Raw genomic sequence first — 72,089 nt, 5'->3', positions numbered from 1 at the left:
GGTGTAGAAAAAGCAGATTATGTTAAGGAATTTAAAATAGGACCAAGAAGGAATATTTGATAGCAGCAGCTTCAGTTCTGTATTCGTAGGCTCTCTGCTACAGACAGCTACCATGGGCCCAGGGCAAGGTGGGATAGGGACCTTGTTCCAAATCCCTGGAAGGGGTGGGGCCAGAACGGAAGAGGCATGAACTAGCACAATCAGTTGTTAGTGACCCCCAGACCAACACACTGCCCCACCGATGTCCGGAGCCATACAGAGCGGAACTCAGGAATCAGGCCACCAGTACTGCCAATGTGGCAGTGGGGGTAGCTGGAACTATGGTTTCCTATGCAATTGGCTCCCTAGCCCTTCTTTGTTGGCACAAAGGGATCCTGGTCCATTGCTAGGGTTCTTAAAAGCTACCAGAATACAAACAATATTATTAATTAATTTTCAGTTGCTAAATTTTCAGAGGTCTTCATTGCTAAAAATAATTGCTTATTCCCCAGTTGTGACATGATCCCATATACATTATTAAGCCTCAATATGCTATGTACTTATTTTTCACTCGTTTTGGTTTGTTTCTTCTTCTTTTCTGTTTTATATGCAGTTATAGTGTATGGTCATTGGGTGTGAGGTTGTGAGCTAGTGGGAGACTGCTGTCTGTAATGTTGCAACTTCCTATGTCTTTGCAATATTTCCTTGTGAAATCTCTCTATATAAATCCATCTGCCAATGTCAATTCAATTCTTGCTACAAATTTTATTTAAACTAAAGAGAGATTAAAACTCCTCAGATTATCACACTGTCCCTTTCCTTTTACCTATTCTAATCTCCTGTCTCTGTCTCATCCATACTTTATATTAGCAAAATTCATCTAACATCTTTCAAATAAGCAAAAATAAAATGGCACCAAACAAATACATTTAACAAACAAATTTAACTAACTGGGACAAATTCATTTTCAGTGTAACTCCATGGGACTGCATGGAAGTAAATCAATACTGAATTTGTTCCATTGTAAACCACACAAACTTTAATATCATAACTCACAGGGGATGTCTACAATGTAATTGCTAGTTGTTTGTGTGGAATCACTGTTCTTTTATTTATTTATTTATTTATTTATTCTTTTCTGATGGCAGTCTTCATACTTCTGATGCTTTCCACACCTGCTCACTATTTGTTGTACTATTCCTCTGTGGTCAGAATACAACTCTTTCTCTCTCTCTCTCTCTCTCTCTCTCTCTCTCTTTAAAATTCGGTCATTCCCCTGTGCTCTTTGGGTGCTCATTGCTATTTTTTTTGTCTTCTCATCACTGTGGGAACTCTTCAAGAATACTTCCCTTTTACTGCATGAGCAGGCAGGTGATGTGTTGATTTTTTTCCTTTTGTATTTATGGTTTGTATCACGGTCTGCAGAATTATGCCATTAGCTGTCTCCTATTCATCCCTTACACCTGGAGAAACAATGAGGGACTCTCTTATGAAGTGCACATGTATGTTCCAGGATGTTTAATGCTAGATGGAGCATGGGCTCTTGAGAGTCTGTCTGCCATTAAAAAGTAGCATCTAGGTTGGAATACCAAGGAAACATCATATTTCTGTAGGTTCAAATGTAGTCACGGCCTCCTTGATGGTGTTTCTCCAAGTCCCTTTTTGTGTGTAGAAATCAGTAATGTGTGTTCAGTTTCTGCTTAGAATCTATGACCGTAGAGAAATTAATGAAATCTTGCATATCCAAGTGTCAGACTTTGTGCCTCTTTTTCAGCTCGTGTGTATGCCTCCTCTGCCTCTGTTAGAGTCCTTGATGTGTATGAGACCAGCCACTAATCAGCTTCACAACACAGTAATAGTATTGCTTTCAGTCCTTCTTTAAAGGTATATCTGAACAGTTTTATGTTTTTCAATGCCTCAGCATTGGAGCTGGTGTCATCCAGGTCCACTAATGGGGTGATGATGGGGGGAAAGGGGAGCAGCTGCCCCAGAGCACATCAATTCAAAAGGGCCAAGGGCTCCCAAACACCACTACTGCATCAGTGGAGCCCCAGGTTGTGTGGCCTTGACAGCACCAAGGGCTGGCTGAGGATTGAAGGGTACTGAGGGCTGACCCCTTCTGCCTGAGGCCTCCCTCATTGTAAGTGCACAGAGCCACCCTGCCCACCCCTGTATCATCTTTACACTTGTTGGGGAATTACTTTTTCCTAAAAGATAATAGGGCACACCATTTCTCTCCCATGTCTCTTATTTGTGTTCACTTCTGGGAATTCACCCCTTTGATGCAAGTTTCAACAAAAATTAACCAAAGGACTGAAAGCTCACTACTTATAAATCCTATTCTAACTCCTTATTAGCCTAAAATTAGGCCCCTGGGATGCAGTAAAGAAGGTGAAAAAGCCCATTAGACACATTATGAATATTATCACAAGAGGAAAAGCCCTCTTTAGTTCCAAAAAATAGGCAAACACTCAGACTTGCAGCTATTTGAAAACACTGTTCTAAGTCGATCTCTATTTTAGTACCAGGAGAGCAAGGGAGAAATTGCAGTCTAAAAACCACTGCATGTTATGGGTCCTTCAGATACAGGAAGTTGAGAGAGGTAAGAAACAATCAACTCGTTCTCCCATCCCCGCACAGTTTCACAGTTTAGCCAGTGGCAGCAGGGAGAGGCAGGGAATCTCCTTCTTCTCCCATGTCACTCTCTCTGGCAAGCCTGTTTCCTGTGTACAGTCTGGGCCAGAGGAAGTACAATGAAGGCTTCACAACAGCCATGTCTGCCATTCCCTTCCCCCTTTCTTGAATGGCTTGTCTTTCTCCTGGTCTGATCAAACATTCCCACCCGAACTAAGATGCTGGGGGCTGAGGTAAATTTGTGTTAGATATTCTTGAGCTGTCTCTGGTAAAAATCTCATAATAACTCAGCAAAAATAGTGTTTACTTTGGATATATATGAAATTAAATTTTGCAGGGGAAAATTTGAACACCTCAGTGCTTTCCCCTTATATTTGGTTCTTCTGTTTAGTTCCAAAGGAATGTAAAGGATAATAAAGTTTTCAAAATAAAGTGGACATAATTTTAACTATGCAATGTTGTTAGTTCTAGGGTATTAGAGAAATGAAGTGGGTGAGGTAATATCTTCTATTGGCCCAACTTTTGCTGATAACAGAGATGAGCTTTACAGCTACACAGAGCTATTCCTCAAAATGTGTAGCTCTGTGTAGCTCAAAAGCTTGGCTCTCGGTAATAGAAATCGGCCCAGTAGCAGATATTACTTCACACACTTTGTCTTTATCATTTTAACCAGGTGTTTTCCATCATTCCCTGCATGAACTATAGTAAAGATGAAAGTCACCTATCACAAGAAGAAAATGTGCTAGCAGTGATGAAGATTTGAAAAGGTATAGAGACCGGAGTCCACCTCTCCAAATACTTGTCTGAGGAAATGGATGTATTATTTAGTTTAAAATATTTTACCCCACTTCTCTATTTAAAATATTCAAGGTGGCTCACTAACTTTTAAAAACAATATAAATAATATAAAAATTAAAATTATGAAACCCCAGGACACAAAACCTACTAAAACTTCTCAAGAGGATGGACACACCCCTATAAAAGTACTAGTAAAAAAGGTGGCTTTATTCCGTTGCCAAAACAATTCTAATGTTGGTGTCCTGCAAATATCCCAGGGAAGGGAATTATGCAACATGGAAGCAAAAGATGAGAAGACCCTGATCTGTTTAGATGCAAATCTTACCTCCCTAAGTGAGAGAACACTGATCAAAGCCTCCCCAACTGACCTCAGACCCTGGGGAGGTTCCTATGGGAGAAGATGGTCCTTCAGATACCCTTGACCCAACCCATTTGAGGCTTTATAGGTCATAAACAAGAACTTAAACTGTGTCTAGAAATATACCAGCAGCTAGAGCATTGGCATAATGTGCTCCACCTAATAAGTATTAGTTAAAAATCAAGCAGCCACATTCTGGACCAGAAGAAGTTCCTGAAGGCTCTTTAGGGGCAGTCTCATGTAAAGTATTTCAGTAATCCATCTGGGACGTAAAAACAGTGTGGATCACTGTGGCCAAATCTTGTTTATTCAGGAAGGGTCAAAGCTGTTGGATCAGATGAAGATGCCCAATAGCACTCCTAGCCACCAAAGAAATTTGATTCTAAATGTTGACTCCCAAAAAGCTGTGCACTTGTTATTTCCAGAAAGAGTTATCCTGTCTAGAAGAGGTACCATTCCGCATTCCTGAGCACATGGTCCACAGGACCTCACTGTTAGCTGGATTCAACTTCAGCTTATTTGACTTCATCCGGTCCATCACCACTTTTAGACATGGGCTTAAATGAATCACCGCCATAGCTGGTTCTGATGTCACAGGGAAATAGAGTTGGGTGTCGTCTGCATATTGATGGCAGCATCCTCTGAAGCTCCCCACAACCTATCCCAGCGGATTCATGTAAATGTTAAACAGCACAGGGGACAAGATGCAACTTTGTGGGACCCAGAAGCATAATTGTCACAGGATCAAATAACAGCTCTACCTTCTGAAAGCATCCCAACAGATAGCACAAGAACCACTGCAAAACAATGCCTCTGGTAACCATCTCTGCCAGTAGTTCCAGAAAGATACCATGGCTGATGGTATCAAAAGCCACTGAGAGGTCCAGGAGAATCAACAGAGACACACTCGCCCTGTCTGTCTCCTGGCATAGGTCATCCACCAGGGTGACCAAGATGGACTCAGTTCCAAAACCTGGCCTAAAGCTAGACTGAAACAGGTTTAAATAGTCTGTTTCCTTCAAGAAAGCTTGAAGTTGCAACACCACCACTCATTCAAATACCTTGACCAAGAATGCAACATTAGCAACTGGGTGATACTTATTCAAATCATGTGGGTTCAGAGAAGTCTTCTTAAGCAGCAGTTTTATGATTGCCTCTTTGAAGGCCGCAGGAACCATACCAGATCTAAAAGATCCATTAATAGTCTTCTGGGCCCACCCAGTGATCGTATTCTCAATAAATGTAATAAGCCATGACGGGCAGGGGTTGAGTTAGCACGTGTTTGGATGCACTCCTCCAAGCACCTTGTCCACATCCTTGGTTTGCAATAGCTGAAACTGTTTCAAAGAAAAATAACTGGATGGTGCACTCAACACATTCTGTACCCAACTTACATAGCAGCCAGAGTCAACGTCTGATCGAATGTGAGCGATCTTAGCAGCAAAGCGCTTTGTGAACTGATCACAACAAGGACCCAAAAGTGCCTGTATTTCATCATGAGTGACAGACTGTAACAGGTTCCACACCACTCAGAATGGTTATGCTGGATGATGTTGTGTGGGTGCAATAAGAGTAGAAAAATAATTTGTTTTCACTATCATCACCGGTACAGTGTAAGCTTAAAATTCATCTCTAACCTGCAATTGCTTGGACTCAGTTCTAGTTCTTCTCCAGCGGTGTTCTGGTTCTAGTTCTCCTCCAGTGGGTTCTGGTTCAGAGAACCAGAAAGGAAGCTTGGCTTGACTATCCCAAAGAAAGCACTGAGGAGCAACCATCTCAAGTGTCTGGGATACCTTGATGTTCCATATCTCAACTAGGGCATCCACAGGACCATTTGCCTTAATGGCTGAGTAGTCCCTCAGGGACTTCAGAAAGCCTTCCAGGTCCATCTTAATTGGTTCTCTGCCTCTGCAAAGGGGAAGATCAACACATGGTCTAAATTTGACCAGGTAGGTATCAGTCTATGACAAAGAGAGTGTAACCACATCCCTTACCTCAAGAACGCTGTTACATTTAGTCTAAAAGATCAGAGACCTGCAACATGCATGGGGCAGGTAAGTCTTGGGATAGTCCTAGGGTCATTTTAATATCCATAAAATCTTGGGCCAAACTGGCTAGACAGCCTTGATATGAATATTAAAGTCCCCCAAGATGAGAAGCCTCAGGGTCCTCCGTCCCACACCTGAGACCACCTTGGCCAGTTCAATCAGAGCATCTGCCATAAAGCAAGGTGGATGGTATACAAGTAAAACTCCCAACCTATTCTGGTCACCCAAAACCTGGTACAAACACTTGGATCTAACACTTTGTTGGACCAAGGTTCTGTGCCATGAGATAATATCCTGATAGACAATCGCCACCCCACCTCCCTGACCATCAAGCCATGGCTGCTGCTGTACCAAAAACCTAGATGGGCACAAGTGGGAAAGGTCAATGCCTCCCTCCACTCCCAAGCCAGCCAGGTCTCAGTAACATAAGCCAGGTCAGCCCCTTCATCCAGGATTAAATCAAGGATGATAGTTGTCTTGTTGGATACCGACCTGGCACTCAGCAGCAGCATCCTTGGGGATGACTGTCGGGTGTGAAGGTTCCCACAGTCATTAAAGCTGGGAACAGGACTGGATGAAGGAATAGTACACAACTAGCTGAACTACATTCTTCTTAGCTGTTCAGTCCCAATCTTACTGCCATATCTCACCTTATGCTTTATGGGCTAATATTTTTTCATGCTTCAAGACTGTGGAAGTTCGTCACACCTCAGTCCATAAAATGGTGCTAGGGGAGACCTTGCAACCTCCTTTCTTTTAATTTAGCCATTGTTTGTTGGGGGTATTTTTTGTTAAAATTCATGCAAGTTAGATTTACGGAATGCAGGAAGTATTTCTTGGGGCTACACAATGGGGAGGAGAAAGTGGAAACCAGGGCAGAAAGGTAGAGGGAAGATAATGCATTCGACTGTGTATACGGATCAAGGATTTGTGGTGAGGTTAGCCCAGCATGAATTTTATTTGTTTTTCCAATTTGACAAATTTCAGCCAGCTTGTTAAAAGTGAATTTTGATTATGCTGTTTTTGGGTGCATTTATTTTTTTATTTTGACTGCAATAAAAACTGTATTCTTTAAATGTATTTCCAGCAATAGTTTAGTTAGAGGGTTTCTTGTTTCAAACTGCAAGAAATTGAGCCTTTGGTAAAGAGCATTTTAATACACCCATTTCTCCTGATGCTTGCTGCCACTGTACATTTTTGAGAAGTATGGCTAATTATCTGTATAGTTAAGCTAAATTTCAGAGAAAATGTCAGTCATTGTTTTAAAATTTAAGAATTGTGTGGTATTAGGGTTACCATATTTGACCTTTGGAAAAAGAGGACACCTCTGAGAGCTAATGTATCAGTGTCTACCAACTCATGTTGTATTAATGTACTGCATATACTATAACACATTAATACAACGTGAGTTGGTAGATAGTGATACAGATACACTCCCTCTCAGGGTACCCTCTGTTTTGAAATTTCAAATATGATAATCCTAAGTGGTAAAAATATATTTAATGTATGACCTACTTACTTCCCAATCACCTCCCCATATTTCCTTGCTATTTCTGTTACTGGATGACTGTGTGGTCAGACAGGGAGTTGTTAAGCAAATTTAACACACTTGTGATGGGATATATCAATCCTGCGCTGAACAGGGGTGTGGGGGCCAGGCTTATTTGGTGGAAAAGACCCTGCTGGGGATGCTCCAGCTGTAGCCCAGGTATAAAGGCCAGGGAGGCCAGTCAGTTGGGGCTGGCTGCCTGGGAAGCAGGAGCTCTTGCTGCATCATGGGGGCAAAGCTCGCCAGATGTGGAGCTGCGACTGTGAGAGCAGCGGCAGCAGCTATGGTAGTGGTGGTGGTAAAGGCAGCGGCAGCAACTGCCCAAGCACCAGCAATTGCAGCTGCAGCAGCAGCCTGGAAAGACACTAATGGAGCCAGGGTAGAAAGTAGCCCAGGGCAGGGCACCAGGAGGGAGCTTGGCATGTTACGGTAAGGATCCCCACTGAGCTGGTGGCTGGGGGTCATACACCCACCACCAACAGGACTATGGGCTGCAGCTTGGTGGAGTGGGTGGGCCAAGCTCCCCTACCAAACCCCAATGACTCCCTGGAAGGGGGAACTGTGCCTAAGCTTCTAGGCTGGCACAGACTGACCAGGCCGCTAGGCCAAAGTATAGAGACTTGGCCACTGAGACCTGCAAGCTGGGACTTGGCTGTGGGGCTTCTGAAGATTGATTGGGCTGATGCATATTGGCCAGGTGGTCAAGGCCTGCAGACCATGGCAAAGCTGCTGCGGCCTCCCGATTTTGACTAGGCTGCTGAGATCAGATGTTGGCTATTAGGTCGCACTGCCCAACTGTAGGGGTGATGTACATTGACTTTAGCCACTAGGCTGCGCTGCCCCAATGGCAAGGGCAATTCATATTGACTGTGGCTATCAGGCCTCACTGCCCAATAGTCAGGGCAATTTGCATAGACTTTCGCTGATAGGCTGTACTACCTCAACAGCAGGGGCACTTCATATTGACATATGTGACTATTGGGTCTCATTGCCCAATGGTAGGGACGAGTTATATAGACTTTAACTGCTAGGCTGCACTACCCCGGCAGCAGAGGCAATTCACATTGACTAGACTGCTGGGCCTGTGAACTTTGACCAGGTCCCTAAGGCTTGACTAAGTTGTGGAGCCCTGGGGACAACACAAGGGCCCTCAGGCTGAACGCAGGGCTGAAGGCCAAGCCACAATCCCTAAACCCCAGTTTAAGGGGATAGCTTTTATTATTAGAATTGGCAAATAACCTAAGATTCTTCTGAACAATACCAGGAATATTTTAGGTTTTGTATCCTAAAAATATTGTCTGGAGCATGTTTCTCAGAATCTGAACTTGACTTTGCATTATCAGAGTGGTTTGGCTATTCCCTGAACCACACTTCCTTCTAACAAAATTCATAGAGGGGCTTTGTCTGAATTGTCCAGACATGCGATGCTGCTTTCTAGTAAAGGAAACTGGAGTGACAAGTGACCTAATCTTACAAGTTTCTATGTGCACTAAAGGACACTCAGCACCTCATACAAACACCCCAGATGTGGATTCATCAAGTGGATGAATATGTAAATGTAATACTATAGAATGACACGTCTGAGCAGTGTAGTTACAAACTGGAAATGCATTTGACAGGGAGGAAGAGATACAGGCAACTGCAGAAAGACTATGAAGCCCAGAATGTAGTGCACAGCTGTAAGCAAGGTAAACAAACCATTAGGTTCATTTCCAGAGAAATGGATTATAAACATGGGGAAATGGGTATTGTTATTACCTCAAAAGCTTCTGTTAAATTTCATTTATATTTCTTTGTACAGAACTATTTTCCATATTATAATAATTACTCTTGAGGGCCTTGCACAGGAATAGAATTTTTTTCAATAAGACTGACACAGAGGCTCAAGGTAGAGGGAGTTAAGCTTGCTGGCTACAAATTAAGCTTTGAAGAAAAGTTAAATATGTTCAGCTTGTCTTTTTTACAAATAGATGTAAAGGTTAGAACTTTGCTGGGTTAGTGATATGCTGGCAACAAAGGGAGGTGTTTCTCTGATGGACCTTAAGAAGATCACAGTTATAGCAAGAACAATCAGAATACTGAGACAAATTAAACTGTCACAGGTGCATGAATTCAGTAAAATGTGTAAGCGCATACCCTCACTCACCATTGCCCTATACAATTCCGTATTTATATGCGTTTTATCAAAATTAGTTTAAAAGTAAGCTGTAGAGATGAGTACATGTTACATTTGTATATGACGTTGACATAATATTGTGATTAGCTTTTCAATTTTGTCTTCCTGTTTATGTGAATGTTGTGTGTATTTTTGCTACTTTGAATACCACAGAAGGTTGACAAAAATGATGTAAATTCAAATGCATTAACAGTTTGCTCATGTTCTGGATTATGTTGAGAGATTGGCACACAAAATATTAAGCATAGACAACTTGATAGTAATTTTTATTACAGGAACAACCACAGACCCTGTAAAAGTAAGAAGGGAGCAGGAGGTTTAAAGTTTAGACTGATCATTTTGAATCCATTTCATATCACATTTCTAAAAGATTTTTCTGACGCTGCAGTGTCTGGCTTGATTAGTCTGGATAGGTGCTCGAGAAATACAAAGGGGAGAAGCAAAAAGATCTGCAGAACAGTAGAAAACCAGGGCCACCCATTCCCTTGGCTGTGCCATGCTCTTACCACACCCCAAACCTTGCTTCCTCCCATGCAGCAGTGTTGTCTGCAGGGGGTGCCAAATCAGTGAAGAAAGAGGCAGGGAAAAGTAAAAAAATGCTTATAGGAAAGCAACCTCTCAGTAAGTTCACCCTAGACAACTAAATGACAACTTTAGAACCATTTTTCACATCAAATTAATTTTACAAATTAACCTATGAGACTACAGAATATGGATTATCTCAATTATGAAAATGTGGTTTCCATTACTGTTCCATTATTACACCATTCCACTTATGACTTTATGGTAATAAGTTCAGGGCATAACTTCCAGTGATATTAACACACCTAAAATTGCTCATCCTGCTATTTTATAGAAGCTGTTAAGCACAGATACTCAGATTTTTACAGTATTTATCATTAAAGTTATGTAATATTTAAAAGAAAGAGATACTGAATGTCTGGAAATATTACAAATGCCTGGAAATTATGAATTTATGGTGACTATATGCTATTGTGATAGGCCCTTTAAAGTGATTATATGATTATTATTATAATAGTGAACTTCACTGTGGAAGCTTACCCGGACTATTATTTTCCTGTAGGACCTAGAAAATTAACTGTTAGCTTTGGATAAATGGATTCTGTTGAACTACTGAATGAATAATTCTTATCTGAAAACTTTTCTTCATTCTTCTGAATACAGTCCTAAGCCTTTGGCTCCATTTGATGGTCATGAAGGAGAAAGACAATGAAGCAGTAATTGCATAAACAGATGCTGTGTCAGCTTATCTAAAGGTTGGCTTTTCTGGGGCTGACTCCACTTGATTCCAAATCTTTCTTACTTCCAAGGGAATTAAGGGTGCAGAACCTGAACAGTTTCTGCCAGTGTACTTCACTCTTCCTGACCCCTTCACTGTGAGTTGAATTTCTATATTCCTAAATTGCTGATTATATCAATCCTCCTCCCCACCCTGACCAAAAAAGACAAATACGTGTCTGTTGTGAAGTCTCACTTAAGAAAAAAGTATGGCTTTCAAAAGTTTACAGGGAAGCAAGAGCGACTGACCTCTAATCTCTAGATAAGGCTTTCTAATTAGTTGAAGAATTTAGATATGAGACAATAGTCTTTTGCCACAGAAGCAACAGCACATATCTTTACAGCAGGCAATTAACGTGTGACTGGACGCTTCTCTGTGTTTATGTGATAAAGCACTGTAAGGCTGATTGGACTACTCTTCCCTCTTATAATACACTTTCCCTTTGATTTTGGGGAATTTCCTAACTCTCTAAGATTATAAGGTCCTGCTCAAATCCTCATGAGAAGTAAGGAGAAGACCCTGTATGCCATATCTGTCATAATTTCCTTATAACAGCTCCATTAGGATAATTCCCTGGAAGTCAGCTGTAAAGCTCAGCAGGTCCCCTCCTAATATCCTTCACATTTGGATAATTAACTGAGCTGTTTGAACAACAGAAACTTTATAGTGTTGAGCAGTGGGAGTCTTGAAGATGATCAGCTTTACACTCATCAGCACTTGTCATTTTAACACTTGAAGGGTAATATTTCAGGATGAATATAAGCTTCAAGTAGGAAAAGAAAGCTTTGAAATGTACAGGAAAATAAAGGTCTCAAATAAATTTATCATGCAGACTGTGACTCTGCTTACATCACATCGCTCATGTACTGTATATTACTGTTTAAGAGGGATTTAGCCAACCTTGCATCTAAACAGAATAGGCTCTATTTGATTGCAAGAAGGAAAAAAAAAAGAGCCTTGACAGGCAAATAAATTGAATTTGTAAAACTATTGCAGTGATTGTAGCAGTCTTTTCCAAATGACATTTATTTTTTTTTTACAAACAGTAAAATAAAATAAAATAAAATAAAAACTTATTTTCCCCCAACTAACAAAATGGGGAAATAAAAATCTAGGGCTAAAATAAAACACCTGAAAGTCAGATAGGCTTGGGTTTTCAATGGAGCCTAAAAGAGACTCTTTGAGAATTGGGCACCCCACTGCCTTTGAAAAGAGCTACCTCAAATAACACAAGGATCTTAAATAAATATCTTGGCGAGGCCATTTAACTCCATGTAACAAAATGGTGTAATGTAATCTACATGTAGGTAAAACAGAAAGTAAATCACATTTTGCCTTCATACGAAACTGCTGCTAAATTGTTCTACAAATGTCCTGATCTATTTCTTTAACTCCTCAGCAATGTCAGACAATTCTCTTTCCCCAGCTTGTTCCTGTTGATGAAGTATTGAAACTACTTTGCTGTCTATAGAATCTTTACCAGCTGGTTGCTGATCTCTCCATCTTGTCTGTAAACTGTTCTTATAAAGAGGCAACTGATACAATGAGGTCATGCTGGACTAGAGAGATTCAATCTGTACCTCTTTCTTCTTGAGTTCTTATGTAAGTTCAACAAAAGCAAGCAGCGCTGTGCTTACTTCATGTCACTCCACACAGATGAAACACTGTCCACAACTAGGCTGAAACCTAAGGTGCTTTCCTTATCAGATCAGGGAAGTTAAGTAAGATAACGTAGCCCTGTCAGATATTACATTGGAATTTTAAAGCCCTCATTATCTCCCAAACTGATATGGTTTGTTGGGGTTCAGCTCCTAATATTAAAAGTCATGGATTCAAATTTAGTCCACTGATTTTGGTAGAGTTACATCCTCTTATTACAGGTGTGAATTTAGCCCATTATGTTAGAATACGTATGAGAGTTTTATTTATTTTACCTTTTCTGAATTGGGAAGCCCCAACAAATGAAATAAATCAACATTTTCAAGAGACTGGAGATGGACATTAGTTTAATTCTAAACTGGCACGAAATCTGTCAAAAAGTCAGAGTGTATTGTACATTATTACCTTTTTAAACGTTGGTGAAAGATGACTGTACTGGATAATTATTAATTATAGCAAAGATGCTATTGTTGTGATGACTAAATGTAATTGCCCAAAGACGTTTTTAAAATATAACTGCAGTGTGTTCTTATGAGTCATTAAGACCTCTGTTTTTTGTAGCAATTCAACTTAATTTTAGTAAGACTTACAGCTGAACCACAAAAAATATAATAAAATACAAGCATATAATAGTGACTGTAAGTTTATGTATGAATGAAAGAAAGTACAGTGCACACACAGCTTTCAAGAAAGAATACTCTGTCCAAAAAAAAAGGCTACCTGATTATCATTTATACAAAGGCGTTTATTTATAACAATTTTATGGGCCCATAAAATTGTCAGTCTTACTCATTCTGATTCTTCTCAGCCATAGCTTAAGAAGACTTCTGATGATATTTTACAGCAAATGATGATAATTATGAGACACTGTAATGAGAAACCCATATAACCAATATAAAACAGCATTGGATTTGTAATTTATCCTAAGAATAAAAAGTGTTTACACAGTGGACTTCACTGATCTGGGGACCTTAGCATAAATAGGAACCATGCCAAGGTTAAGAGATAACATGATATGAGGATTGGCTAACTGTTGGCATTCCTCTGAAATCTCTTCCATTTAGTTCCCCAGGAAATCATTCCGACTCCAGTCTCATCACTCCCTTTCTTTGGCATACAGCAAAGCTACACTGATGAACTGATCAAATCCAATCATCAGGTGTACTGCACATCCAAAACCAAGCAGTCCTCTGTCACCTTAAAGGCTAAAAGTGTAAGTTATTAGGTAATAAGCTTTCATGGATAAGACCCACTTCTTCATATTTAAATCTGATTACCTAATAAATAAATTTGTTAGTCTTTAAGGTGCTACAGGACTGCTTTTTGTTCTGAAGCTACAGACTAACATGGCTACCCCTCTGAAACTATTGACCTTGCACATCCAAAGTTACACAGCAAACTTCTTCCTTTATATACATTTCCCCGTTACATTGCATTTACTATACATGCATTACACCTTTTGGGATTGGCTTTTTTTACTTTGTAGAAACCACTCCTTGTATTGAATACACAGTCCCTGCACAACTGACTCTTTATCTCATCTTATGTTCCTGGCCTAAGCTATCCATTGCCTATTGTACGTGGTTCTGGGATGTCCCCCATTATATTTGGGTAACAAACAAGAAGCGTTGAATTCTATAGGGAGGATGTTTGGTTTTATACACCATTCTTTAATATAAAATAGACTGTACATGAAAAGTAGAGTTATGTTTCAGATAAAGAGGCACCAGTTTCTGTAGGTCTTCATATTCCTCTGAGGTGAACCTGTTCTTTAACAATACAAGCACTGCAGAGTCTTGTTAGCATAGGCTCCCAAGGTAAAATTTCTTCATCTTGATAAAGTGAAAGACTATGTAGTATAATAAGTCACTTGGCAACCAGGTTAACTTAATATTTTATTAAGACAGGGGCCATTAAACTGTAGCTGTAGTTAGATAAAACAAAATTCAATGTTGCCTATACCAGAATTCCCTGACACTATTCCCATATTACTTTACAAGTTCTGTTCCTAATACTTAAGACATATTTCTTTCAAGTGTGACTGTGATCTCCTTCTTATGTCTTGTGCAAGAATTGACCATGCCATGCACAATTGTGCTGCACTACAAGCAAAGAATTTATATCCTGAGAAGCTTTAATCTTCTACAGCAGTTCAAATAATTCAATATTAAAGCACATTTATGCATGAGCAACTAATAACTAATAATTGAAAGAAATTACATACAACTCTCAAACCATTTCTTAATTGTAACTCATTAAAATAAATTACAGTATATTATCTCAATTATAATGCTGAAAATAGAATTTAGCAGCAGTTGTTCTGTCACTTTACCTTCTATTTTAGTTTTCATGGCAGATCTATTTTGAAAATAATTTGTCCTAATCAGATGTCACTATGTATTACCAGCTATTTATTACACTTCCTTGCAAGAATATACTTGGAGAGGTGTTGGGTTAAGCATTAAAACTTTCACTCATTAGGGCTAATTAAATTATATGGGCCAAAGAATGCCAGAGAGTAATCGCTGCGGTTTAAATGAAACTATGGACCACTATAATTACGTAGTAATCTACCTTTATAGTTATATGATAAACTATGCTATAGCAATTCAATGTGTTAAGATTAAAATTTGATTGAAACTGAAGACAAATAGTAAATGCCTTAACTGTGATTATCTCATCTTGAATTCCCTTTATTCAAAACAAAAAAAAAAAAAAAAGAAAACAACAGTCATATAGCGCTTTAAAGACTAACAAAATAATTTATTAGGTGATGAGCTTTCATGGGGCAGACCCACTTTTTCAGCTCTGAAGAAGTGGGTCTGCCCCACAAAAGCTCGTCACCTAAAAATAATTGTGTTAGTCTTTAAAGTGCTACGTGACTGCTTTTTTGTTTTGTTAAGCTACAGACAACACGGCTACCTCTCTGTTAATGCCCTGTTATTCAGTTCACATTGCTTTTGTCATTACACTTTAGAAACACCAGTATGAAATATTGTGCTGAATTTTCTAAATACTAATATTTGCATTAATACAATATGTGGGAATTATGCCTAAACCATGAAATCCTATGTTAAAAATGTTGGTATCCTAGATAGCCTGATCTAGAGAAATACTGAGCACCTGCTACTTTACTGAAGTTAAAGATGCTTGGCAAGTGCTTGGTACTTCTCAGGATCTGGACTTTTCAAGAGGATTAGTCATTTTACTGAATTTACTAATGTGCAATTACACTACAAAATCATACTGGTGCTCTTGGAATTTCAGTTACAATACACCAGATGAGTTCCCTTTGTTCCTATATATCTGTCTTTAAGTGCCAGCACTCTAATTACAATATGAAAATCAATGTGATGTTAAATCTGAGATTAATATAGATTGTATTTCCTTTATGGTGATTTTTTTTCTTTTCTTTCAAGAATGATTTTAACTTGTTTCTTCTCTTGTTGAATTTCTCATCTTTTCTCTAGAGCTCAAGAAAAGGAATATAAATGATGCTGTATTACCATTGTACATGTGACTTCCAATTTTTTTAGGTTTGTTTTTTCTACCACAGGTTTTTATTGGTCAGTGAAATGAACTGTGAAAACAATTTTTATTCATATGATTAATTACAAATCCAGTGATATTTTATATCGGTTATATGGATTTCTTATTATCATATCTTATGATAATCATTTGCTGTAACATATCATTGGAAGTCTTCTTGACCTAAAGCAAAGATGAATCAGAATGAGTTAGCCTGTTATTTACTTGATAAGCATGTATCTGAGGCTTTAGGACTGCTGTAATTTCTATAAAATTGGAGTCATGCCTGTAGATGGAACTTCATTGATAAACTCCATCTATTGCGTGGCTGTAAATTGGGGCTGCATGAGGATTGCAGTATAGTGCTCTGCTCTGCTGTGTTCTCTCTTCTCTTCCAGTCTAACTCATCCTTAATACATTAGACAATCTTTTCCATAGGGAATAAATTGTCCATTGCGTGGGGATAAGGAATGAAGTACTTAAGTACGAGTATGCCAGCCTGAATTTTTCAGTGTAACCTCTCTTCACCTGTACAATAGAGAAACACATTGTGTATCTTTACTGTGGGACACAGTTAATTAATGTTTGTAAAGGTTTTTTTCAAATCCCCCAATGTAAGATTATCAGTATTGATTCAATCTATTTAAAGTGACTAAAAAGACTCCCAGTGATTTCAGTGGCATTTGGATAAGGCCCATGAAACATAAATGTTACAAAGTAAATTCTATTCTTAGTGTTGCTATTGTAGACTGGAATCTATCTCTTGTATTGCTTCTGCTTTCTCAGGGGAAGTTCTGTACTACAAAACCTGAACAAGTATTTTTTGTAAGTTGAACTTTAGGGACTTTGCCTTTTGTGGCACAGTATCTCTATCTCTCTGCTTCTTTTGTGGTTTCTCTTGGGGTTACTACAAAAGGAAGAAAAAAACCTTTGTATCAGGGACTCTGTCATTTTTGTTATCTGTCGCCTTCTGTCCATTGTGCTATTTTATAGAATAACATAAAAAAGTAGATAAAAAAGAATCAATGCCATTGGATGAACTCTCAATCTTTGTTTCACTTGTGTTTTTCTTGAGAAAAAATACCAAGGAGTTATTTATTTTAAAAGTTGTTTTTGTGGAATTCAGTAAAGATTGTTGGGACTATTGATGGAAACCAGGAAGGACTATGGAGAAGTACTGAAAAGAAAGCAAAAGCGGGGCTAAGGGATGTGACGGGTGCAAGAGAAAGATAAGACCAACAGAAGTCTCTATTGTTGCATGTGTGTATATAATTATGTGAAAAAACCTTCAAGCCCTAAGTAAAAAGAACATTAAGCTTATAAAGCTGAGCAATCGAAAGGTGGGAAATGCCAGAATTAAGGTTGGCTGTCTAACAAGCTATTTGTTCAATATTGTACCACCACATGAGTCGCAGTTTGATTGCATGGCATCCCAACGCTGGTCAGAAATGTTTGGAAAAAGAGCATGAACATAAGTCTCCTCCTTACTTCCCTGTACTACTTACTCAGTGACAGCATCTGAAGTGTTGCCATTCTCCACCAATCCTGCAGTGTGTTGTGGGTGGAGAAGCAGGAAATACCCAATCAGCAGAACTGTACCATGGGGGAAAAGTAAGCCATACTAGATAGACTTATGCAGATTACTTATCTTCCCATCAGTCACTTTAGGCACAATGGGACTCAAACCAAATTATAACTCAGTGTCAATCTGATTCCCAGTTTGTTCCTCAGCATTGTTCGTTATTCAGCACATGTGACAAAGCCACAATTTAGCCCATAATACTTTTTGATTAGTTATCTAATAGATGTGCAGTTTATCGTATCTTGTTGCAGATTATTTTTGCTTCTTGAAAATACCCATTCTTGAAATCTTTTTGTTACTGTCTAGAGGTATTGATTAAATGAAAATCATTGGCTAAATTAGCACTTTCCTTGTTTTAGCCACCATTAGGACTCTCTAGATCTACTGAACTGGAATATTAGTACTCTTGATAATTTCTATTGATCTAGCCATATTCTCCCAGAGTGAGGTCACTAATGTTTTTATCTTTTTCTTCCTCTGATCTGTTGATTATTATTCAGATTTTAATTGATAGTTTTGCTGTATGGTATGTTATGATCTTAAATGTAGCTGGCTCAAGAAATGTATTAGTTCAGTGGTACCCAACCTTGGGTCTGTGGACCCCTGGGAGTCTGCAACGGTCTTACAGGAGGTCAAAGAAAAAGTAAAAGATAAATAAAAATGGTCATAGAAAATAAGTTTTCAATAAATTGCAAAGATATATTTATTGTTTTTAAATTAAATATCTTCCAATAACGTTTTTAATTGCTGTTCAAAAAATTTTGGGGCATAAAGGCACTTCGACGTAGCATGGGCACTTTGAAGTACCCGCAGCTACACAGCATGCCAGCACTTCGAAGTTTGACACTTTGGGGGAGAATTTGCCTAATGAAGGGCTGCATATGCATTACAGCACTTCATTAGTTATCTCCTATCACCTGATTACCATTCCCCCTTCTTTGAAGAGGGCAAGTGTAGATATAGCCAAAGTATTGCTGCTTTATTTATGTAATCTTTCCTTCCACAAAGGAAATTATGGCATTCTACTGACTGACACCAGACATGGAAACATTTTTGTAAGACAGGAGCTAGTATCTCCAACGTATTTTTGTTTCAGTGAGTTGGCATTAAGCCTTAATTTGACACATCACAATAAAGTGTGTCTCTTCACAAAATTTGGTGGTGGTAGCAAGTGGGGGAAGATTCTGTTGTTTTTTTTTTTTTTTGAAATACAAGTATTGCTTTAAATAAAAAGAATAGCAATGTGTCAGTAAACTTTCAAAAGAGATCTTGTGACTCACTCATATGAATTTATTTGACCGTGTAAATTCAGAAGAGGAATGAGATGTAGAATGTCACCCAATAGATGGCAGTATAATCTTATTATAAAACTTTTTTTCAGCCATTGCAGAAACAATTCAGGTGAATTTCAGTTTCTGGCTGTCAGTTGCCAGGAAAAAAAAAAGTGACTTTTTTTGTTTTAAAAAGTGGCATGATAGGAAAACATAGAAGAGTGAGTCATTTCCTAATGGGACTTTTGTCAGTTCTGCTTAATACAATCACAGTTTTGTTCTTTGGAACTGTTGTTATTCTCACAAATCAGGCTTAAAATGTACAGCTTGAATGGTTCCAAATGATCATTGATTTTTGACTATAAAAGACTTTATTTCCGTTTATTGAACCAAAAAGTAGAAAGTGCAAATTTCTACAGTTTAGAAACTAGAGTTAATTTAATAGACACACACACACACACACACACACACACACACACACACACACACGGCTGATGTACAGTGACACCTCATTCATCTTCTGAGAAAATGAAGGGACTGTTACTTGTACAGGGAAAAGTTGCTTCTACACTTCAAGTACTTTCTTGTGAATCATGATAGACAGCTTTTCAGATGAAAACTGAATCTTTATTTTGTTTTAAAAACAGAGAAATCTGTACTACCCTTTAATGTTTTCTCAAAGCAAAGAAAGGCATTAGAAGTATGATCTATTAGAGATCCTAGATCACCTCCACATATCAACACTTAAATTTCTGATAGTAAAACTAGCAAGAATATTTGGTTTAAATACATTTTGGAAAATTAATATTATATGGCCTTTTCTTCGATTTCTGTAATTAAAGAATTTTACTTTGTAAACTGCACAATCTCTGATCTCCAGACCTCTTCCCGCCCCCGTACTCCTCATATAGCCGTACTCTCTTTAGAGCTGAGAAAGAAAGCATTGGCTTGGCTGTAGGTGTGCAGGGAGGTAAAAAATACTTCACCATCCCTAACCATTTTATTTTTTTCAAAAATTGAGTGGGAGCCTACACAGATGACACGTAGCTTCTCTAGCGATAAGTGCATGTCATGTCTCAGATATAGATTGATGCTCTAGGTGACTGATAAATACAAAACATGCATAGTCAGTTAAAATTCTGTGAGAATTTTAATGCAAGTCTGGTGAATCTCTCATCTCCTCTCACCCCTTTAAAAGAAAGGGGAGATCTTCCACAACCTGCTTCCTGAACTTCATTTGTGCTTGTTGGTGTAGATCATCTTCAGTCTATACCAATGGTGGGCCCCTATCAAATCCATATGGTGGGGACTTCACTTTCCTATGTAAATTGATCAGTTTTCCCCAATCCATTATTATACTTAGGCTAATAAAAAAAGGGGTCCGGGGAGCAGAGGCAGGGTCATAGGAAAGTGGGAGGAAGGGGAAGAAAATTTAATCCAGAGGCCAGAACAGACAGCAGGAACCTGTGGCAACATTTCAGAAGGCAGTAACCAACAGGCTCTGAAATAACCTCAGGCATAGCAACAGCAATCACAGAAACAGGTCAGGAAGGTATGGAGGGGAGAACTTTAAGCCACTCAAACATCAAACATCCCCTACTTTCCTGACCTCATGTCATGGAATGTGAGTTAGCAGGCAGCACCAAAATATTCAGCATATGCCTGAGGGGCAGTCTGTAGTAGGGTTTCTCCACTATCACAAGGCACAGATTACTCATCTTCTCCCCAAAAGAAGCATAACACATCTTAAAGAAAAAATCTTGTCATACATCTTCTTAAGTAAGGATTAGAATAGCTGTAGAGTGAGAAAAAAACCTGCACTGTCATATTACTTCCCCACACCCAGTGGGGTAGACAGACTTGCTGGGTCCCAGGCAAGGCAGGAGAGGGTTGCTCCATGCCCCTGGAAAGAGTGGGGCCTCAGGCAGAAAGGATGGGGCTGGGGCTAGCCTTCTCCAGGCAGCCTTCTGTGTTGCTGGAGTCTTGGGCATTTTTGACTCACTACAACTTGGGACAGATGCAACCCCTGCATCCTCTGCCTGTTGGTGGGCATGCCTCTGCCGCCACCACCACCAACATATGTATCTGGATCAATGTATATTTCATTTCTATTGCCAAATCTTTACTTCTCCACTGAACTCATTCTGATGCCCTCAAGCCTAGTCAACTCTCAGGTAACCAAACAGGTGTGACTTCGATCACTTTTTTCCTTAGAATTAGTGGGATATTTTTTCCATTGAAAATTCTGACCAAAATAAATAAAGAAGTCTTTTAGGGAAATTTTCCACAGAAGTGCCAAAACCGTGCCTCCTGGGAATTGTAGTTGAGACACATCAAGTTTCATTTAAAATATTTCAGGTGTTGGGCATTTCTTTTGATAAACATTCTAAATTTTCTTTGGAAAGCAGGCACATTCCCAAAAAAATTGTCAAAACCAAATTTTTGTCAGAAATGTGTGACAAATTTTTGACTAACTCTGCAAGAATTCCCCTCACTTTAGTGCAGACTGAATCATTTTATACTAGATGCCCAGTTGCAGTTCCACTTACAAGTAGAAGTGGGGCTGGAAGAAAGTTCTAAACAAAAACTTGTTTTAATACACATCCAAAGTGTATGGGCTGGGCCCTGCCCTGGCCAGGGGAGGAGCTCCATTGGGACTAGGCCAGGCCCCATGCTGGGTGGGGGAGGGGTGGGTCTGACATGGTGGGCAGGTCCATTGTGGGGGCTCTGAGCCAGGTCCAGCACTGGCCAGGGGAGGGTGTGGGGTTGGCACAGTGTTGGGGGGAGAACATGATAGAACCTTGCTTGGACAGACAGAAACAGCAAAAATAATACTTATGATACAGAAAGATGTGAAAGAAGGACAGGAGTTTAAGTGTTCCTGCTAGCTACTCGCATGTGTACTTCATGCAGGCTTAAAAAATAAACAAAGTGATATTGAGTAGGACCCAACATCAAATCACAACCAAGGAACATAGTCTCTGTTCAAAGGCTGTGCTTTATGTTGACATACATGTTGCAAAACAGCTCCACATACTGAGTATATCATGCTTAGACCACTAGTTCTTTGTGGCTTCAAGGTTAAGCAAGCAATTCTCAAAGTCAAGTGAATGAAAGAAAACTTTAGTTTGAAATATATGTAAACTCACCATCAGAAGAAAAAAAAAGTAATTTCAGCATGTATTATTACATTTTTATGTCCTTCTCCCACTGAGATATCTTGACTTTCAACATTTGGACTTTGCAGTTAAACACAGCACACCCCATGCATTCATAATTGTGGTGACTTGTTAATTATGGAAGGTAGTGTATGATTTTGGAAAGTTAAAACCATGAATTGCATTCTGCAGCACAGCCCTGACTTGAAGAACAGAAGCACTTTTCAAAGGGTGATAATTAGATAAAAATATCATAACTTGTTATTGGTAAGTTAAATCACACACAAGTCAAGCAGTAACAGAGAGGAAGTCCATACACTATCAAAACAAACAGTAGTAGTTTGACTTATCCAAATGATGTTTCCTAGTTTTTCTTCTTCAAAGTGTTCTATTAACTATATTTTGTAATTTTTTTTTAAAATGGTGATAGACAACAATGGAATTAGCGGAAAATATTTATATAACCATGTAATCTAGTAGCATATGCAATATATCTTAGAAGAAAAGCCTAAATACATAGCAAATAAAAATGGGCTTTTGGAATTAAAATGAATACAAAGAAATATGTCTAATTTTTCTCAGAGGGTTAGCCATGTTAGTATGTAGCTTGATGAAGAAAGCAGTCCTGTAGTACTTGAAAGAATAAAATAATTATTTATTAAGTAATGACCTTTTGTGTGTGAAAACCTCTTCAGATGTCAGAGGTCAAATTGCAGAATTATATGTATTAGTCCTGTGGACCTTGAAGTCATCTCACTCTTAGGGTTATAGCTGAGGTATACATGAGCACCGGAAATTAGTGCATATTCCATATTGGTATAGAAGCATTTCTAAGTGAAAAGCGACTGTTTTATTTCAAGAAAAAGCAAAAAGTGGACAGAAATGCTAATATTGCAAAGTGGGCATTTGCGTGTTTCAATGGCTGTTTATAAAACCCACCTGCTTGTTTGAACATGGAGGGGTTGATTCTGCCACTTCACTTTGGCCTCAGTTGTCATAATAGTAGTGTGTAGGACCATCACAAGAGTTCAAAGGGACTGGGGGAGAACTCCAGAAGGAGAGCAGCATAGGGCTAACACACGTGGCCATTTACTATACTTCTTGCACAGGGAAAATGATGGGGATTGAATCCTGGATGGGAAGAGCGTGCTCATGTTACTGAGCTTTCTAGGAGAGTCTGTGCTGCTGCATGGTCTTGGGAGGTATACTGGGTCCAGCTTACACTGCAGGCCATTTTAGGCCTCCCTGAATGTGAAGGGCACAAAAGATGAAGGGATGCTGAAACTAGTTTTGTCAATCAGCCAATCCTTGTTCTGCACCTTCTGAGTCGAATCTTTTAGGAGACGCATCACAGAATCAATGAGAAGTCCTGTGGCAACTTATAGAATAACAGATATTTCGGAGCATAAGCCAAGACCCCCTTCATCAGGTGCAATGTAGTGTACATGTACATCATGTGCAATGTAGATTCCAGAGGCCTAATTATACAGGCTGATGAAAAGGAGGTAGTCCCAATCAAAAAGAAGGCCAGAGCTGACGAGGTCAGTTCAGGCAGAGAGGGTGTTCATCTCGTCAGCTCTGGCCTTCTTCTTGATTGGGATGCCTTCCTTTTCATCAGCCCGTATAATTAGACCTCTAGAATCTCCACTACATTGCATCTGATGAAGCGGGTCTTTGCCCATGAAAGCTTATGATCCAAAATATCTGTTACCCTCTAAGGCGCCACAGGACTTCTCGTTGTTTTTGCAGATATAGACTAACATGGCTATCCCTCTGATACACATCACAGAATGTAACCCTCAGTTTGTATTAATTACTCGTGTGTGTACTGCTTTGCATCTATCTTTGAAAATCATGGCCTTCTAATGGCTCATTTCTCTTCTCAATTGGTTTAGGGAATACCCAACTGTCTCCCTACTCCCTTGCTTCATCAGGTGGGAGGGGCAGTAAAACAGGCCTGCCTGCTCAGAAGTTTTTGACGAATTAGTGGACTTCCTAACTGACTGCTTTGCTGCAGTGGAATTTGAAAGTTTCCTATTCCTGATGTTGCCACCAAGGAACTAGCCCTTTAATTACCAAGAAAAGAGAATAATGGTCATAGGAAATCTCCACTGATACAGGAACAAGGAGGAGTTTCCTCAGCCCTGCGCTCTAGAAAAATGTGATAGCCAGGACATTTGTGCTTCTGTAGCTACTGAAAATATAATATTGGGCATTCCAGTTGTGGAACAGGCAGCAAACGTAATGGTGCCAGGGAAAGCTATGTGGCATACATGCTTCACAGAAGAGGAAAGGTTGAATTTTACATTGAGGACTACCCTGATACCACCACAGATTACCTGTGTAGTGGCAATTATAGTAATTCAGGGGTTAATGAGTACTGTGAGTAGAGCTGAGCAAATAGTGAAGTTTCAGTCTGGGGAAAAAATTGAAAAATTGGAGGGGGAAGGACACAGAGGGTCTAAACTGAAAACAAAACATTTAAAAAAAATTAATTGAACCATAAAATGAAAAAAAATATTTCATGTTGGCCAAAACATTTAGAGTCAACTAATATTTTAACTCTAAAAACAAGAAACAGCCCTACCTTGGAGACTTACACATTTATTAGATCATTAGCTTTCATGGGTAAAATTCACTTCATTAGATGAATTGGAGTGGAAATAAAAGAATCCAGGGTATAGATGCCAGAAAAAATAACCCAAAACAAAAATGTGGGGGTAGGAGGAAAGAAGTTACCTGTGTTTAACAGGACAGGTTAATGAAGCAAATTAACTTACATGGCAAGTGAAGTAGAAGTGCAAATAGCAAAGGCAGGAAGATTGCCCTTTTAATTCAAGCCTAATTTAATTGTATTAAATTTGCAAATGAAGTCCATTTCAGATATCTCCCTCTGTTATTGGGTGGTAACATTCTTTTATAAAATATTGGCTAATTTTAAATAGATTATTAAAAGTTGAGGGAGGTCAAAATTTTCCTCTACAGGTTTCTGTGTGTTACCATTCCTGATGGCTGATGTGTCCATTTATTCTTTGACACAAGAAAATGTTTCAGTTGATGAGAAACAAATTTTCCCGATGTTCTTAGTTTCAGTTTGGCTGCTTGGGGTGTTTTCACACTTCTTTTTTTAAATAAGCCACATTTGAAATGTTTTTAATCAAGTCAAAATAAAATGCTTAGAAATGAAATAGTTGAAACAAATGAAAGAAAAATTTTTCAACTCTTTCAGTTATTTTTCCCAATCAAAAATATCCATTGAAGTAAGCCTGATTTTGGCAAACAGCTTTGGGCCACAAAATAAATTTAGTCCAAACATAGTTGAAAAAATGTATCCTGTTATGCCTTATTTTTCAATACAACACAATTTATATGCAAGTCAAGTCATTTGACTCAGTGCACTTTCCCCCTTAGCTTCTGCCTATGCTCCAGAGTTAGAAAAGAAATTAAACTGGCACAGAAGAGCCTCAGAGTGATGCGAAGCATACCTGAAAATGCAGCATTTTTGAGGAGTCTTAAATTGACGAAAAAAAGGTAGCAAAGTAACAACTTCCTCTCAAACTGTGCCTCCTTAGAACTTTTTCTTCCATTTTTGGGTTTCCTAAGCTCACCCATGATCATCTCTCTTTTGAAAGTGCAATGCAGTCCTGGTTCGTTCATAAGCTGGGTGCAAGTACATTCAAAATATCTTACCTTGGAAAGAATGCGGGATCACCTATACACAAAATGTGTTCTTTTGCGAGGAAATCAAAGGAATGTGGTTCAGATTTTGAAATCCCTACCCTGATCCCATATTAGGAAGATCATCCCCTTTCAAAAGACCCTTTTGAAAGAAGACAGGCATAGATGCTCCATGGTGTGCTTTTTGAAAGAGGAGTCCTCCATGGTGCCCGGCAGCTGGAGCTTGGAGACACCCTGGCCCACAGAAGTGGGGCACTATGATCTCTGCATCCAGATGCCTTTAAAGCTGTATGGATGCAGAAACCTCATAGCAGGAAGCTGAGAGCATGCTAACAAGGCAACAAAGAGCTGCTTGCAAAACACCCTCACATCCACCTCACAAAACTGAAAAAGCCGCAATGGCCAGCAGCTGCCTGCCGCAAGAGCCTTAGGGCTCCCCCTCAGAACCCTCACAGGGCTTGCAGGAGCCAGGGCATAAAAAAGGGGCCCCCTCCTGGACTAAGCCAGAGTTGAGAGACCTCCTGGGACTACGGAAGGAGGAGGAGGTGCTGCTTGAAATGGGGGTACCAGCATGACTAGCAGTGTCCAGGATAACAACATCTAATGCCAGGAGCAGATGCTGGGGCTCCATTAGGCTGTGTGCTGGCCCTCTGGTTACTACACCAGCTCTGCTTGGCTTGGGGCAGCTTGGGAGGCCTCAGAGTGTGCAGGGCAAGGGCATTGGGGAAGGGCCCTTTAAAGAAGTGTCTGGCTGTGGCCTCTGGAACAGCTTGTCTGCCATGCGACCCTGTCCCACTGTGTCCTGCTCCATTTTTTCAAAAAAGCACCTGGAGTTGTGTGGATGCTCCCTTTCAAAAGAACAGAGATCTCTTTCAAAAGAGTGGATTGAGAGTATGATCTACTTTTTTTTGTGTAGCCACAGTCTTTTGAAAGGCCAAAGTTCAAATGTTATCATTTGAATTTTACCCTTTCAAAAGAGCACTGTCGTGTAGACACAGCTATACTGAACTCCCTTTCTCAAACCCTTGTGCTGTCCTTACATCTGAAGATGATCTATTACAAAGTTTAAAAAACCTTATCTATTAGGTTCTCACTGACTAATTTAATCAAATCTTTCATTTCTTTTCAGAAGAAATTGCGCCTCATGACTTTAAAAGGCTCAGACTTCAAGACAGCCACTGATGTAACTGAAAATGCCAGATTTCATGAGGACCTCAAGTCGGGTATGAAGCTGGTAGAGTATTGAGAACAAAGAAATAATCAAAATATTTTTCCTCTTTCTTTACAATCAACTCAAAAGATGCTTGGTTTGATGTGGACATTTCTGAACTAGGCGGACCAGCTTTAATATTCATTCTAAAATCCAGCTCATATTGCTCAAACTACTTTCGGCATTTCTTTTTCTTAAAAAAATAAAACAACATTATTTTTAGGTGTTTGAAGTTCTGGCTGGCTGACTCACAAGCCAATCCATATAATCAACTTCACAACTTAATAACATTGTTCATGCAGATAGGGATACGGGCAGCAAGATTAAAAAGAAGCGTATGCATGTAATAGCTCACTTCAACTTTGCAATCAGACAGGTAATTATTATTTGTCAGGATGCTACAGTCCAGAAATTATAAAATTTAAATATTAATTTTAGAAGTCGTAATTAGAGCAACCGGAATAGCTCTGTTTAAAATAGTCTCAAAAATAGCTTAGCAGGCTGTTAATAGCAAGGTACCTGGTTAAGGAATGGGTAGGCACTTAATTGGTAATGAAAAATACAGTTTGTCTCTATCTTGCATTGTAAATGTAAAAATAATTCAGTCTTTTGGGGGAAATTGTTCCTGCTTCAGATTACTGGAATAACAAGCTATCAACAGGCTCGGGGGTGGGGGTAGGATATATCAGGTTCAGTCTGTGATCATAAACATGTGATTTACATGTATTTATATCTGAGATGTGTCTTCTTTAGTTATAGATGCTATGTAAATACAGTGAGTTGTATAAACAAAGATTTTACAGTCATCAGTTTCCTGATGTTTGTAAACAATATAATCTGTTTATTTTGCTTGTTAATGTAAGTCTGATTGAAACCCAAGGTTACCTTCATTCACTGAAGAACAAATCCCACAGATACCTGCATGCAGCTCAAATGCAGCAAAGACACCATGGTTTTGTGAGGTAGGTTGCACTCGCTGGTCACTTGGTTGCAGTGCTAGCATTCCCTTCATCTACTGATGCCCCCTGAAGGCTGTTACCTGCCTTTGTGGGTCTCTGTGACTCAGTCCGCTGGCCATGTTGGACAGGGTCTGAGAATGACAGAAACAGTTCATTGTCCTTCAGGGTCATTTGTAAACAAAAATTGCTTTTTGTCTTTTCTAGGTTAAATGTCCTCTCCAGGATTGAATAAGCAGTGTTCATCCATAGCTGCTCCCCCAGACTGGGACCTGTACTAAACTCTGGCCAAGACTAGTTCCTCTGGCTGTTGCCTAGCAAACGTTCGTCCTTACTCCTTTTGTTACAACTATGAAAATACTTGGTCCTTCTATTTCAACCTTCTGGCCCTTGATTGGCTCTTAAATCTCAGACATTCATGCTGCTGAAAGAGAAAATTTCACTAGTTTGCAAAATGGCTGCTTATTTCTTCACAGATAACTATTGTCTGAGCTGAGGCACAGGAGAAAGAGAGGGCATCCAGTTGGGAGCCACAAAGGCTTGGTGACCTCTATCGCATATTTCCCCCAGAAGAAAGGAATCTGTTTATTCAAGAATAATTACTTTTCCTTTTTGAGAGGAAAATTATTGCATTCTCATCTTGAAAACTTGGCTGATGTGTCATGAAAACATATGGCTGTAATTCCACATCCGTGTAATTCAAAGGCTGCATTATCTTTCACTGCTTATGTTCACTTTAAGGGAGAGGGATCCGTGAAAACCTCAAACAAGAGTCAAGCAGGTAATATTGTAAGACCATTACTGTCTGCCATATGGATAGGCACACTCTTTATGGCAGAATACTTGGGCTTTTGTATTTGGAGTTTCCTGCTTAAATATGGTACTGGATGTTCTAGTCACTGGTGGTTTTGTGAAAGTATGGCCCCAAAGCCTACTTCGGGTATGCGTGTTTGTAAAAGGAGAATGACATGCACAAGTTGCTGTCTGAAGATGTCATCTATCCTTTGAAATGCCTTTTTAAACTCCAAAGTCCACCAGACCAGTTTTTGGTACCAGTATCTCCATGAGGTCCATGAATGAGGAAGGTAGATCATAACAAATTGGTTATGAAGGTACAGCCTAAACATACCCAAGGACCCTTGGAATGGGCATTGTCCTTAGGCCCTCTGTTTTATCTTGGAGAGATTTAATGTTCAAATTTCCTACCAGATGTCCCAAACTTTTTGTATTCTGAATTTGAAATGTAAACTGCAATCACCCAAAATTGTTTGTGAATATTGTCTTTTTTCTCAAAGTTTATGCGTGGGGTCAAGTCTTCTGTGAATATTAGTTTTGTACTGTGCTTAGCTTACCCTAGTTGGTCCAATAGGTTGTTGACTGAGGTAATCCCATCTTCAATAATCAACATAAAATTGGGTTTGTTTGATCTTGCTTAGGCACCAGCATGATTGGACTGCACCAGGGAGTTTTGGATTTTTCAGTTACTATCATTGCCTTTGAGCTTCATTTGGAATCCATTTAGTTTTACACCCAAGCCTTGTCCCTGGATTAATTTGGATGTGATGGGCCAGGAGATGAGTCTAACCCAACTGTGGGGAAAACTGACATAGGCTATGTCTATACTACATGATAAAGATGAATTTAAGGCAGTTATCTCAATTTTACACTGTCACTGTCTTCCCTGTAAATACCGTTAGGCTGATTTTAGGCAGACTAAGGTCGATATTATAACACTGTGAGGCTGTGTCTACACTACAAGATAAATTTGAATTTCTTAATATTGATTTTGTAAGTCTGAAATTTATAAATTTGATTTTTGACTATCCTCACCTCCCCACGTGCTCCTCATAAATTCAACTTATTGCTGCCACACTCAATTGGCAAACATCAACTGTTGCAGTAGTGCATTGTGGGAACCTATCCCACAGTTACATCATCACCGTAGAATTCTGGGTAGGCTCACTGGTCTTTCACATCATTTTCCCACATTGCATTTTCCTCATTCCCCTCCTGTGATAAGCTAACGTCCATTTTTCCCATTGTAAGGAAGGAAAAGTAGGGCACCTACAAGATGTAAAAAAACTTTACAGAAATGTCTTTCTTCTGTAGCGGAATTCACTGTGTCCCCCGTGATTGCCTATGATCCCTGAAAATAATACAGGAACCCTGAAAAGCTTGAAGAAAAGAAAAGATAGGAAAGTTTTTGAAAAAAAAATGTTGCTCAGTGGAGGGTCTTTGGCTTTCTGGTGCACTTCTGTGCGCAGGCTGTGTTCTCAACTGGCCATCCACTGAGTGTCCCACTCCCATAATTACATGTGATCCCTCAAAATAACACAGAGATCCTAACTGTATTTTCAAAGCTAGAATAAAGAGAATAGAAAAGTCTAGGAAAAAAGCTCTTTGTCTTCCCTTTTCATTACACAGACATGGCCAACATGCAATGAAATATCATACGTACAGCTTATAATGGAAACAGAAATCTGTACGTGCCCTCCCCCTGTGTTTTTGGGTGGGGGTCAAATCATGAAGACAGATAGGAAATGTTAGGAAAAAAATTAAACCAGAAATATCAAACCAGCAGAATTTTGTAATGGACAGAAAGCCTACAAAAACATTTTGGTGGTGGGGTTGCCGTGGTCTGCGGCTGCAGAGCCAGCTGAAATGTGTAAGTATTTGATGTAGTCCCCCCAGCTATCTTAGCTGCTGGGGTAGACTTCCCTTGGCAGCAGCAAGGGCCACTGGTCCCATGCTAGGGACATGGGAGGGTTCAGGTGAGGCAGTTGAAGTATTTCTCCCAAGCCACCAGGAGAGACTTCCCCCAGCATCAGAAAGCCCCTGATTATCTTAGCCGCTGGGCTAGACTCCCCGCCAGTGTCAGCAAGGTAGCCATTGGTCCCATATTAGGAGCGGGGTGGGGGTCAGTGGGGGGACAGGTGAAGTATTCCCCCTGAGCTGCTGGGGGGAGACTTCACTCCAGCATCAGCAAGCACCTGAATATCTTAGCTGCCCTGGGAGATTTCCCCCTGGTGGCAGTAAGCCCCACTGGTCCCATGCTTGGGGCATGGGACAGGTTCAGTGGGGGGCTGTCTGAAGTAGTCCCTCTGACCATCTTAGCCACTAGGGGAAAATTTCCCCTGGCAGCAGCAAGCCCCCAACTATCTTAGTCTCTGGGGGAGACTTCCCCACAGCGGCAGTAAGCCCCCACAATTCTTTCCCATCCTTGGAGCCCTTACCAAATGCAATCCAGGTTCGGGGGGTGCCCCTGTGATGTGGCTGAGTGTGGGAAAGACCCTGACTGTGTGGCACCTGTAAGGGAGTGGCAGGGGTCATGCACAAATGTAAACGTTTGAGAAGAATTTTTTTGGCCTCTTGTGCAAGCATGACTGGCACAACAGCCTTGTTGCCAAATGGTATGGTGAGGCAGCACAGCGGGGGGAAAAACTGTAAAGACAGGACCACAAACTCACTGCAGGGACTATTGGAGTGGGTAGATGCACTTACAGCGCTAATAGCAAACAAAGAAAGATATTTCTCAGGCTTTTATGCAAATATAATCCCACAACCACAAGCTTCCTGGCCACAATTTGAAATTCATGGTCTTCCTGTTAAAAGCCAGAGTAGAGCAAAAATTTATGAATCACATATGGGACACCTCTGGCTTTTAAATTGAACTTTTGAATTCGAGCTTGATGCCCATCAGGTAACAAAGATATTGTAATCTCAATATTAGTACTCCCTAAATCAAGCTAATGGAATTTACAGTAAAGACAGTCACATTATAATATTGAGCTAACTGCCTTAAGTTTGAATTTATCGCGTAGGGTAGACATAGCCTGAGAAGTGACTCGACGTGCATCAAGTTCAGATTTAGAAGTTCAAATTAAGGCTAATGTGAAAATGCCATGTTTTTTAATAGACTCTACTAGCTTCCAGAGCTGTCCCATATGTATCCCACAATGCTCCATGGTTGTCCACTGTGGCCATTTCCATCTCCGCTGCTCTCCAGGTTCACAGGAATTAGTTTACAGGAAGCCTGTTAGGTAACAGGAAGCTTGTGAAGTTGAATTCAGCACCAGGAAGCCCGCGGCAGCTAGCCTGTGGCATCACGCTTGTAAGACAGGCCGAGAAGCTCCTTTCTTTCTTTGCAATCAGTGCTGTGAGTGCATTTACCCATTAAAATAACTCGAACATGGAGTTCATGGTTCTGTAAGCTGATCACTTGGATTTATTTTTCAGCGCTGGTGCCAGCCCCTGCCCCACCTCACTACACGGCAGGTAGGCTGTGGGGGTCATGCTCGTATGAGAGGCTGAAAAACTTGTTTTCTGCAATTTACAGTTGTACATGGGCAGCTCCCATCCCCCACAGGTGCCATGCAGTGAAGGTCTTTCCCATGCCCTACCACATCACGTCTAGCCCCTGATCCAATAAAAGGACTTGTCTGTTGTTAAATGTGAACCATGCTGCCACACAGCACCAAGCCCTGGCTTGTGTACAGTGAGGGCTCCAAGGGCGGACAAGTTTTTTGGGAGCTTGCTGCTACCAGGGGAAGTCTACCCTGGGAGGCAAAGATTTCAGGGACTTGCCACCTCCACCTCAGCAACACTGAAGGCACCATTCCAACCTTCATTCCAAGATCGGACACACACCCTAAGACAATGAGGGAGCTCCATCCCCCATGTTGGGCACATCTATGTTGTGAAGTGGGAAGCCAAAAATCCTGCATCAAAAATGTCTTTTTTTGTAACCTTTCCTATCTTTCTCTTTCTTTAAGCTTTACATTGTTCCTGTAATATTTTCAGGGATGATATTTCTGGAATTAAGGGTGCGGGGGGGTACAGTGGCTGGAAGGCCAGTTGCAAAGACTCAGAAATCTGCTGCTTTTTGAAAAATCTTTGAGCATTAATTTATGAAAACAAGATATTTCTGTTAATTTGGCAATCTGTGCTGATTTCTTCCCAATCTTCGTTCCTTTTGGTGAATTCCTTATCAAATGGCTTCCTTAAGATGGGGAAAAGTGGGTGGAAGGCCAGTTGAGATGATAGACCCCTGGGTTATCCCAAGGCACAGAGTCATTCATGAGTGGGCAAATTTGGTGCACCCCAACCCCCTGTTGGACACCTCTGTGCAACGAACTGGGAAGGCAAAAACCCTGCCTCATAAAACGTTGTTTTTCCAAACCTTTACTATCCTACACTTTCTTCAGTCTTTGTATTGTTCCTGTATTATTTTCAGAGATCATGTTTGTGTTATCAAAGGAGGGGAGGCAGTGGCTGAAGGGCCAGTTGAGAAGACTCAGACATCCGCTGTTTTTTTGTAAAATCTTTTGATATTTCAGTAATAAAAGCAAGAGATGTCAGTTAATTTGGTGAGCTGTGTCGATACTTTCTTCACAATGTTTGTTTCTTTCATGGCATACCGTGGTTTCAAGTGGACCATGGGGGAGTAGTTGAGTGACCAGTTGACATGGCGTAGTCATCTGGGTGGGCCCAGAGCACATGGCACATTGTGATTCCCTACTTTTCCTTCTTTCTTTTTGGAAAAATGGCCATTTGCTTCCAACAGTAGGGGAGTGAGGGAAATGTAGTGCAATGTGTGAACATGTCATCACATGCCTACAACCACTTGCAGGGTATTTTTTTCCCATACTGCATTAGCAAAAATACCCAAACTGCTATGGGGATGAGGAAACTGTGGGTTCCCACAATGCACTGCTACTACAGTCAATATTTGGGGATAGAGTGTGGCAGCAATAAGTCGACTTTGTGGGAAGGTGAGGAGAATCAAATTTGAATTTATAAAGACCAGCATTACAAAACTATTTTAATAACTTTAAATTTATCTTATAGTGTAGCTATAGCCCTCATTTACACAGCTATTTGCATTTCATTGTTCATGCACTGATGGCTGCAGGAAACTTTGTTTTTGGAATAAATGTTTTCTGCTTGTATGTTGAATATAGATATTTTCCATAATGCAGAGAAGATACTGGGAATTTTAAACAGGTGGGGGTTTGCGTCAAACAACCTACCCCTTATAATACCAGGACAAGCACATTTCACCTTCTTGTGCCAACAGGAACTGTTGTTTTCCAAGGAGCATTCAAACCCAGACAGTAAGCAATGTCTCCATTTCCACCTTCACCCAGGTGTTCCACTAAGTAGGCACAATCTTTAAACTTGCAGTGAAGACCTCATAGTAGTCACCCTGCTGGAGACAGCCATGGGACTCTAACGAATCAATACATACCTTAGTTGCTCTGGTTATGATGTCTCCCCAACCAGAACTGTTCACATTATTTCTCGGGCTGAATGAGGTGGCTGAGGTAGTATTTCCAGTGATAGTGGTGAGTTGCCATAAATCCTCTTTAAAGGAATTTTGGTCCTCTGGGTCTCATGTTTTGGACCATACATGCTATATTAAGACTTCTGTTTATAACTAGAATCAAAATTTTGGTTTATATATAATGCAGTAAAATCATTACCAGAAAGAGTTACCAGTGGGCTCCGTATTGAATATAAGATATGTTTTTTACAAATATGATAAAAATCTGTCTATTTTGCATCTAACTCCTTAATCGTCCCCCATCTTTGCCTCTCAATACAGAAAAGACTGGGATCCCAGGTTAATAATTGCAAAAAGATGCATTCTCTAATGTTGACACCCATATTCTTGAAGGGTTGTGTCAGGAATAAAGGATATTATATATGATGAAAAAGCTGCATATGTTGTCCAAGATTATCCTATACACTTCTCACTTGTACTGGAAACTTTTATTTGAGTGTTTAAAAAGCTCAGCAATGGAAATAGAAAGACTAAATGTAGCACCTAAAATAAAAAGGAAAATAGTCACTAAAAAACATAGTTTTTCTCTGACCATGCTTAAATGTACCATCTGTTTCCATTACATAATAAATTGATATACTAAGTTGATATACCATGTTATTTGTGGGCAGCTTCTCATTTAAATTACCTTTGTTTAGAAAAGAGCTCAAGTTACATGATAGATGTGAACCTCCCCAAACTATGGAAAGGATGGAGTGTTCAAATTTGGACCTAGAACTAAATGTTGAAGCTGCCCGTCCCTCTAATGTATAAGGGGTAATCCACAATCTGGGATCTGAATACAATGCTCTATTAGATCTTTTGGGTTATTTGCCAAATTTTTCCAATCAAGTTAATCTCTGTATTTCTCTTCTTATCAATGAATTTTTATTTTTATTCTTATTTACTTATTTACGTTTAATAGCAACAAAAAATATGACCAGGGATTTCTAGCAGCATTAACCACTAGAGTTACAACTACATAATGGCATCCAGCCTTATCAAATAATAATATACAAAGCGAGAGGCAAGATGGGTGAGGTAATATCTTTTATTGGACCGATTTATGAAGGGGTAAAAGTCATATTTTTATGTTTACACAGAGATCTTCTTCAGGTTGTAGTATGGTGAGAAAGGACCTGAGAGAGAGAAGGGCCAAAGGAACGGAGAAGTATGTGTAAGAGCTCATTAGTATGAAAGTTGTGTATACCACGTTGTGTATTCTATATTTCAACGACATAGAAAGATTCATCCATGCAAGGAAAAGCATGGTGTGTGTGTGTGTGTGTGTGTGTGTGTGAAATTTCTCACTTGTGCAGAGAACCAAAGCAAGGTAGAGGACAGCCCTGGCCAGTGGAACTAGTACTGGACAGCTAAGTGGACATGCCCATGCATCCGCAGAACTACTGAATTCCATCCACTTGTTCTTTACACTGGTTTATAAGGCACAGCATAGGAGGAATGATCAGGAAGCTGGACATGGATCCATATTCATATATTATCTCAGTACCTCATGAAACCAGCATTGATGATCTGCTATTCTGTATCTTAGACCAGGGTGGAGAACCAGTTAAGGATGAAGAGCCACAGGTAGAATGCAAAGAGCCACGTATTAAATATTTATTTTATCTACCTATGTATTGATAGATAGATAAAAATAAATATATAATACATGTCTCAATGCCCTCCCCCTTCCCCAAAGCCAGGTACCCCCAGGCCACCCTCCTCTAACTCAATGCCCTCCTCCTCCCCCAGAGTCAGGCACCCCTAGACACTCCCCCTGGCTCTAACTCAATGCCAACAACTCACCAGAGCCACCACCATCACTGCTGGTGCCATACACTTCTCCCACCAAGCAGCGGGGTGCATGCACAGAGTAGCGGATGGCAATCCTGGTGCGTGGGTCTGAGGAGGAGCCACATTTAATGGCTCAAAGACCTGCATGTGGCTCGAGAGATGCGGGTTGGCCACTCCTGTCTTAGACTTAGACTTAGAGTCACAGTTATAGGGGCAGTTTCACACCTCTGCACCGTGGCCCCGTGTTAGATGTTGTGGGAGGAATAAAGGGAAGGGGTTCGAGACAGCTGTGCTGAATTTCCCTGTGGTGGATTATATTCCCCATGCTGGCACAGGAAACATTAACAAGAGAGTCTGACATCACAGTTCACCCATTTTGTGATATCAGGTGGGGAGGCAGCTCATTAAGGAGGCCCATTGGAGGAGAACTGCAGTAGGAAGCTTATAACCTGGGTTTGGACCTGAAGGGAAAGTGCAAAAAACATGCAAACAGGCAAAAATCAGAAGCAACCCACGGAACCCCCGAGGAATTATAAGAAACATACACTAGCTGCTTATCTCAAGGGCCCTCAGATGGAATAAGAAGGAGAGGGTGGGCCTGGAGTTCCCTACCACTAGCTGACATAAGGGATGGTGGGAACCTAGGGAAAGAGAAAAGATGTTTTGAGCTCAGTCTTGAGGCAATCAGTTACTTTTCCCCATAGTAAAAAATCAGCAAAAATACATAAATCTGAATTATTGAAAGTCCCTGCTTACTATTCAGTGAAAGGGGTAAATTACTTCATATTGTCTGGTAATGTACTGAAACCTCTTACTTATAAAAATGTAATTCACTATTTCTGTGACTGCTGTTTAAAATCTTTAGGTCATGGTCCCTTTGTCATAAAGTTACTTACAACTTATATCACATTTTGCTTTTATAGTGTAATGCCTCTGAGAGACAGAATACTAAAGGAGATAGGAGAAAATCAAAATGTAGTAAATCTCCTCAGAAATGACAAAATTAACTGTGCTGTGCAATTGTGCTGAAGACCTAGAGGTAGAGGAGTATTGAATGTACTGTAAATTAAGCATTTGCTGTGGCTGTCTAAATTTGCTCCACATTTTTGACAAGTGAGTTCCTGAGGGTACCTTTAAAAGAAAAAAATATAGCTGCTGTGTGTAGGTAAGGGATTAGAGATTTCCACCAGGTAACCTGATATGAATGTTGCCAAAACCTAGTAAGTAATCTGGGGTAAAGAGCACAAATTATTACAGGTAAAATGTTGATATTCACTCAAAACAATGACTCTGACACAGTGAGGGCCTCAGCTATATTACCTAGAGCTAGAAACCTGAACTGTACAGGATCTGCTGTGCATGTGGGTGTTATCTGTATCTGCAGAGCTCTGCAAATATGTGGCTATATTCTTTATAGCTGTGGACCATATGTGTGGATTGTGGATCAGATTTGGATTCAAGTTTTGTACCTGTAAAGGGCTGTATGTAGCTGGCACAGTCACTGTCAGCTTTCGTAGTACAATGAACCTGCAATGATAACTCTGCTTTTAAAAGTACTGCCTGAAAATATTTTTCCATATCATAGATATTAAGAACAGTACCACAGCAGTAGAGATGTTTGTAGGTTACCACATCATCTTTCTTCAGGTTGTATAGATCTTCTAGCTCTGCTCTTGTGATCCACTTGGTGATGTGCTGCTTATTTTATTGCAGAATTTGGAGATAGATTTGGAGGCAATTTACAGAAACATGAACGATCGTTGAATTGCCTGGATTTCACCTACATAATTTAGCCTACAGTAATGATGTCCACATTGATTTTGAGATTTATGACACTTTATTTCAGAGTTGTGTCATTAAGTATGTGATCCTTTTAGATATTTGTGAATTAGAGACTCTGCGCATATATTCATATTTTCTGACACTAAATGGTTGTTCAATGTACCCATAACTCCTAGATAATATAGTGATACTAAAATACCATATTGGGTAGGCATATGTGAGCTCTCAGCCACTCACTAATAAAGATCACCTATAACAACTGTTTTCTGAAGGGAATGCTGCTATTTAATTTATTTAATCTGAATACTGATATGTTAAACATGTGTTCTTTAGAATGCCTCCCCCCAACTCTCTTGGAATCTGGTACCTGAGAAAGGTGGCACCATGAATTTTTAAAGGATTCCTTCCAAACTAACTTTTGGTTCTGTGCTAAAAGAGACAGAATTATATCTTGATGACTCTTGCATATTAGCACATTCACAATTAATAAAATGGCAAAATTGATGGCACCTTATAATCTTCTCATCCCTGAATGGATTAGAAGCAATTATTAATCATTATAATTCATAATATTCCCTTTGGGGGAATCAGAAAGGTCAAATAAGTATACTAACTCACTTAAGTGCTCTTGATTATGTCATTAGTCCCTTCTGCATTTCAGTTGTCTAAATGTCTTTGTAAATGTGGTACCTTCTCTTCTTTGGGTCCAATAACAGAGGAAAAAACATTAGGACATAATAAATATCAATTCTAAGTTTACAAATGAGCCATTTCATGACCTAAAATACAAATTTTACAGAACCTGCCAGACAAGATTTAGAAAAGGTGGAGAGGTGAAATAATTTCATAATTCACCTACTAAATGCCATTTTTGAAAAACAGAAGAAAAGTACATTATTAGCACTTACACATCATGTTTCATCCAAGGAGCACGCAGCTTTTAGCAATCATTAAGAGATAAAGCACCACAATAACCTTTAGTAGCACCATACTGCTAGGGTTATAGTGCTCATTTTGCAGAAGGGAAAACAGAGAAAGAGAAGTTACGTAAGTTGCCTGAAGTTACAGAAAGAGTCAATGGCAGAGAAGACAATGAAAACCAGGACTACTAATTACCAGTTTCAACTTCTAATGACTATTCCATTGTATGCACTATTATTCTGATATTATACTGTGATTATAAAATATCTGGTAAAAAGCGTTTCAGAATAAATTCATTTCTATAAAAATGAGAAGCCACTTTATCTTAAAGAGAAAGAGCGAAACTCTGAAAATGAATCTGTAAGCACTTAGACTATTTCAAATGTATGGCATTGATTCTTTTTTTCTGCACTAGAAACATAATATTCAAAAAATTGAGTGGTAAAAGCTACATTGATTGAATTAAAGATTATTGATTCTATTGAACAATTAAAGCTTGTATGTTTTTGTTTCTTATCAATAAGTAATATGGATCAAAAAAGCTTACAATCCTCATGAAGGCTGAAGAGAATCAAAATATATTGGTAAAATAAACACTTTTGTTGATCATCTTCAGAGCTAATACTTTCCAGTTGGGCAGCTGCATGTCTGAGTTTTTTACCTTTCATTAATAAATTTGATTCCAACCCAGTTGCCAAGTTTTGTTGCAGATTGTCAGTATGCTGTGTTGTAGCCATGCAGGTTCCAGAAAATTAATGATACAAGGTGGAAGATATAATAGCTTCTATTGGACCAACTTCTGCCGATGAGAGTCAAGCTTTGAAATCACATGAAGCTAAAGAAGAGCTGTGTGGCTTGAAAACTTGCCTCTCTCATGAAATCAGTCCAACAGAAGATATTGCCTCACCCTCCCTTGTTTTTTCTAGGGCAATGGTGGGCAATCTACAGCCCACAGGGCACATATTGACTATTAGGGTAATATACTGGCAAGCCATGAGATATTTTGCTGACAGTGAACATCCATGGGCAGAGGTGCCCACAGCTCTCTCTAACTGTGGTTTGCTGTTTGCAGCTTATTGGAGCTGCAGGAAGCAGTGTGAGCATCAGGGACACTCTGGCTGCCACTCCTTGTAGCTCCTGTTGACAGGAAATGAAGAACCATGATCCGAGAAGGGCTCCAGGGTGGGGTGTGGGTGGGGAGGCATGCCTGTGAATGCTCAAAATCAGCAAAATACCTCATGGCCTGCCAGTGGACTACCCTGAAAGATAATCAACAGATTGTGAGGCTGCCCATCACTGGTCTAGGGAGCCATCACAGCAATTACACTTCCTTTATTCTCAACTCCAGCCTCAGTGAAGTTTGAGTCACCTGAAGGAGGCTTTAACAACAGCTGGTTATAGCCCAACACAGTAGCCAAGACAGTAGGATTGCCTCGCATTCAAGAGACTCCTTTCACTTGCCTCTTTCCATCCCTGACATGCTCCCTGCCCAGGGTCTGCAGGAGGGAGAAAGGATCGCTCCTGTGGCAGTCATGTACCTACCAAGGACTCTTCCATGACTGCAGAATTTCCAGTGGGGTCTTGTGATGACTTGTTTATATGGAGTACCCAGTGTGCACCATGAAGTGTTTAGGCTGCAGCTACACTACATTTCCCTTTTGAAAGGGGAATGCAAATACATCCACCTGGAAATGCAAATGGGGCACTGATTTACATATCACATGCCTCATTTGCATAATGATGGCTACTCCCTGTTCTAGAAGTGCTGTTTTCAGGAACAAAAGCAAGCAGTGTAGGCGGGGTTCATTCAAAAACAAACCCCATTTTCAAAAGAACCCTTTTTCCTGAAAAATATGAGGAAGAAGGGTGCTTTCAAAAGTGGGGTTTGTTTTCAAATGAACCCCGTCTACACTGCTTGATTTTTTCCCCCAAAACAGCACTTCTGGAACAGCGAGTAGCTGCCGTTATGCAAATGAGGTGCACGATATGTACATCTGTGCATCATGTGCATTTCTGATTGGCCACGTTTGCATTCCTCTTCTGAAAGGGGACTGTAGTGTAGCCACAGCCTGTGTGTGTGTTAGAAGGCTTCCTGCAGCAAGATAGTGGGCTAGTTCACTGTACATTCACACCAGAGCTCACCACACTTGCTGGCGTATTAGATACACCCTGAGTGTGTTTACTCCTTCATCACCTCTTGTGGGCAAAAAAGGGAGTAAATAGGTGGAAAATCATTAATACTAGATGGCAGATGTTAATATGTGTGCGTCTTGTTTTGGTGACACAGACAAAGGAATTCACTGTTAGTTTATTCTCAGAAGGGAGGCCGAGGAATGACTGGGAACAGGGACTGAAGCTCTGGTTCACCCCGGTGGTAATCCTTTGAGAGAAGAGGCTTACTGCTGCAGTGGCAGGGAAGCCAGTGTTCTTGCCACATTTTCTGTGCAGTAGCTGTAGAGAAATAGATTTCAATTTCCCAAGCTGTCAAACTGACATCTTTTATAACCATTGAAAGGACACCAGCTTTCAATCTTGGCAATACATAAAAAAAAGGGGAAAAAAAAAAAGGAAAATAAGAGTTACTTGGTAGTAAGTGGCCTTGGACAAAATTTTGTGCAATTAGTCACCTTTCCCTATTTTTTGGGGAAAAAAAATCCTCTGTTGCTTGAAACAAAACACACAAACAAAAGGGGTAAACAAATTAATGATACAGGAAAAACAGTGAACATGCTATTAAAAGCATAAGCAAGCAACCATTTAAAATTTTAAGACAATATTAATATCTGAGGACCAACACAGCTACAACACTGAATATCTTTAAAAAATTGGAGAAATATTTTTTGCACTTACTTTTCATCTTAAAAATATAAGCATTTTTTGAAATAATAGTGTAGTTGTAGGTTTTTTTTTTTTTTTTTTTTAAGGAAAGGTTGACTGTCACTTTAATTTCTGTTTTGAAAAATCCATTGAGAATTTGTTGAAAAGAAGGGAATGTTATTATTGTAGATCTAGGAAGGAGGTAGATAAATGAGAGTCCACCATTGAGTGTATAAGTAAAGATATTACCAATCATCTTTTTATGTCTTTTGTATTGTACATGATATGGGAAATAACTCATTAAACTAAACTGAATCACCTTCTAAGGACACTTTGACAAAAGCTATCCATCTTCACAGGATGGTAATGTATGCAATATACCAGCAGAGAATTCTTAATCTGGGCTACTGAAAGTTTAGACAGAGAAATAGCTAGACCTTCACTATCTCCTGTTGAAATGACACTTCTGAGTCACAGTAGGAAAAAAAAGTAAGAATCCATTTCCATGCCGAATGGGGAACAGATGACATTTAATAGAGAAAACGTTGGAGATCTGGTGCAGAGCAAGTGGCAATTCAGGCCATATCAGAGGTATAGCCTCTGTTTTTGATTTTCTTCACCTTTTTTTACCTTTGAATGACTATTTAACCATGACACTTTTTATGACTTACATAGACCACACCCAGAAAGGTTAAGTATCTATTTTATTTTTATGTTTGCTGCCCAGTTTATCTGTTATCTTATAGCTGCTTTTCAATCATTTTCAAATTGTACTTATGCTTTCTCAACATTTAACTAGTTGACCTCAACCAGAAGTACCAACAGTTTGTTTTATTTGTCATAGGTATGATTCTATAAATATTTTTAGTTAGTTTGAAGAGTCCCACTTAGTACAATGGGATGATTTTTCCACTATGAATAGTAGAAAATATTTGCAAAAATAGACAAGGGAAGCTGTAAAGTGCAATATAAACCTATATGCACATCATATGGTTCAAAGGTAAGTATTTTTCCAAGCATTCTCCCATTTACCTCTTCTTTCTCACACAGATCATATTTTCATAATCTTTACTTTCTTCTTTAGAACTGAACATTTGACAACTACTAGTTAACCCTTAAGTCTTTTCCCTGCTTATTGCATTGATTTATTTCTTCTATTAACAGATAAATATATTATTTATGCTTTGTTCACAAAGTGTTTATGTGCACTGAACTCTGACCCAGTGTTCAAATCAAATAATCTAGTGTATTAACTTTTTCCATATCCAATTGTACATTTTATCATTCTTTTATTTGCCTAATTTGTTTTAATTTGCTAATTTTGGAACACTTTTTATTATCATCATCGGAGTCATTAATACCAATAAAATGGGGAACTTGCTTAATTAACTCCTTTATAGTTTTGAAAAGTACTACTTATTATCTATCTGCTGTCTTTGGCCAAATTTCTGCATTTGTGAAATGTTTGTCACACATTCAGGTTTATCTATGAGGCTAGAGTCTTAACTCCTATATAGCAAGCTCTATTTGTTTAAATGGAGCTGTGTCAGTAGATGCTTAGAAGCTGGCCCACAACAGCCACATTATAGTATGTCCACACTGATTGAAAAGTCCTTAAAAGTTGTTATTCATTTAATTTACAGAGATTATGGAATAGTAAATAAACAATGTTTTTGTAGATATGTTGGTCCTGGAATGTTAGAGAGGTGAGGTAATATGATTTATTGGACCAACTTCTATTAGTGGAAGAGACAGGCCTTTGAGTTAACACAAAGCTCTTCTTCAGGTCTGGGATGGGTACTAAGTGTAGCAGTTAAATAAAAGGTGGGAAAGATTATTTAACATAGAGCAGTCAATACATTTCAAAGAGAATAAACAAAAATACAAGTATTGTCACAAATGCAAGCGTCATGTTTAGGATTGTTGAGATCCATGGGAAGATGTACTTCTGACAACTACTGGCTATTCAAACCAATAATTCACATGACTCAAAAGCCTCATGTATTTTAGGAAGCTTGATTTATCTAAATGTTCTATTGGCCATCTTTTATTTATTAACTCTAATGTTTTTGTTTTAAAAAGTGAACAGTACCAAGTGGATGAATAATGGCTACCCGTAACGGTGAGTAGAATGTTGCTGAAACAAACATTCCTCAGGCTGCAAATTCTTTGTTCAAACTGATCAGGAAATACTTACAAATCAAGTCACTGAGGATCTGTTCAGGAACAAATTGCTAACCAAAAATGAATTTAATGTACAGCAAGTATTCTTCATACAGAGCAGACTGATAGTTCCACTAGCTTCTTGTCCTGAAACTATGTAAAACATGCTGGCTGTGTCTAGACTAGCCCCCACCTTTGAAGGGGGCCTGGTAATTAGGGTGTTGGGAGATTACTAATGAATGAAGTGTTGGGGTGCATGTGCAGCACTGCATTAGGCTAAATCTCTCCCGAGGCAACTTTGAAGTCTGAAATTTCATAGTGCCAGCTTGTGTGTAGCCTCAGGTCAGCCGTGGGTACTTTGAAGTGCCCGTGCTACTCTGAAGTCCCTTTACTCTTCAAAATTTGAGGAGTAAAGGGACTTCAGAATAGCGTGGGCACTTTGAAGTATCCGCAACTGACCCGTGGCTACAAGCAAGCTGGCACTTCGAAGTTTCACACTTCGAAGATGCTGTGGGGGAGATTTAGCCTAATGAAGTGCTGCATATGCACTGCTGCACTTCATTAGTAATCCCTCAACACCCTAATTACCAAGCCCTCTTCCAAGATGGAGGTTAGTCTAGACACAGCCACTATATCAAAGTTTGCTCTTCTAAGCCTACTCTCATTTGACTTTTCAAAGTAGTTTAATTCCTGTGCAACTGAAGTTAAACAACCTGGTCTACAATTTTATCATGTAGCCTTAGGCCTTTTTCTCATTTAATGGACATTTTTTGGCTCCTTGAACTATAGCAACATCCATGGAATATTTCCATGATACCATGCTGTAAAAGACGAAGGTTCTGTGAAACTCTTGTTTAATTATAGCAGCAACGAAGGGTCCTGTGGCACCTTATAGACTAACAGAAAAGTTTTGAGCATGAGCTTTCGTGAGCACAGACTCACTTCATCAGATGCTTCATCAGTGAGTCTGTGCTCACGAAAGCTCATGCTCAAAACTTTTCTGTTAGTCTATAAGGTGCCACAGGACCCTTTGTTGCTGTTACAGATCCAGACTAACACGGCTACCCCTCCAATGTTTAATTATAGTGGCAGTCCTTGCACCAAGGGATTGTAAATCCATGTAGAGGATAGCTCTGTTGGTGAACGAGCAAAAATAATTCATTTTAATATTTCTCCTAACATGCCTACATCTCATTTGTATGTTGCTCATACATTATCACTTTGAATTATCCTGATTCTTAAATAAAAGTTTTAACAGACTATGTATGATGGAAGATTCATATTTGCAACATTTCCATTTAAATTGGAAAATTGTTTAGTTTTTTTCTCATTTCTATTTTTATACAAGAAACTCTTCAGTAAGATCCAGCCTTTTCCTAGGCAATTTATAAACTTTATTCATAGCCTTAACTCCACTGAAGTGGCTGTTTAAAATGGCTTGTGTTCTTTGTTCAGTTTTTGTTGTGGTTTTCTAGTTAATTTCTACTTGGTATGCTTTTGTGGTCATTCACTCTTTCCTTCTATTTTCCAGATACTTCTTATTTTAACATTGGTACATACACACACTAACAGAGAGCATACACTCACATTTTAAAGGAAACATTACAGACTTTTGACCTATACCTATTCTTTAATAAGATATTTGTATTGTAGTGTCTAGAAACCCCAGTCATAGAGTAAGACTCCGTTGGGCTAGATGCTTTGCTTTCATGTTTCCAGTGCAAATTTTCTGGGTGCTCGAGAGCTGGAATTGATTTTCAGATTCTTTTGTTTACTACCTATGGGTTAAATTATGCAGATTGACCAAACCCTAAAGCAGAATTGACCCACTCCTGCGGGAAGTTCATGGAGGAATCCTGCCTCAAGAAGTCAAACTTCCTTCCCTTTACTCTGGGGCCCAGTGTCCACTTCTTCATCTGCCTCAGACAGAGAAATATGCCCCCATATAAGTCAGTCCAAGTTGGCAATCCATTGTGTGGTGGGTGGGCTATGCATTTATACTTTCTGGACCACCTGTCATCCATTTTGGGGTGGATTACCCCATTCCCTCCTATACTCTCAGGCCAATGGGACAGAGTATCCAAAAACCCATTTTGTTTCTGCAGTTGCTATAATTGCAAGTAGTCAGGAAAATGTGCATGCAAATGGTCTGTATGCAGTGGTCCCAGTGTATGAAATCTGTCTCTAAAAAAAAAGATGATCGTGTTTTATTTTAATTATCACTTGACTCATGGAAGGAAAATGTTAACAAGACAAAGAAATAGAGGTGATGTATGGTGACAAAGGTAAGGCTTGCTCACTGTGGGTAAAAATGGTGAGTACTATGTTGCCTAAGCTGTTTGAGAGACTTGTGGCAATATACAGTTTAACGGTCTTGCTTTCAACTGAGTTTTTGCACAATGCAAATCAAATTTAAAATTCACAAAATTATTAATGGCTAATCAAGGGCCACTGAATACTGACAACCTCCTAGATGGTTACAAATTGTTCTAGTGTCACTGCCTTCCTCTCTGCTCCAATGCTTTGAAATGAATCAGTAGTCAGTTTTAATTTGTTCAGTTTAATCAATTCCACCTGAATAAATATGAGTTGCAGAGTTGAAGGAGACATGGAAATTTCCTGGAAAATGTACAGTTAAGATCTAACCCGATGATATACGGTTTAGATTTTTAGGTGCTCTCCTATCAAAGTATAAATACTAATATGACAGATTAGACAGACTTGGAAGTAAAATTACACCAGCAAAACAAAACAAAATTCCCTGCGGGAAAGGTAGGTTTTCTTGTGGAATGACAGCTTGAGTAACAATTTGATGGCAATCATAATGTAATTGGAATTTCAAAGGACAATCATGATTTAATAGCTTGTTTATTTTTCCTTTGTGGTACAGCCAGTAAAGGGGCAGAGAAGATAGCTGCTTCTCCCGCAGTGGCTTTTAGGTATATATGTATCCCCTTTATCACCTGGCAGCGTGGCCCAGGGGCAAGGTGGGGGAAGGGCCAGGCTCCTCATCCTCAGAAAGGGGCAACGGTGAAAAAGGTGGGGCTTGGGGCTGTCAGCATCACCCCTGTGCTCCTCAGAGCCATACATGGAGTGGTACTGCAGTGCTGCTGCAGCCATTTCAAAGATGCTCACAGCTCTGGCCACCACTGATGCTACTTTGACAGTGGCAGCAGCCAGAGCTCTGGGCCCCATTGAAATATCAGGCACTAGGGCATCTGTTTCCTTTGCCCTCCTTTGCTGGAGGGCCTGTTACCTGGGGCTGAAGAGCAAGCAAACTCTTCTTTTACGCCCCCCACACCCCGCTCACCCAGCTATCAAGCAGTGGCAATGTGTGTCTATCGGGGCTGAACCTACCTTCCCTGTAGAATCAGTGGCCATTTTGCAGTGCCACTCAGTCAAATTTGGCCCTGTTGCAGCTCCATGCTCATGAAGGGCAGCCATGATAAACTTAATGGTGCTGTGACACCAGGCACCCATCTGCAGTACCTGGAGTGGAGAGCTTAGCTCATCCACACAGGCTACAAGCCTGCCACCACTGGGAGAGTGTGGGGAAGGATCAATCAGCAGATTATCACACATGACATATAATTCCCCCCTGCCACCCAATTACAAAACCCAGCTCTGCAGATCCTGTCACATTAGGCTTTAATTGAACTGCTACTTGTATCATTTAAGGTAGATAGTGTATTTTCTGCTCAGTTGTCTGTTTTTGGCAGATTGATATTTCTGCATGTTTCCTTGGCCTGTGATTGGGAGACTTTAAAATGTAAAAACCAGTAGGGCACAATACTGCCCCCTTCCCTCACTGCTCAGGCAGCGCTAAAGGTCTAGAAAGCTCCCTAAACAAAACTAAGTAAGACCCAGGACAAAACTTTTTTCTCTTTAATTATCCCCTGGCATTTTATACTCTAATAGAAAAAGGATGGGAAATGTAAGTCAATTTCTAATATTTAACCTTACAACATTGTTTCGATATTTAATATCACTGGCTTTCCTGAGATTGATGCAGTTTACTGGCCCATTTTACAGCTAAATAGACACTACAAATTTTACTATTTGGTGGGGTTATATTTGGGAGAAAACCCACTAGTGTTTAGGCTGGAAACACCAAACTCAAACACTGAATCTCTCCTAAGGGCTAGAGCCCAGAAAATTTCTGCAGAGTTACTCCTACACATGCAGTGGAACAGCAGTTAGGCTATGTCTACACTAGAGTTTTTCAACAGCCCCTTGCAGCCAGAGCCTGAGAAGGAGGACTAGAAGCACCCTGGGGCCCAATCCTTGCCAGAGCCTTATGTGAACATGGGGTCTGAGGCCTGTGGCAGCATGTTGGTCACCACCCAGGACTTGGGTTCTCCACCCAGGCTACATCCAGGTCATCCGCAGAACCGTATGAGGGTTGTCTCAGTAAGTACCCTGCACATCACACACCCCAGGGTGTGGGAGGTGGGCACAGATGGGGCATTCTGCTAGCATTGCCAGGGCAGCTTGGGCAGGATCTCAAACTATGGTGCTGTCACATGTAACCACGTAAAAGGTACTGTGTCCCACTTGGACCCAGCTGGCAAGCCCTGGGCATGGGCACTAGTTCACTGCTAGCCTTATGGGAGCCTGGATGAGCCCCAAGCCCTGGTAAGAGGGGGGGCCACCAGCACCTGCCCCAGTTGGAAGTGGCCTAACTACATGGTCGTGGGTCGGACGGACCTCAGACACACTGAGGAATGCAGCTGCCAGTATGAAGGCATGTTCACTATAGGGGCTCGTTTGCCTACTTGGCTTAATCTAATTCTTGACTTCCCCTGCACTTCTGCCCCTCTACTCTTTGATTTGCTCACCTTGATCATCTTTTTTTCTGATTTGTCCACCTTGATTACTGTTTTGGTTCTCTGTGCCTTAAATATTGAGTCTGTTCTGGTATGGCTATGGTCTGAAGAAGTGGGTCTGTCCCATGAAAGCTCATCACCTAATAAATTATTTTGTTAGTATTTAAAGTGCTACTTGACTGCTTTTTTGTTTTGATAGGTGAAAGTCAGTACCTGCTCCCGCAGACAGTGCTGCAAGAAGCAGGTGTTTGTGGGGGCTCTGGGCAAGCTACTCTGAGCCTCACTCACCCACACCCATGTGGTGACCTCTCTGTGGCTGGATGGCTGGATGCTGCCCTTCCCCTTGGCTGCTAGCCCTTAGCGGGGGTGGGGGTGGCCTGCAAGGTCAGCCCAGTCCCTGAGGCACTGCAAGGTCCCCATGTGGCAGGGCTCCCCCCACCTGTGTAAGGCCGCTTCCCTGGCGGCAGATCTGTGTGAGGATTGGACAACATAGTCTCCTGGTGACGGGGCTTCCCTCCCACCGCACCCTTCCCCTCAAGCCCCTAACTCCACTCCCCAAGGGTACCCCTTGCATAGGACACTTGCAGAGCTTGTGGCCCAAGAGTGCCTTACCTCCATGAGGATGGCCCCAACAGTGGATTTCCCCATACCATACTGCTTTCCAATGGAGCAGTAGCTGTTAGGAGTGACATGTTCCAGAAGGTGATAGCGACCCATATCTCCATAGGGATGGTGGGCATTAGGTGGGTGTCCTGTCTCAGGAGCATGGGAGCAAGCCAGGCACAGAGTTCCAGGAAGACATCCTTCCTCATGTGGAAATTCTGGAGCCACTGCTGGTTGTTCCACTGCCCCACGAACAGCCGGTCCCACCAGTTGGAACTGGTGCTGTGCCTTCTGCATTGCCTGGTCACACGAGGGGTTGAGCACAGATGGGCCTGTGAAACAGCAAGGTTGTGCTCCTTGAAGGTGGTGCTGTTGTCACCCTCACTGGGAAGGAGGAGGAGCATGACAGCGATGAGGATGTGCAGCAGATGCTGAAGTACCTCTGGGTGGGGCCAGTGTAAGCTCAGGGGCTGCTCTGGCACCATGGCCATCTGGAAAGCGTGGTGTGTCTCTCAGAAAGTGTGTGAGCCCTGCTGTTGCAAATATGCCATTCCTCATGGAGGTAGGCAAGCCTCACCATGGGCAGAGAATGGGCATCTGGCAGGGAGCATGCCTCTCCCTGTCTCCTGGAAGGGATTGCCAGCCATGTGACTCTATCTGACTGGGCTCGGGGGGTGCGCATTCTGTTGAGAGAACAACCAGGCAGTGTGGTTGCTCTCTGTTGACAGAGCAGATTGAAAGAGTGGTCCGCTTTGGTGCCTGGGAACAATCTGCTGACAGACTTTTTGTCGGAAGGTATCTTCTGACAGAACCTTCTGTGAACAGATCACTCTAGTCTAGATGTAGCTTAACACTGCAGTCAAGAACCCACTGTCTGCAAATGTTGGGAGCAGAATTTGCTCTTATGTGTACAGAAGAGGAATTTAATTGTTCAGCTTTTGAGCTTGTAGTTCATATTTTTGCTGTTCTTCATCAGTTGCATAAGTTTATTCTGTCATGACTATGCAGTAATCAGTCTGCATTATATAATCTGCTTAATTGTTTGAACATTTCCTTCCAGAGACATTTTCATTGACTCTCTTTCCTCTCTGTGTGTACACAGCATCATGTTCCTTGTTATTTTATTTCATTTACTCAGTTCTATGCCCTTTGCTCAGTTTATTGATCTATTACTGTGCGGAAGTCTTCCAAGGTAAGTGATGGAAAACCTTTGCTTGAAAAGTTGAAATCAAAATGGGACAACCCCCTGGCAGGAGGATAAATTAGTGAATCAGCAGGTGTATCCATTTCCAATTTACATTACGTAATTTCTAAAACAAATTCAACAAACTTCAAAACAAATTCAAAACTTAAGTCATAAATGGGTAAGCAAGAGTGTATTTTCTTAGCACATGGTTACTAAAAAGGAGTGTCCAGCTTCACAAGGATCATTAACATCACTGAATCTTAAGAGCACACACACATTCGTTGAAACATTTGAAAGATCTTTTATGTTGCTGGTGTTATCTGTTAGCTCTATTTCTGTAAAATGATTGCCTATGAAACAATTGTATCTATCTATCTATCTAACATGCAATGTGTCTAAACTATTCAGTTGTTATTCCCAAAACTTCACTGAGCTGAGATGCCACATTTCAGGAGGCTACCCCATTGAACAAACTTTTAAATACATAATATCCAGTGTGGTAAGTACTAGAATAACCTGAAATTCCCATTTGACTGCAATTAACTTATACTTACTCCTGAATCAGCAGTTTGCATTTGCCTTGAAATACGCAACACTTCTGTTTCCAGCTCTACGTTTTATTTTCTTCTCCTTTTGGGGAATCTTGTGATAATGCCTTTGAGATTTAGACCATTGAAGCAATCTCATTATTGGATTACATCCCCTGCTGGAAATCATGTGTTGCTCAGCATATCAAACAGTAGAGCAGGGGTATGTAATCTGCAGCCCAAGTGTCAAATGAGGCCTGCTGAGTGTATAATGTGAGCTCCAGCTGCCCTCTTCCTATAACTTCACACTGAGGACAAAGCAGAAGAATTGCAGGTTGGTATTGCTAATGAACTCAAATAACATTCACTTTCATTGGCATAATGTGCAAAGATACAAGTACAAGCAACTAGGGTTGTTTATTAATAGTCAAGTACATGTACAATTACATGCAAATGATAATTGTCTATTTGCAAAATACCAGTAGAACACTCACATCTGCAAAGGATGATGATCCCTCTAATGTATAGTGGGGAAAACTTGTGTGCTGAGCCAACTTCTAGTTTGTAATCTGATTTTTTAACTATTTTTGGGGAAGGACAAAAAAGGGGGACCAACAGGCACACCATCCAGTCAAATTGGTGGCTGGATTAGTATTTCAATTAATTAATTCTAGGTACCTGAAACCTCAGATATAAGAAACCCTGGACAGCTATAGTTCCTGAATAGTAACAGAGAGGGAGCCGTGCTAGTCTATATACTATCAAAAGAAAAAAGCAGTCCAGTAGCACTTTAAAGACTAACAAAATAATGTATTAAGTGATAAGCTTTCTTGGGACAGACCCACTTCTTCAGACCATAGCCATACCAGATCAGACTCAATATTTAGGAGTTAAATATTGTAGAATTAAATATTGACCATTAAATATTGAGTCTGTTCTGGTATGGCTATGGTCTAAAGAGGTGGGTCTGTCCCACGAAAGCTCACCTAATAAATTATTTTGTTAGTCTTTAAACTGCTACTTGACTGCTTTTTTGTTTTGATAGTTCCTGAATGTTTCATTGCATGGATATTTTCTCAGTTGCTGAGACAGTAAACTCAATCTGTAGTTCATTTTGCACAATCAAAATAAATATATAATGTGTACAAAATGCTGTTTTATTAAAGCCTGATGGCAAGCTAAACATCCATGAGCTAAACTTCTAATGATGCCACTCTTACCAGTAGGTTATGTGACACTGTGGAAGGAGCTTACATTATAATTTATTTTGTTGATAATACAGATTTGGCTCTCAAATTACCCCTGCCATTTCAGCTTCTTCATGCCTTGTTTTTATAAGTACCATTCAGACTAGGGTGGTTAACTGTTGCTGAATTTCAAATAAGAAGATAAATTTTGAAATATCTCTGTATGAAAAATAAAACATTCAAGCTTTCCTCATAACCACTTGGGCAACACATCAGCACATCTTCAACCACACTTTATTTCATTGATGTCTTTTACAATGACAATAAAGAAATTGAATTATAGATGAGGGCTGGCTATATCAAATACACAAGCACGTTCTTTTTATAGGGATGGAAGGCACACACTGATACTATAAAGCTTTTATACTTAATTTTTTTTCAAACAAGGCACACAGTTCTTCAAATGCCATTTTTGTGCACTCCTCTATGATGCAATGACAGCTGTAAGTTGAGCTAATGGCAGTACTAAAGAGTAACAAACTGTTACAGGCTGTGCCTACACTAGCCCCAAACTTCGAAATGGCCACGCAAATGGCCATTTCGAAGTTTACTAATAAAGCACTGAAATGCATATTCAGCGCTTCATGAGCATGCGGGCGGTCGCGGCACTTCGAAATTGATGCGCCTCGCCGCTGCGCGGCTCGTCCCGACGGGGCTCCTTTTTGAAAGGACCCTGCCTACTTCGAAGTCCCCTTATTTCCATCAGGTGGCCGCCCGCATGCTCATGAAGCATTGAATATGCATTTCAGTGCTTCATTAGTAAACTTTGAAATGGCCATTTGAGTGGCCATTTCGAAGTTTGGGGCTACTGTAGACGTAGCCACAGTGAGCCTGCGTCCAAATGGCAGCCTAAATAAGAGTATAGTTCCAAGTATGCTATTTTGGCATTTGTTGCTGTCTAAACAGCATCAAATTTTAAAATACTGTGCTCTTTTGAGGCATCTCTTACACCTCCTGCAGCAAGGAGTACAAGGATGATGAAATAGTGCCTATCATTTTGAAAACAGTTTTGAAATGATGGGTGTGTGTCAAAGACATGTAGCTATTTTGGGTTACTTCCAGTATCCCGAAATAGCTTTGCTGTGTGGACATAGCCTGATAGAACAGTCTTCTAAATCATTTGTAGCATCAATATACCTCATCCCTGACCTGGAAGAACCTCTTCTAAAGATCAGTTGCATATTTTGAAGTCTACCTAGAGCTGTAATGGATTCCATCACCACCTGCCTTGTTTCTCTGGGGGCCTTTGTGCTGTGCAGTTATGAGTCAAATCCTAAACACCAGTAGCCTGCTACAAGCATATTGTTGTATCCTGGCTCTCAGGGTAACCTGCCTAGTGACCTTGTAGAATGAAGCCAATAGCCCTTCCAGTCCTGAATCTCCCTAAACATGTTCAAGTTCCTAATCAGCAGGCAGATTATTCCTGTTTGGGTCATCACCCCCAAAGGTGTGAAAGCAACCCCCCTTGTTACCAGCTCACTTTTGCAAGCACACTCAATACAATATGCACATTTGGCATCTGTTTGGGACAGAACTAAACAAAAGATTTAATTAATAGAGAAAATCATGGATTCAAAGATGAAATAATAAGGGAAAGCAAACAGAAATTACACAGAAAATAAACAAAGATGAATCTTAAGAATTTGTACTTTAATATTCATTAAAGGATTTTATCTAATAAAAGTTTCCCAGTGTACTCCTAGCTGCAGGAATGATCCAATATTTACAAACGGCCTCCCTCCTAAATACTGTTCCCCAAATTCTGGATTATCTTCATCTCAAACCCCTTCTATTTTAACAGTTTGCATTTTTTCCTTCAGTAACTAGATATTCAACATGAGGAAATATCCCTCCTTTCTGAAGAGTTTTTTTTTTCTTTTTTAAGTTTGAAGTTGTTCCACTTTGCTTTAGTGCTTTCCTATCTTCTCTTTGTTAAAACAGTAGGTAGGTGCTCGAAATCTGCCTTGCCCAATTGGTGAGATCGTTTACCCTGTCTGACTGCTTCACTTTTTTGCTTAGGAAATGAAGAAGTTACAATTCTCTACATATATATGCACACATGCATGCACACACCCATATATTTTCATAAATTTATACATAACATAATGACTAAGTTCAGTGTATGACAAGCTCTCATAAAGGATCTTACCTGATATACACACCAGTAAAATAACATATTATATAAGCTTTTGGTTTAATGTTTTGGAGCAGGGACAAGGTGTCAGAGTTAACCTATCCTCCCTTTGAGGTAACTGGAGCCTAACTAGCATTGTGAGGTAGTGGATTCTCCATCCCCGGAGGTTTTTGTGTCCTGGCTTAACAAGGTCCTGGCTAGGATGACTTAGTTGGGGTTGATCCTGCTTGAAGCAGGGGGCTGGACTAGATGACCTCCTGAAGTCCCTTCCAGCCCCATTATTCTATGTTTCTGTGATTCTATAGCCTTTGTCAATAATATTGCCACCTCAAGTGTTCTAAAGCCATGAATCAAAAAAATTATAAAATTGGCTAAAATCCTTTTTTAAATTTTAATTTTGGGCCATCTGGGTTTCGTTGTTGGGGTGTTTTCCCCATGCTTGCCCTGAAAAAATTAATGAAGATCGAGAAGGGTCTAATTAATGTGACGGGCCATGTCCAAGGAGAATCAGGTGGCAAAATTATCTCCAGACTTCAGACTCCAGTTTAAGAGATATGAGCTGGGCTGGACTTACAGAGACAGGAAATTGGCTGTAGCCACAAGACTGAGAAAGTCTGTAGTTGTTCCCTAGAAGTGTTTGTGGATTGTGGAAAAATCCTAAAAAATTAGTGTGGTACCCTAATGTTATTCACTAGGAGAAGAGAAGTAGGAGGCTAGTAAACCAAGGGGTGTGTGTGTGTGTGTGTGTGCACACGCGCGCACGCCAGAAACTAAGGAAAGCACTCAGGAAAAGGTTCAAAAGGAAGATCTAAAAAAAGCAGATCATAACTGCTGACTGTGGAGTTCCTGAGCCAGAATGTAGATTAAAAGGGGGGATTGGGAACCCTTGTAAGCTGCTGTGGAAGTTGAGTCAGCATTTTGAGTGAGACGACTGCCAGAGATTGCTGAAGAAAGACTTTGGAGCCCTGAAAGTGGAAAATGCTGGAGGTCTGAGTCATGAAGATGCAGTATCAGCTCACAGAGGGAGAGAGGGGCTGCAGACCCAGGGAAAGAAATTAAAAAAATAGTCTGCACTTGTGGGAAAAGATGCTGAATTACAAAGCTAACTCCTAGAATGACCAGGAAAAGGTACTATTGTTGTGGATTCATATTTTCCATCTTTTAGTTCTGAACATGTGGGCTAGAACCTATTTTTAAGAGGTGGGATGAGGTTATCATATGATTGCTTGATTCTTGGAACAGTAGTCTCACAGATAGGGTTGCCAGCTTTCTAACTGAACACCCTTCTCTCCCTGACTTCTTTGAGTTGCTGCCCCATTCACTCCATCTGCATGCTCTTCCCCCATCTCTCTTGTTACTAGTTTCAACCTCATTCATGCATTTTGGTAGAGTGAGAGGCCATTGTGTTTTTGAGCAGGTGTTTGGTTGAAAATTGGACACCTGGCCTTCTTAATAACAGAGTAGCACTTCATGTACTCACTGCCTGCTCTGTTCCTGGGGTGTCCCAGCTACAGACACACACATTGTCTTTTTCACTGTGTGTAAATGTAAACTTTAATTCCAGAACATATCACAGATAGATGTGAGGAGAATTCTACAGTTTTTTTCCCCCATCCCAGGCTTTTCCTCTAAGTTCTATTCTACTTACTGTTCCTCCCGAATATATTCACTTTGTTAGTGAGCCCATTGTCTTATTAGCCTGGCATTTGACATCAAAGCCTCAGTAATCCCCAGCAGAAACTTTTAATTGATTTGAATTAAGCATGTGATCTTCCTCATGTTGCAGGAACCTAGGGTGCTCTAGAACAGTGGTGCAAAAAGTTGAGGGTGTGTTCCACAGAGTGGGCATGACATTTTGTAAGGGGGGGCACAGCGGCTACCCCTCTCCCCCGTGGCTTCCACTGCCTCGCCAGCCCTCTGCTTTCTCCCATGAGGCCTCCACTGCTACTGTCACCAAGGGAACACCACCCCGCTGCCACAGAGTGCACAGAGGCTCTGAGTCAAGTGGCAGCATCATCCAGTGAATTCACAGCTTGATAAAGTACCCCCTGGGGTCTCTCCTTGGTACCCTGCTGAGGTCCTCCTACTAAGCACAACCCCTGGAGTCTCCCTGCACCCCCTTTCCAAGCATACCACCTCTTTCCTGACCACCTCCCAGCCTGCATCATTTTCTGTGGTCCTCCAACAAGTTGGGGCACCCCAGATAATTGCAGGGCCAAAAAGTGGGGCCCATCATAAAAAGTTTGCTCACCCAGCTCTAGAGAGTACCGTGTCTTATAAGTCAAATATCACAGGAATGTGGAGAGACTTTCAATAATGATAATGCTGATGGTTTTGTTCTGTGGTTATGTAGGTTCAAATACTGGGCTGCAGGAAGAATTTCTTGCACTGCTGTGATAGCAAAAATGGAATGTAAGGCTTCTTTAAAAGAGCAGCTGGAAAGTCCCTTTGTAGAGGAATCCATGGGTGGTGTTGAATTGTCTTATCTGTCCACTCAATAAAAGGAAGGATGAAATGTATAACTGAATTGGAATGGTGGTTAACTCCAGACTACTACATAGAAGTCTCATGTGCAGGATCTCAGATGTCATTTTTCACTTCAGTATTTCCTGTTCCACATGCAGGAGCCGAGAAACTTGTCAATTAGACATATATCTGCTAATATATTGTTATTAAAATGGTATCTATATATTACCATGGGTAGGATGAAAATTACAACTGAACTACATTAGGAACTGTATCAGAACACACACACACAAGCAGGGTAAAAAATAGGGCATGTTATGTAAGAAAATAAAAAAGATACCTAGTCAAACAGAAAAACTATAACTGCCTGTATGTAAATGCAAGATAGTTAAAAGAAAAAAAATACAATACTTAGCAATAGATAGAGACCTCGACAGAATAGGCAGTACAGAAAGTAGTAGACTGGTAAAATGAAAAAAAAACAACAAACAAAAAATATGTGAGTGTGTGGGTGGGGGGAGAATGATGTAATATTATACAACTTAACTACAATTGGAAAAGTAAAACCACGAGCAAATATCATACAGCTAGAATTCCAAAGGAGCTTAATTATGAAGAATCTGAGCTCCTAATAAATACACGGTGTCTAATTAAAAATTGGCACTGTTACAAAGGATCAGAAGGTAAATAATATATCAATATTTTAAAAAGGTTTTCAGATTGATCTAGGGTACTCTAAAACAACAATTGTTACATCTGCACGTCAGGCTGGTTGAAAAGATAATTATAAGGAGAAAGTAGCAGGAAACATCATGTGTCAAGGTCTAACACAGGGATTGGTAATAAGCTGGAGGCAGGTGAGCCACTGACACTTTGTTTACCATCCCCTCCATAGGTACATCCGCTTGTAGTTCCTATTTGCCAGAAATTGCTGTTCCCAGCAAGTAGGACTGGTGAGAAGCAGGGTAGACTGGGACATCACTTCTCACAGCTCCTGATCCTCAGCTGACAAAATTTATAAGAAGCTGTACCTGCAGATGCACAGGTAAGTAAAGGGCTAACCCTGGCAAACCGTGTCCAGTCTATTGTCCTCTGATTGTCCACTTCTGATCTAAAAGCACCATTTCTCCAGAGAAAAATAGTGTCTAAACTCTTAAAATTTTGGTATTTCAATAAAGTAGGTCATCAAAGAGATCTTATTGACATAATTTAGCCTTTCAAAAGATTTTGACAATCTCCTGTGCAAGACAGTACTATAGAAATTAAGTAATCATGGGGTGCAAGGAAAAGCATGGATCTGAAATGGACTATAAGACTGAAAACATCTTCCTTTGTAGCATGATACACCAGCCGCAATCAGGGAAAGAAAACCATACTAGATAGACACTTTCCTAGATCTAGGAAATTAGCAACATAGGAATTGTTACACTGGATCAGACCTGCACTCTACCACCACCATCACTCACTCCTAAGTGACTAAGAAGTATAGTACTGAATGGGGCTATATACTATTGCTTGGCTGTTAATCCCTTTACTGTCCCGGGACAGATTATTGTACAAATAGCTATGTATTTCTTTTAAATTAGAAATTGGATTGTGTTGTGGTTCTTCAAACAACAGACCATGATGAAATGGGTAGAAAATACTTATCTCATCATCAGACTTTGGTTGCCTTCTGCATTGATGGTCTGATATGGATGTATTTTTTACTGTGTGTTTTAGAGAAAAGAGTGGCAACTTGCAATCAGAGAATAAATGCTGCACGTTTGACCAAATAGCACATTTTCTCTTCTCGAGTCTTTGTAAAACAAAACCAAAAACTCAACAGTCATAAATAGCTAAATTAGCTATCAGAACTGTGGTATCTAACACGTGCTCCCGTACCTAAAAAGGTATAAGTAGAAAAAAGCACATAAACTTTATGTATTTTCCTACTGGAGTTAAAATGGAATTATCTTACAGACTTTATCATTTTGCTGCCATTTTTCTGGAAGGGGAAAAGTGGAAAGAGACTGGCTGTTGAACACGAATATTTTTAAGACTGTAGAAGCTTTGAAACTAGTGAGTGTTTGGAAAAGGAACTGATGATAAAATACATTATCAGTCCATCTGTGCTGTGAACATTCATTGGTTCACTGAGGTGATTTTAGAAAATTTTACTTTGTAAAACTGTCACTTTTCCTTGCCACTTCTTCCCTCAAAATAGGCCAAAGCACTGGAGCCCTAATAAAATATTGACGTGTATGTATAAATTCTTTATTGTGATTAAGAATTTTTTTGCAGTTCAATGTGATACACGATTATAAGGGTGTTTAATGCTCCAAAAGAACAACAAACTAAGAGACATTCATATACATATATGAAGATGAATTTCACCTTTTTATCAAGCTCAATGACACCACACCTCTGAGTCCCTCTTCACTACAACAGCCCAGAATGAATCATTCTGATATATCACATATACCAGCAAGTCCTTTTGTACTCTGAACACACATAGGTTAAATAAGTTTTTCAGTTGGGTTAATCTCAGTTGTGATGTCCTATGTAACTGACCCTAATGAGGGGCAGCGAAGGAGTGGGCAAAGAACCTGGCAAGACTGGGCTTTTTATAGAAACCATTCTATTAAATAACTGGTGCTACATGTCAAGCCATGTTCCCCTTTCAAAATTTCAGTAGTGCTAATAATAATCACATATGGTATACAGCAAAGAACAGCTGGAGAAGGGTGTGATAACCAGTCACCAATTATGATGTATATTTTCCTAGTGCATCTGATATTAACCTGATTATAGTGCCACAATCCCAAGGCAGAAACACAAGCACTGTGAAAGCAAGTTGGTATCATTTTATTCACAATCTTTGATATAGTTAGATGGTGCTTATGGAAATATACATTTCAAGAACAAATGCACATTGCAATTCTTGAGTGTGAAGTTTAAGGCGATATGATTTTTTAAGCTTTCATCCAAAGAAAAAAATACCTCTGCTTGTTTTAAGCAACATTAGCCAGAAACATCCTCTAGTACACCTAAAAGAGAGTCTTAGTGGCAGCAAACAAATATTTGAATGTAGTAAAAACTGTACTGGCTTAATTAAGAAATGGTATTTTTTGTTGAAAGCCTTAAATATTTAATTATTGACTGAAAGCAATGAGTAAGCTATGAGTTATTCAATGAGTCACTGTGAAATACAATGTAGCATTTTGTTATAAATATTTTATATAACAACACCTCAAGGACCTTACTGGAAACAATTGTATTTTGCAATAGCACTAGTATTTCCCCTATTGTTTTAGATCACGGTCCATATTCCAAGGAAGTCGGTGCAAATACTCCAATTTACTCTTATGAGAATTGATTTGGCTCCTTAATGGGGGCACTTATACATGCAGTAGTTAAAGTGAAATATTTTTGATGATTTCCATTGGCTCCAGAAGTAATTTCCATAAATGAATCAGCCAGGGGAATTACTGAGTATGTCCTACTTACTATTTAAGAAAAAGAAAAGTCTTTAAAAGTTAATGCATTTCCCAATGGTCCATATAAAGTACTGGTCTTGGCAAACTCTTCTAGATATCATTGGCAGTTGCATGTGTGGATGGGTGGAAGGGATATTCTCAGAGTATATGGCCCATTATCAACAGCTAATGTGGAGTTCTGAACATTAAGAGAGGACAAACGAGGTCAATTGATAATGGGCTGCTGATAATAGGCCACATCTTCTGTGACTGAACTGACCTTGTCCAATCTGGCCATTCTCTTGACTGGGACTCCTTCCTTTTCATGAGTCTATAATTTAGACCCTCCTCTGGAACCCCCACGTATGCATCTGAAGAAGCAGGTCTTTGTCCACAAAAGCTTATGCTCCAAATATCTGTTAGTCTCTAAGGTGCCACAGGACTTCTTGCTGGGTTGAATGAGTAGCTGATGGAATATGGTCCTGTCAGGGATTTTTATCCCTTGGGCATTATCGTCCCCGTGGGTCAGGGGAAACAAGCCTTTGGCCATTAAACATCAATGCAGGTGCAGGTAGAATCTAAAGATACATAGGCTGCCATTTAGCAGCCCCCTGCAACGGTCACTCTGTGTCAGTGGCTTTCCCTGGTAACTTGAACTCATGAATGATTCATGATCATGGATTTGAGTTCTGGGCTCCTGATTGGGCACAGGTGGGCAGTTTCTGGAAACTTCCTGGCCAGGAGGACTTGTTTGAGAACAGGTGTTCACAACTTTCATATGATAATTACCTCATGAATCATGCATGAACGCTGTCTATTTAAGTCAGGCCGGTCCTGGCATTCGGGGGCCCTTGGGTACTGCAGGCAAGGATTCTGCAGACCCTACATGGGAAAAGCATGGCCAATAGGCGTCCGCTAATCCCGAGGCCAGGCGCAAAGCTGAAGAAGAGCTGAAATCACAGCGGCATCTGCCCTTTCGGGGGTGCCGCACAGAGCTAAATCACAGCCGCACTTGCGGCACTCAGCTAAATCACTGCCGCACTTGCAATACCTAGCAGTGCCGGCCATCTCTAACTGGAGCCCGTGCCGCTCTGCGGCCTGAAGCGGTGTCATCACGCCAGCGCGCCCACCGCACGCTAGCTCATGTTTGCATCTGGGAGCGTCAAGCAGACCCTTCGGCCAGGCCACCAGGTGGCGAACTGGCCCCCCACTTTGGTGGGGGGTACTGCGTACCTGGCGGCGCAACCAAGGGTCTGCCAACACCACCGTCGTCGCTCCGGCCTTAACATCGCCCACGCCACTTCATACACTGAGACAACCTACCTGCAACATTACTACTGGATTGGACTCACACACCGGACAAGACACGTAAACCTGCTTTGACATACTTACATTTCCCAACACATATCCACCTGGGACATTGGGACCCCCAGTGGGGGAGTAGGGGTCGCACTACTGTAAGATATTTGTATTTAGATTTATCTGTATTTATGTAAATGTAAGAACCCATAAGCCCAGGTTGGGTTCTTACATTTACATAAATACAGATATTTAAAGCACATTTAATTAATAATTCTGTTAATGTTTATTAGGTATACATTCCTTAGTAACTAGTATTATTAGAATTCATTAGGTTCCTAGTTATCGTAAATGTTGTTTTAAAATAAGGTGAAGGTTTAACCTCCCTTACCCTTTCTTTTTTTTACCTACCCATCTCTATTAAAATAAATTGCAGGAGAAGGCACTGCCTCCCTGCCTCCCCTAGTTGTCCATCCTCCCTTAGTGACCTGAGGAAGAGCATAGACCTCCCAGGTACACTCAGTTGAACCCACAAGGGAGTACTGGGGGGGCCCCCCAGAAGAGGGACAGCCCTGACCGGCTCTCGGGTATCGACCCCTTGGGTCGGACTAGCAACCCGACCCCGCGCGGGGGTGGGGCTTAGCACCCCCACTCCGGCCTTGGAAGGAGACAGCGGGGGTTTTTAAAACCCTTTAACCCTTGTTCCTAATCCTATCCGCCCCTCTTATCCCCATTCAACTAAGCAATTCTTTGCCTTGTGGATCAATAAAACAAATTCAAGGACTACAATACAGGAAACATAATGGATACTGTTTTAACTGTAAGTTATGGATATTATTAGTAGTGTTTAGTTAAGTTTGTCCTTTAGCACTGTTACTTATTACAGTTTGATCTTGTTGCGTTGCTTAATAAAATTTTAGTTACTTTGTTTCAGTTTTAACCCTTGTCCTGGTCTCGTTGTCTCTGCCCACCACTTCTTTCCAGGAGGCCTTAGCGGGGACAAGAGCACAACGGGGTGGCAGTCTCCTGTCTTGGGGTTGCAGCAGGATTCTGGTTCGGGTCCTGGGATCTGTGCACAGGAGGTTCATGCACCTCCTCGTTCAGGGACTCATTTAAATATTTATATACCTGTCCGTCAAGAGAGTCTCATCATGTCCAAGCTATTGGTGAACCAGTTTATGATACAGCTGGCTGGTGTGGTGGTATGTGGCTAAGTGCTAGGCATTTTGTGTTATGGTAAATGTCAGAACTTGCTGGCATTGGTAGTCAGCGTATTGCTTGTAAGTTTTCTTGGCATTGTCCTGATGTGCCTCAACTTCTTGTTGTATCTATCACAACCAGTCATCATTGTGAGGCTTGGAGAAGTTTACAGCTGTGACTAGATGGAAATTGATGGAAGCCACTTTTCATAGAACAGACATTTTCCAGTGGAGACATGATTGGCAATGTTCAAAACAAATTCTGGTTGGAGTAAGAAGCTCAACCAGTTGTCCAGGTGGAAATTTGTGAATCAGGACAAGTATTATTCTAACACTTGATTAATTTGCTTGGTATGATGATCAGTTTTGGATGTTAGTCAGTGAAAGTATAAGCACAGATCCTGAACAATCATAGTGTTGTCTTATTGGTATGACTTGCCCTGAATGAAGAGTCATCAGGAGCTGTGCCTTTTCTTTTGTGAGGGAAAGGTGCAAAATGGGGATTAAGTGAGCCATGTTGTCAGTTGGTTGACCATTGTGAGGACTACAGGGAGCTTGGCTAAAATGTCCAGCATAATGATAGCTTACCTGGAGTCTCAGAAGGCTGTAGGGTGCTAAGGGGATTCGAACATAGTATCACTGTATAGGACCATGTCTCATTGAATCAAAATATGATTGGATCCTCAAGGTTACCAAAAAGAGCAGGCAGCCAAAGGAAGGGTTTTGAAGCAAGCCATATGGCCTGCTAAACACAGCATTGTTACAAAGCTGTAGTATTTTAACTACAGAGATCCTGGCAGAACATACAGACTATCCTGAATGTAGAACAAGCTACCCTGGACCTGGCTTTGCCCCTAGGCTGCCAACTCAAATTCTTTGAAAGTGGGTTTCTTTCCTGCTTTTACATGGATCAGTAACATGAGGTCTTGGGGAACTGCAGTATCTTGGAAATTCTGGACCTTAAGAAAACATGGGGACTCAGTGTGGTCAGGCAAGATTGCCCACCTTTTTGGAACAAGGTGTGACTGGTTCCTAGGATGAGCAACACTGTGAATGCTACACTCAGGGCACACTGCAAGAAGCAGGGCAGACAATCCCCAAAATTGGTCGTCTATTCTATAACTAGAGTCACCAAATCAGTATCTACAGATGCTTTGTAACAGCATGCTGTTTAATAAGAAACCAAACTCAGTCCCCTTTAAGCATTCCAACTCTTGGCTCCTATCTAGGCAAACAGATAGTGATAAGAGGTTATGGAAATCCCAATTTGCCCTTTGTGATGGTTTACTAATCCCAAAGAATCAGATCATCAAATGAATATGTATTCCAGATCTTACCTAAATATGATGTTGTTAGGTAATCTTTTGTAAATTAAGTAAAGATTTATTAATAAAAGAAAAGAGTTATTGACTGGCTAAATATATAATGATAGATGTCTTCAAGGTCCTTTTATCAGACTTGTACAGTGAAGGATGAGTCTGCTAGGAGCCAAAAGTCTCTTTGGAATCATCACAAAAAGTTACAATCCAAATCCAATATATTTAACTTAAGCTTTAAAAGAGGCAGTTTCTTCTTTAATTTCACTGACTTTTTTTCAATGACAGTCTTTTTTGTGTCTGTTTTCCAAGTCAGCCATTTAGAATTTTACAACATAATGGTCTTTAGAGGGCCATAAAAACCTTTTGAGACTGAATCCAGTTGGTTTGTGAGGAATTATTTCAGTACCATGATATCCTGACTAAGCTCTTCTGTGGCCTTGAGGTCTTCCCTTTCAGCTGTTCAGTTGATTCAGGTTTAGGTGTTGGTATCTTTTTTCCTTTGGAATTCATCTGCAACACTTCAAACTTTATCTGGGGAGCTAATTTAAACTTTTTATGATAAAATTTATTGATGCCTGTTGATTTCAGATTTAAAAAAATATGTTGTGATTATTATGAATATGAACTAACTTGACCTAACTTAAACCCTTGTACTCTGAGCGGAGCATAGACATCTACAAGTCTCCTCCACTTCACGCTATCTCAAGACAAAGTTTCTATCTGTCTCTAGGAGCATCCCAGTTGTTGTCCTTCAGTTGATCTTCTCTATGTTGTCTGAGGTCTTCCTTTTTTGCATTTTTTTTTGGCTTCCATGTGAGAGCTTCACAGAGTATGCTGGAGTATGGTTTTCTGAGACGGTGGCCTAGCACTTTCTTCTCTTGATTTGAAAGTCAAGTGGTTCTTGTCCTGCTCTGTTCCAAAGATCCTCATTTGTGACAAAGTCTTGCCATTTGAGGTGCCTCAGGTATCTGTTTATAGAATCCTAATCCTGGGCATCCTTCATTCTGCGTAGACTATGGATCGCGCACTTCGTAACTCCATTTAAGATCGTCATTTGCAGCATTGACTGTGTCTGTGGAGGCCCACACGCGAGTGACAGTCCTTGCTACATCTGCTACATATGTAGTGGGTGTCTGGCAGGTCCTTACTGTCCTTTTTATGGGCTCGCTTCTCCTCTGCCAGCTGTCTGATCTTCATCTCGCCCTTCTGAAAGTCCTTGTGTAGTTCCTGCTTCCAGCTGCTGCGATTGTCTGCCAGCTCTTCCCAACTATCTGGGTCGATGTCTACCTCCTTGAGGTCTCTCTTACAGACATCTTTGTAGCACAGTTGGAGGCATCCTGGAGGTCTTTTGCCAGAGGCCAGCTCGTCTTACAGGATGTCTTTTGGGATTCTTCCATCATTCATCCTGTGGATGTGGCCAAGCCAGTGGAGCTGCCGCTGCCTGAGGAGGGTATGCATGGTTGGAATTCCAGCTTGCTCGAGGACGGTGTTGTTGGGCACTCTGTCCTTCCATGATATCCCAAGAATGCACCTGGGGCAGCGCAAGTGGAAGACATTCAGCCTCTTTTCCTGAAGGGGGTACAAGGTCCAAGACTTGCTGCCATAGAGGAGGGTGCTGAGGATGCAGGTTCTGTAGACTTGCATTTTGGTGTGAATGTACAGCTTGTTCCACACTCTCTTGCTAAATCTGGACAGAGTTATGGCTGCTTTTCCAATCCTCCTGTTTAGGATATCCCAATATCCCAATAAACCCAATAGCCTCTAGCTGTTTGAAAAGTGTTCACCGAATACCTCATTGATTGTCATCTGTTGATTTGCTCATAATCCAGTTCATTGTGATCAAGAACAGGAAAGGTGACAAAAGACACCCTTGTCACACACCTGACACTATGCTAAAGGCTCCTGTCAAGATACCATTGTGAACAACTTGGCATGAGGAGTGTTCATACTTAGAATGGATTGGATTGATAATTTTGGATGAGATGCCACAGTGTTACAGCAGTTTCCACAAAGTGTCTCTATCGACACTGTCAAAGGCTATTTTTGAAATCTATGAAGGTTATGAACAGGGGAAGTTCCACTCAAGCGACTGTTCTATGATAACTCTGAGACTTGCTCTTTGGTCAACACAAGATCTCTTGCTTCAAAAGCTGGCTTGTTCTTTCCTGATCTGCCTATCAATTTCTGTTTTCATTCTCTCCAAGAGAATCCTATTGAACACTTTTCCTGGAATAGACAGTAACGTGATGCTCCTCCAGTTCTTCCATTCCTTTTGGTTGCTTTTCTTTGGAAGTTTGATAAAGCAGACATGTTTCCAGTCTTGTGAGATCTCCTCAATGTCCCAAATTTTACCAAATAGATTATACATCATGTTGACTGATGTCTCACTACTGGTCTTGATTACTTCTGTGGGGATGTTGTCTGGACCAGGTGATTTTCTGCTTTTCTGACTTCTTCCTTTCTGTAGGTCTGATTCTATTAATTCACAGAGGTATATTTGCACCCCATGATCTATTCCTTGTCATGGTGATGTGACTTGTGGGTCTCAATGACCTGGAGACCTATGCCAGTGGGAGCTATAGCTCCCAGATGGGTCACCCAAACTGCTTCCACGGCCATGGGTGCTGGGAATATTGTACAGAATTACTTCACTCTAATGTCCTTTGCAGTACATGCCTTTTCTAGGTTATCCTATATAGGTTATTATTACTATAGTATCTGAGTTACTTCTAGTAATGCATTAAATAAGAGGACTAACATCAATCATATGTTGTTTATTCTCTCCTCCTCTCTCTAAGAAGAGGGTTGAATTTGGTATGGTTTCTTTGTTTGGTGTTTATATTTATGTACATACTGCTTTGAAAGTATTACAGCAGGAACAACTACAGAAGTACATCCCACATTTAGAGTAGAAAGTGTGAAATTTTGAGACTGTTCTTAGTTCCTGTGAAAATTAATTCTACAGCTCTGGGCAGGGACCCAAGAAGGTATGTCTGTCACAAAGATTAACTTCTCCCTTATTGCAAAGAATACAATTGTGCTGGAGGACCACAAGTTATGTGGATAGAAGGGATTATTGTGGTCATCTAACTTTTTGTCTAAGATACACATCTGTAGGATTTGCACCATTAAATTATAGTTTGAACTAGAGTATATATCTTAGAATAAAAACCTTCCAATATTTATTTTTAAAGTGATCAGTGATGGAGAAACTACTAGAACTCTCCTTGTTTGTAGTAAGTTATGATCTTTTTGTCAGCTCCATAGACAATATTTTAGGTATTTTGGGTTTCACCGTGGTAGATGCCTGGATAATCAGGGGAACCTTGAATTTGACTTGTTCTCTGGAAAGACAGTGTAGAAAGTGAAGGAAACAGGTCTGGTAGCCCATATTGCTGATGAAATATTCTTCAGTGTTCTGTGTACTACTTGAGTTTCCTAAGGGCTGATGGATTTGTGCCCATCAGTGTCAATTGCATTCCTGTAGACTAGATAAGATGTGACAAAGGTACATCAGGTCACCTTACTGTCTTCCAGAGTGGGATGGAGTCTTCAACTTTTCAGAGAGGTAGCCATGTTAATCTGTATCTTCAAAAACAAGAAGTCGTCCTGTGGCACCTTATAGACTTCTTGTTGTTTTTGAAGATGCAGACTAACATCGCTACCTCTCTGATACTTGTCATCATGCAAGGCACTGCATTTAGCCATACTGAGTGGAAATCCATCAACCTCATGAAAAAACTTGCACATATACAGACAGACATTATCTTCCTCTCCAAATGCAAACAGCGGGACATCATACCAAAAGGACTGAAGGTGAAAAACCCACTGAAAACAACACACTACACAGATTATGGTGAGAGATTTTGCCACACATTCTCTAAGAAACTGAGGAACCACCTGATCAGCGTCCTGTACACCAAACAGGAAAACATAAAAAAAAGAGCTCTCAGATCTAGAGATCCTCATAAAAAACCAACCTTCCAAACAAACCTCCACAAGGCTGTACTTAACTAATATTTGTTAGTCTATGAGGTGCCACAGGACTTCTTGTTTGTCAACTTTTCATTCCATTATATAAATGTTATATGGGATATAAAATCTTAAAGTTTTGTGGGATGGGAAAACTATTCTATGCCCAGATTGCCAGAACTGTAATGGGGATGCTCATTCCCAGAAGTCAGGGCTACAGCAGCCAGGAGTCAGATCCAGAGTCAGTAGTCAGAATGGGATTAGAGTGTGGAAACTATAGGAGTAAGAGCAAATCAAAGCAGTATAATATTTGGGGAGTTTATTGCCATTATTATGTTGTAGAGAGTTCCAAGGCCTGAAATATCAAGTAATAGACTGAACTGCTGTTACTCCTGTGAAGTTTGTAAAATGCCCTGAGAGTCAACAGACCAATTCTGGGCTTGTGAATTTGTTGGAGCCTAGCATAGGAGTGACTCATCACTTACATAGTTCTAGCACCCAGATGAATTTGCCCTCTGATCCTACGGTAGAACTTTACTGTTTCCATAGCTAGGAATATAGTCATGCTTGCAACAAAATTTTACTTTACCATAGACGAAATATTCATGCAGAAATTTCAGCATTTTCAGTCTGATGGTGTTCAAAATGGCATTTATTCCTTTAATTACCCTTAATTAATGAAAAATGGCAAAACATTAAAAGCCAAATGGATTTAATTGAAAAGAAACTTTCCCTCTCCCTTTTCTCTTACCTTCTGTGAGAATTATTCACACAGTCCCAGTCACAGGTTAGTTGCCTAGGTCCATTTTGTGGTGTATGAATATCTACCCCGAAAACCTATCATCACAACGGTCTCTACCTGGCTCCCTTGCTTGAGAATAATTAAGGAAAACTTGCTTGAAAACTGCGCTCCCCTTTTCTTATGACAGACTTATAATTCCTGAAGCACAATTGTAGGGTAATATTTGAAAACTTATATTGCTGCTGCCTGTGTGAACTTGTCCTCAAGAACTGTGCATGTAAAATCCAGCTGTCTGAAATAATGGAAATAAAATAAAGACCAACGATAGAACAATCATGTTTTCAAAACTTTAGTTGCTGTTATAATGAGACAACTGGGGCATTGAGGTCTGTGCTGCTTCTCTTTGGTCTACGGATTTGATGTGTACTGCAAACAGTGCTTTGCAGAGATCTACCCAGCATGCTACAGCCATTATTTTATGTTTACTGTCTGCAATGGATAATGATTTTTCATTTTGCACAGAAAGTAAAAGCTGCAGCAGTTCCAAAAAGTACATATATTTGTCTTCATTTGCCACCTTGGTTGTATTGGACTATTTTTTCCTATGAAAAAAAATTAGACCTGATTAATTACTATAAATATTGAAAAGAACAGTTTAATTGTTGGTACATACCATATCAGTAGTATCTCTGTCACCTTTCTTGACTAATCACATTTTTTTCCTCATGCACTGTTGTTAGCCGGTGGCCAGGTAATGTGCGGCGAGGTACTCCCCTGGGTCCTAAGCAACCCAGTTTTTTTACTGTTAGAGCAGACAGCTCCTAGCACTCTCACCCACAGCCAGGCTGTAGTAACCAAACGGTCAAAGTTCTTTTTGTTGTGCCGGCTGTGTTGCAGAGACAAAAGGGTTAACAGCAGGGTCAGGCTCAGAGCTTAACTAGTTACAAGTTTATTAAGCTACAGTTATAAGCGTGCGGTTACAAAGGCTATTGTTTACTTCTTATATGCTAGCAAAGTACAGGTGTTAACAAGTTATGTTACAATCCAATACAAAGATATCTGTTACCATCTAACACAATATCTTGACACAATGACATCTAGTTACAGAGCTCTAATTCTTTAGCTGTGCACAACAAAAGTCAGAGACCTAGCATGGGTGTATCTTACCCTCTCTGCGTCTCTCGATACCAGAGTAGCCAAGCTGGATCGGTCACTCAATTCCGCGGAAAGAAGAATACGAGGTTGGGTGTCCCCAGTTGTGGACCTCGGGAGGCAATCACCTGACCCGACCAGCAGGTAGTTGGTGGAATGCACTCAAAGTTAGAATTCTGATGGGCCCACCTTTTATACCCCTTTGGGTTACGTATTCTCTTTCTTATCTATGGTGCCAGATCATACTGGTCTGTCTTTGTGACGCCAGTTTGTTACAAGGGCATTTCTTACTTAATTTGCACTTGTAAGACAGGAGATAAGCAATTTAGCAGTACAGGACATTCTTTCTGTGCGGGCGGGGCACTTCCCCTTCTGGGATGGTTGTGTGTGTGTGCATCATATCGATCAATGCCAGCTGGGGTGATTTCTTGAGGGTCCCCCCCCTCATGTTGACAGTCTGGCCTGTTAGCCTTCTAGCTGTACTTTCTGCTTCTCAGGGCCACGATAAGCTAGCATATCTGGGCCTCAATGAGGGCATCAAAGACTGTGCTGTCAGCAGCCGTTTCCGTGCCCTGTGTGCTCCTCAGTGGGGGGGGGCAGCGAGCAAGCTGGCTTGTAAGGGGGAGACTTTGTCTGGCTACAACTGTGTCAGAACTATGTAATGAAGGAAGCAGCATGCATGGTAGTCTTTTTAAAACTATGGGCCATATCCAGCAGTCCTCACTCTGGCAAAAATCCTATGGACATACATGTAAATTTTATCTATGGAAGAAAGATCTGAGGGTCATAAGCTATTAAGGATCAGTCTGGTAGTACAGTCTTATGTTAAGGTTGCCCAAAACCTGCTATAAGGCCTGTTTAGGTTGCTTTAACATTAACCATTGGGCTTAAATTTTCCATACTCGCTATTTGTGTCAGGCTAAAATATTCTGAAAAATATTAATAAACACTTTTCAGCCACTTCTGAGAATGATAGCCTTTTGCAATACCATGAAAAAATGCCCAAATCTGGCTAATGGCATTGGCCTGCTAAACCCAGGGTTGTGAGTTCAACCCTTGAGGTAGGCCATTTAGGGATTGGGGCCAACAGATGTCATGGATGGGGCTTGGTCCTGCCAAGAGGGCAGGGGATGGGACTAGATGATCACCTAAGGTCCCTTCCAGTCTAGGAAATGAGTATCTCCAATTAAAAAAAATTGAAAAATCACATCCCATATTTGTTCAGCAGAGATTTATAATTTTAGCTAGGTTCCCAGAAAATCCTATCCACACTGAGCATGCTGACTGCAGAAGACTTTCCAGAATGCTGTAGGCCATTCCAAGTCCAGGGCTCCATAATGAAGTCTGGGAGACTGTTTCCTGTGCACTCAAATGACACACTCTTGGACCCTGGGAACTTGGGGAGGAAGCTGCCTGATTCATATGCAAAGGGAACAAGAACCAAACTGGCATGGTGGGGCAAAGGGAATTGAAACAGTGACTTGGAGCTTGTGCAGGATGGGGTGGAGAAAATGGACTTGGGAAAAGACTCTCTGCCTGCCCTTTTAAAGAGACAGGGCCTGGAACCAAGGAAAAGTATTGGGATGAGAGGGGAGGGAATAGTGTTCCATCCCTTCCAGTTTTATCAGGAGGCTCCTAGCATCAAGCTTGATGTCCCAAAGGACCAGGAGATTAACCACTAAAAGTCTCAAGATATGGCAAGGCTAAAGCAGATTCCCTGCCTGCCTGAAGCCCTTGTCACTCCTGAAAGTAGTTTTCAATATTTGTGTGTCCCCTAGGCAGGGAAGGCAGGAGGAGGAGGAGATCTCCATGTACTGCCATGGACCCAAGTGACAATGTCCACCTCCCATTGGCAGGGAAGTGCAGTCAGTGATAGTTGCAGAGGCTGTGCTTGCTTGTAGGAACAGTGCTGAGAACCACCTTCTCCCACCCACTGCCTAGGAGCCACAGGGAGGTGCTGGCTAATTCAAAAATCACCTGGGAACCAGGCAGGCAGGAAACCTGCCTTAGTCATGCTGCATTACCAATCAGGAGCTGCCCCAGGTAAGTGCCACTGGGCTAGAGCATGTACCCCAATCTAATGCCCCGGGCTTGAGTCCCTTCCTGCACCCAAACTTCCTCCAAATTCTGCGCTCTCTGCTTGTCTCCTGCTTCACCCCTGAGCTCCTTCCCAGAGCCTTCAGCCTGGACTCCACACCTGCTGCTGCATTCCAACCTCTGGCCGTACCCAAACCCATGCCCAACCCTCCCAACCCAAAGTCTCAACTCGTTCA

Source organism: Carettochelys insculpta, chromosome 4 (assembly GCF_033958435.1).
Source record: "Carettochelys insculpta isolate YL-2023 chromosome 4, ASM3395843v1, whole genome shotgun sequence".
NCBI lineage: Eukaryota > Metazoa > Chordata > Testudines > Carettochelyidae > Carettochelys > Carettochelys insculpta.
Note: the sequence above shows the minus strand (reverse complement) of the source record.